Consider the following 72,089-nt stretch of genomic DNA (forward strand, 5'->3'; position numbering starts at 1 on the left):
AGGTGAATCACTAAGGCCAGAGCTGCAGCAGATAGCTATATGGCATGTAGACTGGCTGTCTGAACTGACATGTTCCTAGCTTTTCACATATATTCCTAAACATTCTCTCTAAGCAATATATCGTTTAGATTTATTGTACTTATGCTCCAAGAAATTAAATCACGTATGATTATTTCTGCCCTTGAGTGCGGTTTGCATTTTAGATGTTAAATTCCTTATCTTGCATATTCATATTGTGTATGTTTCATCGACTAATGGTAATAAATAAATTCTAATAAATTTAAATTATTGTAATTAAAGCATGTGCCCCTATAAAAACTTCTGCCAGTCAATCAATAAACAGATAACTTTGAAACACATTGCTAGCTGTGTGGTTTGACATTAATCTCCCACGCTTGGCTTATCTTTAAACTTAAAGGGGTTGTCCCGCGATAGCAAGTGGGGTTATACACTTCTGTATGGCCATAGTAATGCGCTTGTAATATACATCAGGCATTAAATATTGGCCATACAAAAGTTATACACTTACCCCCTCCGGTGCTGGCGTCCCCGTCTCCATGGCGCCGACCAAAGCCGCCTTCTCCCTGGATTAGATGCGCTTGCGCTGAAGGGGCCCCTCCGGCGTGCTCGCACCGCCCAGGTCTTCTGCGCATATTTAATGCACGATGTATATTACAAAGTGCATTAATACGGTCATACATAAGTGTATAACCCCACTTGCTATCGCGGGACAACCCCTTTAATTTGGACCCCAGAAGCTCTAACAATTAGTCTTTAATTAGTGGATAGACTATTCCGTTTCTTACAAATCAGTTGCATTATATGGCACTGAAGCAGAGACCTAAAACAAGAACAGGTACTGTGTTATCACCTTCATAACCATATTAAAAGCCAAAAGCTACAAAACGTGGTAGCTTAAGATTACACACGGCGTAAAATATATGTACGCTGTGGAATTAGCCTGAAAAACTGCTCCAAAGACCAAGTGTTACATGCAGATTGTGTAACAAATTTCAATGTGGACCCATCAGCATATTTACTTTCACCCATTGCATTGGGAGTAATTCACAATAAAATTCTGCAACGGAGAGGGAATGCTGTAGATTTAAAAAGTCCAAAGTCAGCAGCACATTTTTAGCCAGTTGTCAATGGGGTTACTTAAAACCAGATTCACTTACGGAACATTATACAATATTTATGAAAGAATCTGTACCAAAATTTTGCAACAATCATGCTAGGTGTGAACACAGTCATATTGAGTTTTTACCCATCTGGCAATATATTGCTCAATTTTCTGCACATAATGGAATCAGTAACATATTCCACCAATTTATTGCTAGTTGGGCTTTTTACAACCAGTAACCAGTCAGCCCAGGTAGTGCTATAGAAGAGCAGAAGTGGGATTCTGTCCTCAACGGACAAGGGACTGCTAAGATATACAAAGTTACACTACAGATGGCTATGCAAAAAATTAAAAAATATTTTTAAAAGGATGAAAAGGGTAGCGCGTGCAAACATTGTGTTTTAGCTAAAATAGAAATGTTACGCTTTTGTAGTTTTTTTTTATTATTGCAAATTGCAAAGTGTAACAAAACTCTGCAAACAGTTTTGTGCTAATAGAAAACAGATTTGGCAGGTACTTTTAAAAAGCAAATTAAAGAGGTATTCCAGTGATATAGTCATCCCCTATTCACATGGTTAGATTCCACCTCTAAAACCATGGCAAGAATCTACAGTTATTCTGCTTCAGCTCACCACGCGATTTTATCCCTGGCATAGGGCAAAATCCATGTATGGAATTTCGTTTATCCCAAAAATTTTGAGGTCAAATATAATGTGTCAAGCTAGTAAAATTTTAAAATGTCACTAGGATTTTTTTCAATAGTAGCAAATGGACCCTAACATTTCTTTTATTGAATTTTGATTTTCTGTAAACTTACAGGAGCTGTCACATGAAAATAGCGTTTCACCTATCCACAGAGTAAAGCATAAGTGTCTGATTGGTGGATAAGTGTCTGATTAGTGGGGCTCCGCCTGCTGGGGCCCCAACGATCGAGAGAATGGTGACCTCTATTAATTTCTATGGGACTGCTGGTTTTATCGGAGTACAAGCTATCTCCTTAAGTCCCATAGACCTGAACAAAGTGACCACCACTCATTTGAAGCCCTTTGAGACCCCATTTATTGGTGGTCCCAACAGCCAGACCCTCACCATTCAGACACTTCTCAATTATTCTGTGAATAGGCGAGGAGTTATTTTCTTTGCACCATCCATTTAAATACAAATGCTTTTTATTTTATTATTCCAATTTATTAGGTTTTGGGCCTAAAATTGATTGTATGTATATGCATGCAATTACCGTATTTTCCAGCGCATAAGACAACTTTTTAACCCAATACACTGTAGGAAAAAAAAAATCAATACTTACCTCCTACGGCGTTCTGTGATGATCTGCGGCACTGCAGGCTGTCGCTCCCTCCTCCACGCTGACAGAGCATTGCTTTCTGGATGCAGGGCTTGAATGCCCAGCCTACAGAAAGCTAATGCTCTGGTTGGCTAAGTCAGCGTGGCTTCAGCCAATGAAAGCCGGTGCTGGGTTAACCAATCACAGCCATTCAATGATGATATTGAATGGCTGTGATTGATTCAAGCCCCACATCCAGAAAGCAATGCTCTGTCAGCGTGGAGGAGGGAGCGACAACCTGCAGCAGCGCCACGGGAGGAGAGTATTGATTTTTTTTTTCTCTACAGCCTATTCCCGGCGTATAAGACGACAGGTACTTAGTTTTCCCATTTGAAAAGTTGGGGGTCGTCTTATAGGCCGGAAAATACGGTAAGCCCATTATCTGAGGATGTGTCAATCTGTACAGTAAACGTATTTTACAACATCTGACCACATCCATTACAATATATTAAATCAATTTACATAAAGACACTTATATTAAAACAAACAAACAAAAAGAAGAAGTCACACATTAACTCTGGAAACGTTATTCAGTTTATATTTACTAATTTTTTTTCAGTATTTTGTTGAATTAAAAGGTGCTTATCAGCTCTTAAAACTTGATTACTAGAGATGAGCGAGTATACTCGCTAAGGCACTTTACTCGAGCGAGTAGTGCCTTAGCTGAGTATCTCCCCGCTCGTCTCTAAAGATTCGGGGGCCGCCGCGGGTGACAGGTGAGTTGCGGCGGGGAGCGGGGGTGTGTTTTGAGAGAGAGAGATCTCCTCTCCGTTTCTCCCCGCTCTCCCCCGCCGGCCCCCGAATCTTTAGAGGCGAGCGGGAAGATACTCGGCTAAGGCACTACTCGCTCGAGTAATGTGCCTTAGCGAGTATACTCGCTCATCTCTATTGATTACCTATCCACAGGATTGGTCATCAATAGCCGACTGGCAGCCGGAGACCCCCAATGTTGTTAGAGCAGCTCCCATTGAAGTGAATCTGTGCCTGCAAACCCGCGCTGGATCACTGCACAATGTATTAATCCACCTGCTTGCTGCTCCATGCAGAGTGACAGCTGGGCTTGGAGAACAGCTGAGCAGCCAGGGTCCTTGGCGATGAACCCCCACCAATCCACTATTGAAAACCTGGAAAACACCTTAACTTGTCTAACTACTTGCCTTGATTTAGACTTTGTTTCTCAGTTAGGGAGTATATGGCAGGTGTATAGCTCCGAGATGCAAAACATAAAAAGTACATGTTCACAGAGCAAATAGTGTGAGGAGATCTCAGACAAACTTAATTCCTTTTACTTCAGGCGGCAGGTAATCTTGATTGACTGGTTCACTGTACATGGGGTTATATTTGTAGCCTTTTGCATAACCCAAATTCTTCATTAACTTTGTTGGTGCATTCCGCAAGTGGAGGGGGACTGATGGTAAAGGACCCTTGTAGCTTTTTAAGTGCTCCTGTACCTTCTTGTATGCACTATATGCTGCATTTGATTTCGGGGCCCTGGCTAAATACATGACACACTGAGCCAGTATAACCTGTAAAGTAAACATATAAAAGCAGAATTAATTTGCAGTTAGCTACCCGTTAAACATTTTACTATACACTAAAAAAAAACAGCCCACCACTCACAAAACAAAACAATCCAACCCACCACCCACAAAACAATCCACTCAACCAAGAAACAAACAATCCACCAGCTAAAAAGCAAACAACCCACTAAAAAAAGAAACCGCCCAAAAACCTTCACTTTTAGCGCTTAGGCCACTTTCACACTAGCATTTTCTTCAAGCGTTTAGTGCAGTTTAAAACAATGTGCTAAATGCTGTAAAACGCCTCAATTGATTTAATGGGGCTTCTCAAACAAGCTTTCTTGCATGTCCTATTCTCATCTCATGTGCACTGTCTACGTGTTGTTCAATGCGATTTGTGCTGAGATTCTTGGGCACAACTCCCACTTGTCTGTCTGAATGGACCAAAATTTGACCACAAATCCTGCTTTTAAATTTGTGGCAAAATCCACAGGCAAAAACAAATTTGCTGCAGATTTCGCCCTATGCATTGAAAAAGTGTTCGTTAATTATGCATGTATATTTTTTCCCATTTGTTAACGTCTCATCCACTTTGCTGTTACTGTAATACACTGCGGATTTTCTGCTCAGAAATCCAGTCGTAAAATCTCCAGCATTTCTGCTACATGTGGACATACCCTAAAAAGAGTACCTTCAAGTTTTTAAAGGAATCTGTCACCTCGGAATAGCACAATATACTAAGTTCTGATGCTGTTCAGGGAGATGACCGGGGGACGTATTTTTTTTTTTTTTACACTTACCTGCTCCCAGGGTCCTACGCTGCTCTGCTGGTGAAGATCTTATGCAGTTTGAAAATTTGACTGTTTTCAGATTGCTGTGTGCACATTTGGTGGTCTGAAAAGTCAGATTTTCAGAACACACACACACATACACACACCTTAACCGGCGGACAGTGCAGGAACCACGAAGAGAGAGAGTATAAAAAATACCTTCCCCCGCTCTCGGTCAGTGCCCCGAACAGCACCATAAACTTCACTTGTGGTGCTGTTCCAAGGTGACAGGTTCCCTGTAAATGAAGAAAAAAAGAAAAAGGCATCATACAGTACTTACAGCAAGTTTTAACTATACTATGCAACTGTTTAGCAAAGTTCGCCCACTTTCTGAGGTCGAGGGGGAACAGTCGCCAGTGCTGTACACTCTTGAAATGGATCTGTACAGCAGCAGACAGAACCATGTACTACGTTTCCTATGCATCCATACCCAGCAAGAAGTCTCTGAATAAAAGAGCGTCTCTGCCAGCTTTAGCACGCTGTCCAAACTGCAGGCGGCATGTTATAGAGCAGGAGGAGCCGAGCAAGTATATAGTCTTATGGAAAAAGATTCAGTATAACTTGTATTTTTTTTCTTTTTAAATCTCCTTTACCGTGGAATCTGTGGCCCGCCTGGCTTCCATTGACTTCAATGGAAGCAGCCTATGCAGGAACCGCAGCATAATAGCGCATGCAGCATAATAGCGCATCCTGCAATTTGTTTTCCGGACCGAAAAGTCCGTAAAAGAAATCTGCATGCTTTAATTCAGCTGCAACCTAATTTAAATGAAAAACAGAAAAAAACATTAGATCGACTTACTAAAGAAAAGGAGGTGGTAGTAAGGCAAGCGGACAAAGGTGGGGGAATAGTGTTGATGGATCATTCATATTACCATGGGGAAGCTTTAAGGATATTGGATGATGCATCTTATTATAAGAAATTGGATAAAGACCCCATGGGTGAAATTAATATAATGTTCCATGACATGATGAAGAGGGCTTTAGAGGAAAATGGGATTTCTAGAACAGAATACAAATATATTATCAATATAGATGCAGATATCCCTTATTTCTATCACATTCCCAAACTACATAAGTGCGTACATAAGCCTCCCGGACGCCCTATCATAGCGGGTATGTGTTCAATAACGAGTCACCTGTCGGAATATGTGGACATACAATTACAACGCTATGTAAAAACATTGCCATCATATATTAAGGACACTGGCCATTTATTGGAGATTTTAAAGGAAGAACAATGGCATAACCCCTCAATATGGTGTTCTCTAGATGTTGAGGCATTGTACTCGAACATATCACATAAACAAGGTCTAGAGGCCATAAGAGAAATTTTAGATGAAGATCCCCTTATGCCAAATCAACAAAAGGATTTTCTTATAGAAGCCATGTCTTTTATTTTAAGTAATAATTGTTTTACATATGATGGAGTTTTTTACAGGCAGACAAGGGGCACAGCTATGGGCACTAAATGTGCCCCTAGCTTTGCCAACCTCGTAATGGGCATATTCGAGAAGAATCGTTTTAAAGACCCACGTGTTGGGTTATACAAACGATATATTGATGACATTTTGATGATATGGAGGGGGGACGTAGAGAGTTTGAGGGAATTTATTGATACCCTAAATATTAATGAATTTAATTTTAAGTTTACCGATACTTGTAATCCGCATAAAATAGTGTTTTTGGATTTGGAGATATTCATTGAAGAGGGAAAAATTACTACAAAGACATTTTTTAAACCAGTAGATACCAATAGCTTTTTAGATTTTAATAGTTGTCATCTTAAAAGTTGGCGTACTAACATCCCGTACGGACAGCTTAGGAGGATAAGAAGAAATTGTTCAAAAAAATCCGATTTTGATGCACAATCAGAAATTTTAAAACAAAGATTTAGAAAAAAGGGATACCCAGGAGAAATAATAGAGGGGGCCTATAAACGGGTATGTGAGATATCAAAAAGAAAAGAACAGAAAAAAGACAAAGAGGGGATTCAGAAGAATGGATCTCAAAAGACCACGTTCATTACAAAGTATAGTTCACAACATAAGGAAATTAAGGCAATAATCAAGAAAAATTGGGGTATATTAAAGAATGACCCTTTTTTGGGAAATTGTATAGATCAAAATCCTAAATGCATTTTTAGAAAAAATAGGACCCTTAAGAATATGTTGGCCCCATCCCGCCCGAAAAAAGAAAACAGAGTTAAAGAGGAGCAAGAAGGGAAAGAAGGGCAAAAAGGAGTATATAAATGTGGTAAGAAGAGGTGCAAGAGTTGCATACACATCGCACATAAAATTAGAAAAATAATAGGTCAGGATGGGGAGGAAATCCAGATAAGGCAACACCTTACATGTAGATCCAAAAATGTTATATACCTTTTGGAATGTCCTTGTCACAAAAAGTATGTGGGGAGAACCCTTAATATGTTGAGAGCACGAATCTCAAGGCATAAAAGCAACATAAGGAAGGGTTTTATGCAACACAGCATCTCTAGGCATTTTAAAATACACCATAATTGTGATCCCGCAGGCTTGAAGGTTACCCCCCTGGAGAGCATCTCCTTACGGTCTATTAGAAATTTACGTACCAAGGAGATGTTTTGGATATTTAAGTTAAATTCCCTTGTCCCGCATGGTCTCAATGAAGTGTTAGAGAAATTTTAATCAGGGCCCCTTTTTTCTATTTTTTCTATTTTTTCCCATTTTTTCTATGTATTTATGTATTTATTAGTTTTTAAAGGTTTTTTATTGACAACTGGGATGTACCCATCCATAGATATATGGATGGGATTATAGTTTAGAAAGTATCTATTGAAGTTTTTTAATGTGATGATATAGTTTTATAATATTTATGATATATATGATTTTGTTTGGTATTATGATATGATATATATGCTATTATTAGATGATCTTATATTTATATATATATATATTTTTAAAGTAATGGGAATGCATTGATAATAATGGGTATTTATTGGGTTAATAATGTAGTATACAAGAAATAAGTGATTGAGTTTGTTGTAAACTTATAATGTTGTTAAGGAGATATGCAAAATTGATCTATTTATATAGTTTTAGACACATTTTTTATGTGTATAAAACATGACAGCAACACAGTGAAGGTTCCGCTGTATGCCGGAGGGAAGCGTTCCATTACCATGGGAACGCACCTCCTATAGAAGCATCACACAGATGCATTCCGAGCGTGATGACGTCAGGACGGTGTTGCGATCATGTGACCAGTACAGTCACGTGACCGGCACGTCCGCGCGTCATATTGCTGAGAAAACATATTCATGGTTCCGATATATGTCGGGGGAATGCGTCCCATTACTATGGGAACGCACCCCCTAGAAAAGCATCATACAGATGCATCCTGAACGTGATGACGTTAGGACGGTGTGCGATCATGTGACTAGTATAGTCACGTGACCGGTACGTCCGTACGTCACTTTGTTGAGATAGCATATCCATGGTGGCAACCCGGAAGCAGTAACCGTGAACCGGAAGTCCTTCAGGTAACCTTCCGTGCACCGGAAGTCAGGACCCGGCGCTTCAGGAGGCCATGCAGAGGATATGCAGAGATGATTGGGTGGGTAAGGTTTAACATATGTATATAAGGAGAAGGTATATGTGTATATGTCACTTGAAAAAGTCGCTTTTAGGCGACGAAACGCGTCGGACATATCTGTTAATAAAAGTTAGTGCTTGTTTTGGAAATATCTAAGAGACCTATCATTTATATAGTACAATAGGCATTCCTCTGGAGCGCTGGATCTTTTTTGTTTTTTTGTGCTTATCCCATTTATATTCAGTCGCACCCTGTCACAGGGGTGTGACAGATCCTTGCTTGCTTCAGTGGTATTGACTTCCTGAATCTCCGATTGGTGACTGCAGCAATTGTACAACGTGTACCAGGACGTGGAGGTGTTAGGTGGAGGGTCTCTTTACAGTGGCCCATCCACCTGCACCGGGTAAGTCCCAAAAAGATTTTCTGTTTTTCTACATCTTGGAAATTACATTCTAGTGGGTGGAGCGCCGTCACTTATTGTTTTTTACTTTTAATTCAGCTGCAGACGCCCATGTCTTCCTATGAGCGAGTTGAACTGCGGATAGTCCGCGCAGATTCCGCAATTCAAATTTGCCTGTGAATATTGGGCCTAACCCTGTTTATTTACAAATATACAGATATTCAAATGGAAACATTTCAATCACTTATACTGAATGGAACAAAAGTCATCAGGACAGAGAACCTCTGCCAGTCGTATGGGATAGCATTTGTGACGATAAGGACTAAACTGGCGTAAACGACACAACTTGGAAGGTTTAGCCATTACGCCTCAGGTCCAAGTGAGCAAAAAAATGGGGCTGGGGGGGGGGGGGGGGGGGGTCGAAGAGAGCCCCTGTCCAGCACTCACAAGCAGACAAAAGAGATGTGCTTGAGAAAGGAGCCATTGTAGGCTGTAAAACGCGTTGCACTACAACATCTCGTCTTCACCGTGTGGCTTGCTTTTTGGACCTTATTTAAATCCTTTTGGACTGCACTCCACTATCTGTTTACACCACCTTATCACCTTGGACCACGAGAGCGTGTCTGTGGGTATCCACCTGGACCCCCTTTCCCAAGTGTCACTTCAATATCTCATTACTGGTGAATTTGAACCCTGAGCGTAGAAGAACTTTTTTCTAACCACTACTTTTTTATACTGAATGTACATACCCATTACACACACACGCATACAAGCAGTCACATATAAATAGTACACATGTAAATATGTACATACGTATTTATACAGTTACACAGACGGCATACACCTTCTCTTCAGATGTGTTGTATCTTATGCTGGCAGCCCAAGCCCTGTATAACAAAGTCTCCTGAATGGTGTTCCCATTGTACTCCCCCCTCTTCCCCAATCTGTCTGTCCCCTTTAACATTCGTAGCCATTGACACACAGATTTTGAAACCTAGAATGATATACCAACATTGTAAACAGTTAATTGATAACTATGCTTATAACAGCAGTTCTGGGAGCCTCACTATAACAATCTATCCTGCTGCTTTAAAGGGGGGCATAGCAGGCAGCATGACTTTGGGGACTGGTATTCTATAATCCGCAGTTGCACATGTACCTATTTATACTGTACATGTCAACTATAGTACAAAGGCTCGCAGACACCATAAAACGAACTGTTACTGCTGTGGCATTATTTAATCCATATTACGTCAATGTTAGATTGTAAACATGTGGAAAACGTTTGAATTTATGCCAGAGAAAAACGTCTAGATCTCCCAGAGGAGACGCTGGGCATCACCAAGCTATCACAACATATACAAGACCACACACACTTTTGGAGCAGATGTCATTCATGTCCTATAACCCTGATGCATGCAGAACATCAACGTTACCACCTTTTTTTCCTCTCTCCGTTCCTAAAACTAAATTGCTGTCCTTGTACAGAAATTCAAAGCACATTCTGTCACTTGACATTACTCTTAGCACTTGTAGCCGGAGATAAGAGAGACAGCTCTTGATAAGCAAAAGGAAAAGTGCCTTACATCACATTCCGGCATTCCAATAAAATGGCAGGCTTGGTAAGCGGATACGGCTTGAGGTAAAGCCAGAGGATCGGCTAGTCCTGGGAAAAAACAACATATACTTCAGGTTTAAAATCATAACAGAACATACAAGTTACACAATGTTTTATAGAACAGCGAATGACAAATGTCTTGTTTACTTCATATAGATCAAATCCAAAATATAAAAATACCCCCGCGCTCCGGAGCCCAGAAAAATTAATGGCCTGTTGTATTATTCATACATTTATTGCAACGCTTTTCGGCAGAGAACACATGATTGCTTGAGAAGGGCGGGTGTTCTCTGCCGAAACGCGTTGCAATAAATGTATGAATAATACAACAGGCCATTAATTTTTCTGGGCTCCGGAGCGCGGGGGTATTTTTATATTTTGGATTGGATCTATTTGGATAACACAGCCACTACAAAGGCTGCAATCCCGGGACGACTCTCCATTGACTAGATACAATTGTAGTTACAGGACCACTCAGCTATGAATAGCAGTGTGTTTTCATTTACCAAACAAACATATCTTATGTTCTAGGTCCTTACCATTATTAATTTCTATTAAGGATGAGCGAGTATACTCGCTAAGGCACTACTCGTCCGAGTAATGTGCCTTAGACGAGTATCTCCCTGCTCGTCCTTAAAGATTCGGGTGCCGCCGCGGAGCGGGGAGGAACAGAGGGGAGATCTCTCTCCCGCCCGCTCTTCCCTGCTCCCCGCCGCGACTCACCTGTCAGCCGCAGCGGTCCCCGAATCTTTATGGACGAGCGGGGAGATACTCGTTTAAGTCACATTACTCGGACGAGTAGTGCCTTAGCGAGTATACTCGCGCATCCTTAATTTCTAGGTTTTCATTGTACAATGGATTAAGGATACTTTTACACCAGTGTTAGGGCCAGTTCATGGTTTCAATCTCTTTTGCTCTGTTTTTGGAGTAGAGAAACTGAAATGTGTAAAAAAAAATATTGGAAAAAAAGCAGTTCCTCATGGATTTCAATGGGGTTTGAAAAAAAGAAACAAAACAGATATCAAATGCAAAGGCTTCAATTTGCTACAATTCCATCAGGTTTCTGTTTTTTGGGGGACAAAAAAATAACGCCTCAGACTGCAGTATTCTCCTGTACAAAAAAAACAGAAAACTATCAGAACAGAAGCAAACTGAAGCCTTTTGTTTTGTTTTTTTTGTTTTTTTTTTAAACCCCCAGGAAATCAATGGGTGGAATAAAAACAAACGTATGTTTTTTTTTCTTTTCTACATTATTTCAGTTTCTCTCCTCCAGAAACACAGACAGAAATCCTGAACTGAGCCCAAGGCTAATTTCACACGGGCGAGTGAAATAATGAGGTGTGCATCACAGCCAGATATCGCACTCGCCAGCATGCGATTTTCCTGCATACACGATGCATTTTTATGCCTCATGTGCACCTAGCACGTGGTGCGATGCTGCCGCAGCCCCCATTGACAATAATAGGAGATGCGATGTAAGGACACCAGTAAATATAGAACATGCCGCAAATTGTTTCCCACATCACATCGCAGTGAGATACGAGAAAACATCGGTCAAGAGAATGGGGTTCATATTCGTGCAAAATTTGTGTGTCTCGCAGCGTGATTTTCTTGCCCGTGTGAAGACGGCATAATTCTTATTTACAGTGTTTATATTCTGCATGGAAAGAGAAAACTACTGAAAAAAGCAACTCTACAAATGGAGAAAATTTTTTTTCTTCATTCACATGGTCACAGATGACATAGAAAGATAAAACAAATACCTATATCTTCACTTGCGAATCTTACAAGGCGCCTAGCCACATAAAGTGGGTCCTCTCCACCCTCCAGCATTCGCCCGAGCCAATACAGGGAAGCGTTCTGATCTGATCCACGCATTGACTTGTGTAGAGCAGATATACAGTTATAATGTTCTTCTCCTGCAACGGGAAAAGCAAGAGAGGCACAAGTAAATATAACTCACAAACTCAAACATCTAAAACGTATAAGTCATGCACATCTGTGTAAGCCGTGTAGTAGCAACAGTGTCGTGGTGGGTAGAGAGGCTATGAAACATCTGATGGGTACTCTGAATTCACTTTTAAAATTGTTAATTTGACACAAAACACGCAGTTCTGCGCCAGAAAAATCAACCAGACAGTTCAAGTGCACAGAATCTAAGGAATGTGAGCTGTGAGATCAAGAGCAAGTTATTTACCAGAGCAGCTGAAAACGCCCAACTAAAATAAGCCAAAGCTGCATTTCACGGCATTCAGAGACGATGATGATGATCTAGTCGGTCACTTTTATGAATCATAGTTCTCCATGCTTTGCTATCCTTGACGGATTTTTTCAGTTCTTCCATGTTTGCAACCAGCCAGCATGTTCGTGACCCACTAACTGTGACGACCATCAATGTAGTTTCCAGAGAATTGGCTCACATGATATATCCAAAGCAGGAGATAAAGCATTTCAAATGCAATGTACAAGATTAAAGAAAACAAAAAAACTCAACTTCATTAGGGTGATTGGGGCTGAGCGGCATTATTACCTACAACCTGTGGACAGGTACGGGGCTGTTTTTTTAAAAGACATGTTTTTTCTCATTCTAGACACGTCTTTCAAAGCTCCAAAGCAACATTTGCAAATTGCTGCTGTTACAATGAGCAGAGGTTCTGCTGCATCATTTTCTCCGGCCTACCAAGGAGTTGTTGGGCCTTTACTATACAAACTACTCCCACACCTCACCTGCTGGGAAGGGATCAACAGATGGCACAACTCCGTCTAGTTTCATTTCCTTGAGGAATGTCTGATAGCGTGGCCTCACTTTAAATTCCTTTGGTGCAGTGTGATGATGGCTGTTCTAGCCACTATTTCCTGCTTTGGTTCAGTATTGACTAGTCTCCCCATCTGTGTGTCTTGCTCCTTGAATTTTCAGTCCAGTCTGTGCTATCCTAAAATTGTGGTTTATCTAAAGGTTTCCTTGTTTATTACGATCTGCCTTAGGTCATTCAAGCATTTGCTTATCTAGTGCCCTCTTGTTCCCAGGGACAGTATTTTAGACAGGGTAACTAATAGGGACAACTTAGGACTGTTTAACAGTAGTGGGGTCTGGTATCAACCAACATCAGTGAGAGATTATTGGAAGATAAAAGGGAGCGCCAATGTTAGGGCTCGTTCACTTAAGCGTATTTGTATAGTGTATCAGACGCATAATTTTTACCAGTGTAATATGCTATGCTAAGTCCCCATCGATTTACATTCGGGTGTTCAGACGACTATTTTTCAAGAAATTTTCGGTCAAATGAAAAAACATGCAGGTCCTATTTTGGTGCATATTATGCACTAAAATAAGGCATAAAAGTGAATGGGTTAGCACTCGAGATGAGCGAGTATACTTGCTAAAGGCAATTGCTCGAGCGAGCATTGCCTTTAGCAAGTATCTCCCCGCTCGAGACTGCAGGTTCGGGTGCCGGCGCAGGGGAGCGGTGAGTAGCGGCTGTCAGCAGGAGGGAGTGGGGGGGGGCAGGGGGGGGGGGGGGGGGGGAGAGAGGGAGAGAGAGATCTCCCCTCCGTTCCGCCCCGCTCTCCCCCGCAGGTCCGTGCCCACTGCCGGCACCCGAACCTGCAGTCTCGAGCGGCAGAGATACTCGCTAAAGGCAATGCTCGCTCGAGCAATTGCCTTTAGCGAGTATACTCGCTCATCTTTAGTTCGCACAAATATGCAGCGATACTTCTGTAATTTGAATAGGCCTGTATTTACACAACTGAAATACGCATACATCCTTGGGGTCAGCATTTATTTGGTGGTTGTTTTGGTTCCATACCATGTGTTTCAGTCTCCAATGTCTGTTTCGTTATAGTCATTATCATCATCACCCTCTCATCTAATGGAGTTCCTCTAGTTGTATTTGTATCTTCACTGTGTTTCCACACGATTCAGATTTATATTTTTGGTGCCATTCAGTTGTTACCCTATCTAGCTCTGTTGTAAGGTCCTGGGGATATCTTAGAGACACTGCTAGTAGCCAGGAAAACTAAGTGACAAAAATGTGAAGCAGATTTCCGTCCAACGTGCAGCTTGCGCTATTACAGCGGCAGCTTTTGATTATTTTTAACTGTGTGAACAAGACCTAAACAGAAAGCATAACCATTTGCTTCACTGTAGAATTTCAGTTTCTTGTGAAGGCCTACAATCTGTGAAATGGTAAATACCTGCAGAAGGGTTAGTGAGCAAAAGTAAAACAAAGAACATTAACAAACGAGACCATGTTTTTCTCCCCATCATTGCTCTGTACCATACATTTTTATACCTGCACTTTCAGATGACTTTTCAGAATAAGCTGTTGCCTTATACGTGAGGGATAACGCCATGCCTGGCCATTATATTTCGAAAATCCTTGTCGCGCAGAGTACCCTGCCACTGCTGTCACAGCAGTGGCAGAGGATCGCGATCCTCACCCATTAATTTTAATGGGGCTTGCGCTGCTGCCGGCCCCATTGGAAACAATTGGCAAAATACCAAAAAGAATGGACATGCCGAGATTTTGTTTAAGTGCTGCATCGCAAATGTGCATGGAGCCATTGGCTTCATAATTTTGCGATTTCTCGCAGCCTCGCAGAGCTGGGAAATCATGCGACTCCCTCACCAGTGTGGAGCCACCCTTATAGTGTGAAAAATAAGGCAATCTGCCTGGATTCATGGTAGATGCAATGTGACTGACTATATCAAACCTGCGCACATCACCTCCCCAGAAACACTTGCTGCGTTTATACAAATGAGAAAAAGGAACAATACCCGTGCAACGCAACCTCTTGAAAGGCAGCATTCTTGCAAGTCAATGTCAGACTTTTTAAACAAGCCTTGGGCCCCTGCACACCAGCGTTTTTCATAGAAGTTTTTTTTCATGCGATTTTGCAGCTTTTTTTAATCGCAAAAGTCAATAGGACTTTCTAATGTTAAAAACGCATTGCACAAAAATTGCAAGTTTGTGCTCTGCGTTTTTTGTGCGATGCATTTTCAACATAAGAAATGTCCTATTGACATTTGTGTTAAAAAAAAAAACACAGCGATATCGCATAAAAAAAACCACTAGTGTGCAGAGGGGCCCTTATATCAATGACTGAATTGTGAGCCAAAGCCAGAATAACCATGCACAGACAGCTGTTTCAGGCGATTGCCTCCCATTATTGTGCAGTAGGTTTCCAGCTTGGCTTCGTATATCCACCAATCTAAAAAATTAAATCAATTTACATTTTGTCTGTGCCCCTGCCAAGCAGCAATTAAGACTGACTAACCAAAAACAGGTTTACTAATGTTCTTCCATAGGATCACTAACATTGTCCAGGCCACGTCTGCCCTCATTATCCTTACTTAACCTCACAGGTATCCAGTTCTGATTGTATTTATAAAAACATTTGTTTACATGTGAGGGAATAATATAGAAAAAAAAAATCACTTGTAACTTACCCCTTAATAAACTTTCCATATTAAGTTTAATGAAAAATTTTAAGCTACTAAGTTTAAATCTAAAACTTTAGTCTGATCCTTATGGATAAACACTGTAGAGATAAAAATATGTTAAGTATGTTTATCATTTTTCGCACAGCATAGACCATCGGTATGTTCTCATTTATCAGACCAAGATTAACAATGCGCCAGTCCTGTGGGCCTGCATTCAAGTTTTCAACTTGCAGATTAAGACTGCAACAATACACCCAGTTTGTACATGCTGTGCTGGTGCTGCAGGCGTCAGGATGTCTATTCTCTGGCAGTGTTGAGCTTTTTCAAGGGGGGAGCTCTTGTAATTGCTTACTACTGTAGAAAATGGAACCATATTATTGGTTACTTAAAGGAGTATTCAAGTTATGCAAACTTGCTGTCAAATGATTGCTAATCGAAAGGTTACTAAAGTTTGCAATGTGGTTCTGCTTTGGATTTTGTGTCCCTGGCTCCTAACAACAGTTACCTTCTGACCCTTCAGAAGCGTTTATTCACAGGTTGCCCTGGATACGTCCTGTAGGCATTCCAGCGCTACAGGTCGGGCATGCTCAGTAGGAACAACCATGGATGTTTTTTTTTTCTCTTCAGCTCTCGTGATTTGATTGATGACCAATAGCAGGGCAGTGCTTAGCAAGAACATGCACAGGAAGGAAATACAGAGCGGGGGAATTGTAAGACATGTAGTTTAAAGCTGCATATCGGTAGGGATGCAAAAGTTATCTTGGAAAATAGCAATGCAGGGAAACAGCCACATTTTTAAAAACTCCATATATAAAGATAAGTTGCATAGTTTCTGATGACAACCGGAATACCCTTTAGGGAAAGCTTTCAATGCATTCACACATAACGGAAATGCTGTAGAATTCCTGCAGCATTTCCACAAAAAAAAAAAAAAAATGAAAATGAAAATACACACCATTGGTCCAGATCTTGACCAGGAATCAGCAGCGTGTCCACAACTGTTTTAGCAGCTACATCATGTCTTGTCACACAGCAACCTCTAATGAGCACCAAGCCGCTGCTCAGGCAATTTGGAAGTGGTGTCACCTGATCTGCACAGCAGGGTGACTGTAGGCCAAGGGTGCACAATATTATTCAGTGTGACGGCTGTACTACTGTATAGATCTAGTTTAAAGGCCTGCAATAATGCCCCTCCCAGCAGTGCCACGTTTCCCTCTCACAGCACCAACTCCCCCTCCCAGCAGTGCCACGTTTCCCTCTCACAGCACCAACTCCCCCTCCCAGCAGTGCCACATTTCCCTCTCACAGCACCAACTCCCCCTCCCAGCTGTGCCACGTTTCCCTCTCACAGCACCAACTCCCCCTCCCAGCTGTGCCACGTTTCCCTCTCACAGCACCAACTCCTTCTCCCAGCAGTGCCACGTTTCCCTCTCACAGCACCACCTCCCCCTCCCAGCAGTGCCACGTTTCCCTCTCACAGCACCAACTTCTCCTCCCAGCAGTGCCACGTTTCCCTCTCGCAGCACAAACTCACCCTCCCAGCAGTGCCACATCTCCCTCTCACACCACCAACTCCCCCTCCTAGCAGTGCCACATCTCCCTCACACCAACTCCTCCTCCCTGCACCACTACATGAGCCTCTTAGAGTACCAACACCCTCTTGCTGCTGCATCACATCTGTATTGTCCAGCACCAACGCTCCCACTCCTTGCAAAAACCCATGTACCCCTCACAGGATAATCTCCCAGTCTCCATTTCTGCACCACAACATCTGCTCCTCTCCTCCCTGCAGGGCTACATGTCCCTCACAACTTCGCTCCCCCTCTCACCAGCAGCTATCACAGCTTCCTCCTGCAGCACAATTTCTTCACTACCGATCCAACCCAGACTCCTGCCCATGTAACAAAAAAGTTCAAAGCACCACCTTCCACATAACCTAGAGACTGTCAATCCTGGTGATTACGGAGTGCTTTCTTCTACTGCAGAGGAAACAACTCATTGCTTATCACAGGCTCCCGCAATGCAGTCTGTAAACATGACAGCTCACTCGTATTAACCAATGAGCGCTTTCCTTCTTCACTGCAGAAAGCACTCAATGAACTTGTGCAGCGGTCAGCCCCGTCTTTAGAAGCACAACTGATCAAACAGGCAGCGGTTAGCTATATTTCTATCCACTAGATCGGAGACCGCCACGGATCGTGCACCCCTGCTATGGGCCCTGACATGCTTTGATAAATATGACTTAGTTCCAAGAGATGCCGTTATGCGAGCAAGGAATTTTGTTGCATATTGTGATATGTTAGTACAGCAGCGAGTGGCAAAGTGTCATGTTCTTCAAATAGATCGCCACCCAAAAAAGTTTTTAAAAACCTGTAACGCAATCCATTTTTAATAAGCCAGTGACCGCATCTACACGAAGGTCCAGCTTTTACTTATGGCCATGTAGACAGATTAGTCATCTCAATGTTGAATTGACACCTGGCCCAGCCAGGATGGATGGAAGGTATAATCGTTTTTCTATAAGAATATCTAGTTACTTCCAATAGTCTTTTAATAGCACTGAACACATGCCCCAAAGTCTGAACTAAAGCTTTAATAATTAAAATATGGATTTCAAACATCTGTCAAACAATTTAGGATTTGTAGGTACTTCTATATTCTAGGCTCCCTAGTAAGGTTAATCACCAAGCTAAGTGATGAAAGACAAAAATATATAGACAGGTAAAAGAGCAACATTTGCATGGTGTTATCTCACCAAGATTAAATAATTAAAGGGGTATTCCTGGCATAGCTTAACATATTCAAATTAATGTACATCATCAAGTCATTTTGTAATAGGTTCACTGTACACAGTCGAGCTACCTACTTCATTTTCTATGTCACGTGACGCACCACATGAAAAATATCTCTACTTTCACTGACATCCTGTCTGTATTTGTTACTTCCTCCCCTGTCCATAGCCTCCAACATCCTGTGAGCTGTGCATGATGGGAGGACAGAAGCGGAAGCACTGTGCTGTTTTGCTCATGTGCAGTTCAGGGTGCCGGAAGGTCCTTTCTATCGGCTTCAGCAGATTTCTCTGACTTTCTCAGTGAGAGGAAGATTGGTTCTAGTAAGTTGTAGGACCTGTGAGCTGTGGGCGGAGCTACAGTGCAAGCCAGAAGACAAGCTCTTTGCATGCTGGAAGTTGTAGTTAACAGTCGGTTGCTGCAGAAGTAATGCATGTAAACCCAGCGGTAGATCAGAGGCTGCACGGAATGTAGAAAAGGGTCCAGAGCGGCACATAAAAGGTACCAGTTGTAGATACTTCACTGTACCTCCTAGATTTCAGCATTTTCAGAATTTCCCTTTTGTGCCCGAAAACCCCCTTCCAGCACGTTTGTCTATTGTGTTCTGTAGGAGAACAGTTAATGTAATAAAGCTTCTTCCCATTGATAAATTCATTCTGCTGCATATCCTGTAGACGCATGAAGGATGAGAGTACATGCAGCGGCCAAAAAACATGCCGACGTGCCGTTTAGAGTAGTGTTCAAACTGTTAACAATGGAGCAGTTTTGCTGGAAATGCTGCAAAATTGGGCAGCCATTAAAAGGTCTATTCATTAATGTCCACAGTATTTGACAGATGAACAGCAGTTTCATCCACAAAACTGCGCAGCCATTATCAATTTGAAAACCCCACTAAATACCATGATGGGGCATATTATCTGTCATCGCTTGCGGCCACGCTCTGAGTCTCTACTCAATCAAAATAAATAAAGAACAGACTGAACATTCTGGTTTGTGAAGTTCACAATCTGAGGCCTCATTCATACAAGAGTAATACAAATAGCTGAAACTCCAATTAAAGCCCCACTTAAACGGGACGACTGTTGCACAAGAGTATCATTGACTCACAGTGGGGAGGCTGGAGAAGATTACTCTCCTCACTCTCACCCGCCCCTCTGCATCCACTTAGCATAGCAGCCGTTCAGTACTGAAGGCTGCTGTTTACATGGAACGATCAGCATTCAGCTCATTGTCCATGCAGCTTAAGATTCTGAACGATGACTTCAGTGTAAACAGCAGCCGTTCATTACTGAACGGGCGCTGTGTTAAGTGAATGGAGAGGGGCGGGGGAGAGAGAGGAGAGAAATCTCCTCAGCTGCCCCGCTGCGAGCCAACGATACTCGCTCCTCTGCAACAGCACGGAAGTGAGGATGTGCAGGGACGAGTGTCGGGCATCGACTGCCCAACAGTCGTCCCGTGTAAATGGGGCTTTAGGCCGGCTATCCACGGGTGTAGCGTTTTCCTGCAGTGGATTTCTGCCACGGGTGAACACTGAAGTCACCGCAATTTTCTGCAATGAACCTATCAATAAATAGGTTAATTGCGAAAAAAACGCAACATGCCGTGATTTTTGTTTGCGAGCGGAAAATTGCAGCGATTTTCCACTTCTGTACATCGGGCTGCGCTTTCTATAGTTATCCTATGAAAAGCTTTCATTGCGTTACCTGCGTGCAGATTATCGCTGCGGATAACACAATGGAATATCGCCCGTGGACAGCAGGCCTGAGTTGCATTGGGGTAGTCAGACATGCTTTTTCATGCGCAGCATGTCCTATTTTGGTTCATATTACAGACCAAAATAGCTCACTGAGGTCAATGGAATTAAGTAAATATGCAGTAAATACCTATGAAATCAGTGGGGCCTTTTTTTTTTGGCGCATGTGAAAAAACACCAAAAAAATGCATACACAGTTTCAGTCTGAGTAACTGCATAAACCTGTGTGAAGGAGCTCTAAGATTGTCCAAAGGCAAATGCACACCACTGTAATTTCTGATCGTGTGGCGTTTGTGATTTTCACGGACAGCGCAGGGCCCCATTATATCCTATATAGCTTTTCACTTACGAGAGTAGGACATGCAATGTGCAGTGTCTTTAGAGATTGGACAGCACACTGATAGCTATGTGAATCTGTCAGGTCATTTTTCCCATATAAATGCAATATATTGGCACATGTTAATGAGGAATAAAACTGTACTTTTTCTTGAACACAGGCACCCATTGAAAGAAATAACCCAAAGAGGGCTTCCCATGCTATTAACTAATTAGTGGTGAACCATCCGATGGGCAGTTCTCCTCTTCAAACAGCCTGGGCCGTTTACCTCCCTCTTCCACTAAAGGACGCCTCAAGTTCGCATGAGGTCTTCAGCTCTGTGGCATGTGTGTTATGTGACGACGTGTGCGTTTTGTATGGGGCACCTACGCCACAGTGAGGGAGCCGAGGTGTATGCTGCGACTTCCACTCACTCTGGAATGACGTCACATGCATGCTCAGTCTTCAGTGTAGCGCAAGTACCCTGTACATGGATCACATTACATCCCCAATTGGCGAAGCTGGAGATGTAATGCAGAGAACAAGGGGGTGTTTCTTAGTCGAAGAGGAAGAGAGAGAGCAGAAGAGGGAGGTAAACTGCCCAGACTGCTTGGAGAGATAAACTGCCCAATGGATGGTCCACCACTAATTAGCATATGACGCAGGAAGGTCTTCTCGGGCTATTTCTTTGGATGGGTGCCTGTGTTAAAACAAATAAAAAGGTAGTTTTATTCCTCGAAGTCCCACATCTGTCAGTACATTGTGTTAATATGGGGGAAATGACTTGATAGACTTCAGTACATTGTGTTAATATGGGGGAAATGACTTGATAGACTTCCTTTAAAAGGGATTTCTGGGAGAATATGAATGGCCCATCCTTAGGATAGGTTATGAATATCAGATTGGCAGGGGTCTAACACCCAGGACTCCTGTCCACCAGCTGATCGTCAGAACCGCAGTTTACATGTTGGAGCAGCTGTGTGCTGGAAATAGCACAGCTCCATACACAGCGCAACAGCCCAGAAGAGTACTGCAAGCTCTATTCCATTCAGGAGGAATGAGACAGAGTGCAGTACCAAAACCGGCCACCACACTGTACGGAACTGTGCCATTTTCAGCACACATTGTCTTCTGATGAGACTGATCAGAAGGGCTCCTTGGCATCGAATCCCTGCTTATCTGATATTGATGACCTATGCTGAAAATAGGTCAGCAATATTATACTTCTAGAAAACCCCTTTGAAGTTCAAATGACACCACAAGCGCCAAACGAACGTTCGGTGAGCAACATACTTTTCTTGTTTAATGCACTGAATGTTAGTTTAGCATGGTATGCAATTTCCATAGCCCACTGTGTTCTACCGACTGTTAGGCTATGCAATTACCATAGGTGTGCTATGCTTTTATATACAGCAAAGGGTTGCAATACCTTTTTTTATTCCCTTATATAATCTCATTTGGTAAAGGGCAGGCCTAATTTCCAAAGCCATTTTTTTTATTGTTACAAACTATGTACAATAAAAAAGGATGTCTGCAAATAGTTCTAGCCATGTAGTCTGCTGCTCAAGTCCTACTGCCATCCATCTGTCAGTTTTTCTTGCTAACCTACCAAACGTACAATAGTGTGCATCAGGGAACAGACAGAAAGAAGTATGACTGCATGATCAGACCACAGAGTTCATTTGAAATCTGTTACTTGGAACACATAGGTCTGTACAGCAGCTGTAGACACAGAACAACTGAATATATAGTGGGGAATAGAAAAACGGTTTGCAACAGCAGACATTCAAACCCTTTTCGCTGCAATTTCTAAAATTCAAAAGATAATGAAGAAGCATATAAAAAATCAAACAAACAGATACACGTGTACTTAAATGGCTACTAACTGTTCAGCTTGTGCTTATGTGACAGCCAGTGTGTTAAACTAGCAGAAGTGCAATTCACTTCTAACTTAAAATGACATTTTTGTGCTGAAAAATAATTCTACAGTGCTCTCTACTAATGGTTCCCTTCACCCCAACTTGCTGCCCATTACCTGTTGTCAAGTGATGTTACTTGAATCGGTATGGTGGAAAACAGGAAGCGGGGGTGGGGGGTGGGGAGTAAGAGAAAGCATCCTGAAGTCTGAGAACAGGAGAACAGAAGTGAGGAGGAAGAGATAAGCAGAGACTCACATGGATGTGCTTTTAGAGCTAAATGAGTTGCTATTTATTCACACCTACACTGCTCAGTACTGCTGTACACTGTCCTACACATTTAAGTCTGTTAGACAGAGCAGAATCAGTAGATCACTGTGCATAATGTATAGAATACAGCACAACTGCAGGCTCCTCCCACCAAATTATATATTCAGCCTTCAGAGTGGAAAATAGTAACAAATGTAGTCATATAATGGCTGGGAAGTACTATTCCTCATGTACACACTGCAGATTATAAAATATTAGGTATGCTTTAAATTGAAGCACGATTGTATTTTATCTGATAGCTGTCAATTCTATTGCATTTCATATTCTTTCCATTATATAATGGTTTGTGCTGGACAGCCGATTCAGTAAGTTTAGTCTATCGTCATATAATTACTGCATATGCCTCTCCCTGGCAATATGGTAATCTGCAGAATATCACAAGTAAGCTTACTGTTAAGTAGCTGTAATTTCAACAATTCGCTCCACACATGGCTCAAAGTATTATTAGGATACTTCAGCAATATTACTAATATAAAACTACTAAGAAATAACTTTCCCCATACTGATGCATTAAAGGTGAAACACAAACCCAGCGACATGTTATATGAAAAGCATTTTCCATCGCGCTGAAGCTATAACACAGATGAGTCTTTTCAAAAACTAGATAAGGACATGTTCAGCTCTTCTTACTTGCTAAGCTAGGTGTCATATCCAAGTTGCTGACATGAACAACAGTAACAGCAGAACATGCCTTATCATTAACACAACCTTATTAAGAAAAGTTGTTATGGATGCTCACCAGCTCGATCATAGAGAATATGGGAGCGCTGTAAGCCTTCCTTAATGTGCTCTTCCTTTATAATCATTGCCTGCATTTGTGAATGTGGTCCTGCAGCAATCCTAGACTGAACCGACAACTGTAAGCCATTCAGAGCCGTTCTGGCATCGCCGTCGCAAAGATGCGCTAAAGTGGTTAGAGCTTTGGCTTCTATATACATTTGACATCTGAAAGAAAAAACAGAAAAAAAAGAAAAACCAAAAAATTACATTTCTAAAGCAAACCCTTCAAAAAAGAAACACCAAAACACAGAAAATGCGCCAAAAAAAGTTACAAATAAATATTTAAAATAACTTGGTACTTTTTCCCTCAATCATATTATTTCCTTTCTTTCTATTTTGTCTCATATTACAATTAAAAAAAATGTTAGAAATATATGTCCCCCGAGATATCAGCCATGCCTCCCCCTCACTGGCCTGTGACTGGCTGTAAAACAACTGTGTGCAGTGGGGCAAAGATTGCTAAGGCGCGCCCCCTCAGCCACCAGCGTTAGCGGACTATGGATCAGGAGATTAAGCCTACATAAGTAGGTTTTCTCCAATCCTTTTTTTTTTTTTTTTTTGAGTATCATGCCAAAAAAATAAATAAATAAAACTACCGCCTGACAAACTGATGGGAGCTATACTACTTCTTTACTTTTAGAATTCATTTCTAGGTTTAAGTGTTCCTTTAATACAAGTACGGTAAAAGAAAACTTTCAGTGCAGAAATACTCCATTTGTGCATGTAAAGAAAACTGCATCCTTCTGAAAAACATTAAAAAGGGTATATTTAGATTGCGAACAATCCCAAAATATGACAAAAAAAAAGGGAAAAATGAGATTCAGAATGTCATCTTATTGAAACAAACGAATGTAGTGTGCCCAGGATAAATTACCACAGTATAACAATGCGGCCTGAAAATGTTATAGAATTGTTTAGTACACTAAGGCCAATCTCACACAGGAGTTTGTAAAAACATGGTGGTTTACAGCGTTTTAAAAACACTTTCACCAGTATTTTCAATGCACCCCATCATTGCAATGGGTGATGTGGTGCAAATCCTGGTCTATAAACCGATGCCAATATGTTCTCACAGTGCAGGGTAAGCAGGCGGAGGTCTATTCTGATCTTTGAAGGACAGACTACAGTTTAACGGAAAAAATAAAAATCAAGGAAAAAAAACACCTTCCCCTCTAAATAAGCTTTCCCCCAGCCAGTCATCATTGTTCCACTAGTCCCTACCTATTTAGGCTACACTAACCATAGGAGGGTATATTCATATGTAGTGGAAATGCAAGAAACTGGATGATATTTTTACACATCTCAGTCACGTGATGCAAAACCTTTTCCCTTTTTCAATTATCTTGCGGTCGCAATTTTTAAATCCACAGCTTGTACATTTCTGTTGTGTAAATAGCAAGGATTTATTGCATATTTTCTCTATTGACTTCAATGGGGAAGTAAAAATAAACAATGAAATCCTGGTGTCGTAGATTTTGCAGTGGATTACCTGCGGATCAGCAGTAAAATCTACAAAGAGCAAATCAGAGTTAGAAAAAAATAAAATAAAAAAAAAAAGTTTCCACCTTACCAATATTCTGCCACTTCCATGCAAAGGCTTCTCTGGTCCCGGGCAGTCTGTTTACCAGCCTCCAAAGGAGACCTGCCACATATGTCAATGAATCATTGCTGGTGCAGAAAAAACAGCCTCTCGGGTCGTCAGGGAAGCCTCATAATAGGAATGGCAGAAGATTGGTAAGGGAAGTATACATTTTTCTTCTCAATTTTTAGAATCAGCAGGGGCAAAATTGCACTAAAATCCGTTGTGTGACTCTACCTAAAGCCTTCGACAAAAGAGAAGACTACATGCATATATATATATATATATATATATATATATATATATATATATATATATATATAAAAGAGACCAGTATTGTCCATGCAAAAGTGACATTGATAGTTTAACAGTATAACTTATAAACCTTATTAGTTGGACCAACGTACTAAAAAGCATGAAAATGCTTACACAGCGTCTGATGGAGGGCTAAAAGACGCTCACCCATGTAGCCACAGCTCATTTTACACTGGGGTTACTGACTCTCCATTAGACGTTTGCATCTCGGTTTCATGCTATGCAGTCAGAAATACCGGAACCCAACGGAAACCTGACAGACTGTTATAAGCGAATGGGATCCATCAGGGTTCATTGGGTTCTGTTCTAAAATTGACTCATCATAGCTCCAGTACGAACAGAAGTGATGACACTAGTGAAGCAGAGCCCAAGACTCTGGCATGCAAGGCCTGGTTATTATATTGTACCCTTTGTACAGACTAGTCCGCCAGCATATTTTTTGCTAGGTCTGCACTCCGACCTGCTGAGGAACCTGGACTAAAATAAAATGATCCTGAATTACTAAAGGCACATTGGGGCCCGTAGCATGCCCTAACTTAAAGGGAATGTGTTACATAGACCCTTCAAACTTATACATCACCTATATACTTTTTACTAATTAAAACTAGATGGTGAAACATTGCAGGTTCATTTGGATTCTGTTGTGCATACAAGACTATGGGGCGGCCATGTTGTCTTTGCTGCAGAGAGATGCTTTAGAGCAGAAACCATGGGGCATTCACACAATGGACAGGAGGGGACCCATTGATTTCTACAGGAGTGTTCTAGACATACTCATGCCATATTTACACGAGACGACTGTCATACAAACGAGCACACAAGCGAGTGATGTGACCGCTAGTTGTTCGCGCTCATACAGAATGTTCAGACTGGCAGATCGCTGAGAATTGCTCACTTCTCACTTCCCATTCTATGTGATACACGCAGCAGGGAGCGTTTAGGCGCAACGAGACATGAGCGAAGCAGCAATGGTTTTTGTGAAAACAAACAGTGGCAAATGAAAAGTAAACGAGAAGTGCACAATGGCTTTGAAACACTTAATGCGCATTTCCATTCTTTGAACAAATTTTGTGTGACAATTGTCGTCTAAATGGCCCTTATTTTGAAGGGAACTGCGATTATCACCTATTGTGAATGGAGGATCCTGAATTGACTCTATATGGGTGTTACCTTTCATTGTAATTCTGACGATGATAATGAGATGACCACTCTTAAAGTTCTCTTTTTTAATATTCATCATATTGAAAAAAAAAAATTTAAACAATGTTAAAAAACCTTGATTTATACAATGGGTGATTTTCTGATGACGCATTCGCTTTACTATCCAAATATTATAGACCAATTGTTCATTTTGAAGTAAAAAAGAGGAGCAAACAATGATCCAAAGACTGCAAGGTAAGGTCAAGGGTCAGTGATACCTTCCCAGCTCGCAAGAGATGCATTTGATTCTTTTCATAAGCACTTCATGAAGTTACAGGAATTCCCCATTTACAGTGCCTAATGTGGCGTGAGTGCTAATGCCAGGTGGTAGAGTCTGCTTTCATGTGCATACTTTCCTACTATTGGGAAACTGACAAGTTAGGAGAGGAAACATACTGAAGCAATGTCCTTTCTTAACCACAACATGCAGAACATCTAAAGTGGAAAGTCTCTCATGTGCGTCACTGTAGGAGGACTGAAATACCAAATATAACCACAGTCTGCCCTGTTACTGACAGCAGCATCTAAAATCAGCAATCAATAGGTGGATCAGAACATCCCAGAAAGATGCAACTGTAAGCGGATTCCTAAGTTACCATTCTACATTCTTAAAAGGGTATTCTGGATATGCAAAGTTGCTGTCAAATGATTACTAATCAAAATGTATTAAGTTTGCAATGTTGTGCTTTGGATTTTGTGTCTGTAGCCCTGAATCCGTTGCAGGAGACAAGAGGATGATTCCAGGCTCACCCATTGGCTCCCTGTGGAGACTTACCTGGACAGGTTATATCATGCCAAAAAGTTTGGGGGTGAAACCCTGTAGTCCGCCAACTTTAGAGATCTGGAAGAATCCTTGAAACACAGAGGCAGCCTAGTAGACGCTACCCACTCCAACCTGTCTTTTGGACAGGAAACAGGAACTGGGAAGGTGAAGGGTGTTACTGCCTTTAGAGAGATCTGTGAGGTACCTGTTTGGATGGGAGGCGGTGTCAATGGTGCAGTCATGGGCGCAAGAGGGGAAAAAAAAAAAACGAAAAAAATAGCGCCTAAAAGACTGAAGCAAAACATATTTTGTTTGTTTTGCCTCCCCACCACCCCCAAAAAAAACAAAAAAACAAACAAACAAATAAATAAAGTGATCAAAAAAGTCATACGTACCTCAAAATGGTACCAATAAAAACAAGATCTCAGAGCTCTATCCATGGAAAAATGAAAATAAAAGTTATAGGACTTTGAATGCAACAAGGTTTTGTTTTATTGTGCAAAAGGGGAAAAACCTAAAATAATAGTGGTACCAATAAAAACTAGTTTGCCCTATGAAGACTTGTTTTTCACATTGCAACGTCGATGCAAAAAAGAAAAAGTTTGGGCTTTTGAAAAGTGGAGATGGACCCGAAGCAATGGAAGAAGTTGGCCCGGTCTGAAGTCTTCTTTTACCTCATGTGGATTGCCAGGTAGTTGGCAGAGGCAGTGTGATGCTCTGGGCAATGTTTTACTGGAAAACCTTGGGTCCTGGCATTCATGTGAATGTTACTTTGACATGTTGCAGAGCAAGAACAGCCCTTTATGGCAACAATATTCTCTAATAGCTGAGCAGAATAATGTGCACATGGCAAAACTGTTCAGGAATAGTTTGAGAAACATGACTAAGGAGTTCGAGGCGAAGACTTGGCCTCCAAAATTTCTCTCTCTCAACCCAATCTGTATGAAGTGCTAAAAAAAAAAAAAAACCCAACCCATTCATCTATGAAGGATCCACCTGGAAACTTATAAAATCCACTGCTAACATCTTGATGCCAAATACTGGAGAACATTCCAAAGATCTTGTGGATGCAAGCCTGAAATTAAAAGGGTTTTTCTGGAGTCTCTAATATTGATGACCTATCCACAGGATAGGTCATGAATATCAGATTGGTGGGGCCCACCGGTCAGGTGGCTCAAGAGGCTGCAGTGCTTGAGCGAGTGCCGCGGCCTCTTCTCAATAATGTGACATACAGTTCAGTCATATGGCCTGAACGCAGCTCATTTCCAATTAAGTGAAGGGGATCGAGCAGCTATAACAGATGCCGCAGCAATAAAATGTATAACGCTGTGCCGGGTATGCAGTAAAGAAGTTTCAGGGCTCACTGGTGGCTTCTTCAAGCAGCAGATCCCCTCAGTGATCAGATATTGATGACCTATCTGCAGGATAGGTCATCAATATTAGAGCTCCCGAAAACCACTTTAAGCACAAATGTTGCATGGATAACTTTGGTTGAGTGAAATATGCAGTATTGCTGAATTTCAATAGACAATGTTTGGCCAAATTATAAACCAGCATTGGGACATGGGTCTTTGGGTCCCATCAGGCACTTGGGATGGAGGCATCCACCTCAAAAATCCCTATAGTCATGCTCCTGGATATACCAGTTTCTATGGAAGCCAGGTGATTAAGCTACATTGGTGACAATATTGGTTAGCATAGTGTATTCCCCAAGTTTCCCGAACTGGTTAAACTGCTTAAAGGGGTTGTCCCGTGAAAGCAAGTGGGGTTATACACTTCTGTATGGCCATATTAATGCACTTTGTAATATACATCGTGCATTAAATATGAGCCATACAGAAGTTATACACTTACCTGCTCCGTTGCTGGCATCCCCGTCTCCATGGCGCCGACTAAAGCTGCTTCTTAGTCGCACGAACAGTCGCGCTTGCGCACCGCAGGATTCTTCTTTTGTCTCCCTCCGGGCTCACGAGCTGCGTGCTGGCTCCTCCCTCTTCTCCGCGTCATCTTAGCTCCGCCTTCGTCACGTGTTGCCGATCAGCCAATGAGGTGGCTGTATCGGCAATGGAACGCAAGACAGGAGAAGAAAATCCATGGTGCACCATGGGAGAAAACCGCGGTGCATCCTTGGGAAAGGACTGGCGGCCATCTTTAAAAGAAGAAAAGAAGAAGCTGCAGAACGGTGATGCAGGTAAGCAATTTTTTATTTTTTTTTAAATAACAAAGGGATTGTTTTTAACGCTGCACAAGGTGGGGGTATGTTTAAAAAAAATAATTAGCATTTCGGCGCGGGACAACCTCTTTAATTATTTAGCAATAAATACGCCACATTTGGACTCTGCTAAGCCAGAGTAACAAGTCCTGTGGAAGTAGCATCTGTTCTGAGTTTCATATAATTATAATAGAACCCAACTGGTAATATTTCACACTGCTGGAAATTTAAAACTTGGGGTGCTACTACTACATGTTCTCCTGACAATTGCCGGTGGCACCTGTGAGTGGAGGTGCCCCTGACAATTAGTGCTAATAACAAGCTGTAATGGTGCTAACTTCTGGGCAGCACCTGCAATCACAAGTGCCGCCCGGCAATTGTCAGGAAAGCGCGAGCGCTAGTGGCTGCTGCTAGCGCTTGTGTGATGAATCCCTTAGATGACATTTACAATATAAAACAGGTAACACCACAGACAAGTTATCCCAGAAGCAGATACTGATTAATATATGATTGGATTTTATACGAACCTTACCAAACAGCCCAACGAATACGTCAAATATATTTATACTGTATGTTTGTAAAGGACGAAGTATAAAAGCCAATGCATAATCTAGCCCATTAATTACAAAATTAGGAGGAAAAAAAAGGACTATGGATAAACTTAAACGCATTGTTGATTCACTGTCACATTCTTAATTAACAACACATGAACTTATTTTAGGAGCCCATCCAAAATTTCCCAACACCACGTAAACAGAGTTACAGCTTCAATTTCTCATTAATTTTTATAGGTATTAAAGTTGTCATGTGTTACTATATCAAGCTGAGAGTCACCATTCATCATGTCTGAACAGAGCTCACTGTTTCACACTGCTAGAAACTATAGACCTGGAGGACATTGAAAGGATATCAAGATTATATAAACAGGTAAGACCACATGCAAGACTACTATATACCGCAGCTATATGTGCACACACACCAATCAGTTGTAACATTAAAATCACCAGCCTAAAATTGTGCAGGTCCTCTTGTGCTGCCAGAACAGCCCCCACAAGACCTGTGAGTGAGTACTGTCGTATGCGGTGCTAAGACCGTGCCAACACATTCTCTATGCCCTGCGAAATTTAAGTCAGGGCACCTTTAACCCAGTTGTCAGTTCTTCCTTGGACCACTTTTGATAGGCGCCAACCACTGCATACAGTGAGTACTCTACAAGAACGGCCATTTTTCAGATACTCTGACCTAGTTGTCGAGTCATCACAAACAGATATTGTATCTGTGTTACTCTCCCTTAATGTGAAGAATTCATAATGTATGCAAAGATACTTAATTATATAAAGTATGGTATATTTCTTGTTCAATAAAACGGGTTTAAAAAAGAAAAAAAAAACGCTGAGTTTTTACTAACACCTGTGTGAGACTGGCCTTACACTTGTCCATTTTTTCCTGTTTCCAACATCAGCAACGGACTATTCACTTACAGCCTAATATATACAGACCTCTTGCCAGGTACCATTGTATCAAGATCATCAGTGTTATTCACGTCACCTTTCAAGTATTACTATATACCTTTATCCAGAGGAGGTACGAGACGTACATTTCTAACAGCAGCAAAAACAAATCCTATTGGTTTCTTTCCTACAAAATATTGTAAGTAAAAGATAAAAAAGGGAACAAAAACATCTTGCCAAGCTGGGATTCCATGAGAAACGGCAGCACAGTCTGATTTGAAGAGTCATCTTACTTTCAATAGGACTACCTCAAGTTTCTGAGCCACGAAACCCAAGGTGGAACCGAAATTGAAGCATTTAGACCCAGAAACATCCTAATCAGGCCATGCCGAATTCAAAGAAAAACTGGGCAAATTTTCCGTCGACATAGTCATAAGAAAACTTGTTTTTAGCAGAACAAATTGTAACTTGAACATGCCGTTACTTGTAGTTCTGTACTGCAATGTATTATGCCTGTCAGAGTTAGATTATTAAGAGGTCTAATAGGTCTGACTACACGGCAGTTCTAGAGGCCACTGTTAGCCCTCGAGTTGCTATGATACCCTTGGTATCCTGCAACTGCGTGACAAAGGGTGGGGGTGAGGTGATTGGGTGATAGAATGAGCCCCCTCCCTCTGTGTAAAGGGTTAAACAGCCAGGATATCGAAGTTATCTGATTCCAATTATTGCAGGCAGATATCGACAAAGGGTTAAAGACTCAGGTATGGTCCAAAGTCAGATCCTTAGATCACAAGATTTTTATGCATTTCTTCAGGATAGGTCATCAATGTTTGATTGGTGGGTGTCCACCGCTCAGGAAGTCTGTCGATCAGCTAATTGAAAAGGGCGTTGTGCTCGACAGAGCGCAGCAGCCTATCCTCAGATGACATCATGCTCATAAGTCACATGGCCAGAGAGCAGTTCAGTCCATTTAAGTGAATGGGACTGAGCTGCTATCCCAGGCACAGCCACTATACAATGTGTCTGATAGGACCGAAGTGACTGCGGCGCTCACGTGTGCACTGCTGTCACTTCTATCAGTCGATTGGCAGGGATTCCCAGTGGTGGACCTCCACTGAAACTATTGATGACCTATCCAGAGGACAAGTAATAAACTTTTACTCAGAGAAGTGTGTTTCCATGTGTTATATTTGACAGTTATGGGACTCTTATGTACAAGGCTAATCCAAATAAAATAACCCTCAATTAGAAGCACTAGGTAAATTGTGAAAGGTATGCAGACTATGCAGGTCCAATAAACAAAATTACAGGAAGAGATTATATAATTATTTTTGCTTAATAGCAACTGTATAATACAACTTCATATTAAAACTACCATAATTTCAATAAACAGTCTGCAACTCATTTCCAGGAATAACTTAACTTTCTTCCTATTTAAATGTTTTCATGTAAATATTGTAAGTTGCCAGGTCTCTAGTGGAGAGAGATCTTGGCAAAGTGTGCCCGTCTCTAAAATATCACAGCATACATCAATCTTAGAGAGTCTATGAACTTTGCACTTTGTTCTTTTGCAACACAACAACTGTTTACCATCATGCTACAAATTTACAAAATATCTGTAAATAAGCATATACTTGTATTTTAGATATTAACAGATTTTAAACATTTTATTACATACTTTCTACATGCCTTGTAGAATTTTTACTTTTGTCTAAAGGAAAAAAAATAAAGTGCAAACATACAAAGTGGTTCATAAGCAAGAAGTAGGGAAGAGATGAAGGCAATATGACAGCAGGATCAGTTTTATATTGTCTATAACAATGGAAACATATGTATATAGGACTTCAAAGCTGCAACTTTAAGACTATTTTGCCACAGTTTCATTCTTTTATTTTACCCTTTCACGGCAAAGAATGAATGAATGTACGTACGTAGGTAAATGTTCTCAGCTTTCAAACACCACCAGACTGAAAGATCTAGGTGCAATACTCAGGAAAAGTTTTACTTTCTGGTTCAGTAGAAAGGAAGCAGATCTACTCCTACTGCACAGAATGTGTTCTCTGATTGTCACATTTATGTTATGTTTTTGTTTTTTTTTAATTTAAATAGAAAAGGGGTAAGAAGATGAGCTGTTGCACCTTCTATACCAAAGTGGGCTATAAAAAGGGGAATAAATAGGGAATTCTAAAGAGGTTATTTTCAGACAATGCAGTTTAAACCTCGCATACTGTTTTACAGTGATTTGCCATGTACCACAAAGAAAACCATAACTGCAGCAAAATCACGTTTTTGTAGGTGGTTTATAATATAGTTTAACTGCATCCCAATCCCACAACATAAATCTAGTCCAAGAGTTCAAAATAATAGTTCAAATTTGTATCAGCAGGACATCTTATCCTTCATCCTATTTACACTTCAGGCTCCCTCATGTCTTCCAGTTCTAACAACTTGTTCTGTTAGTTCAGGAGTTCTTAGCATCCACTTATAGTCGCTATGAAGCCATAATCCTTCCAGACTGCTCATAAACAATGCACACTCCGAGCCCTCTCTCCCTTCTCACCCCTCTCTTTCCATCGCCACCTGTTCAGATTTATTCAGCCTTTTTTTTTAAACAATTATAAAAAAAAACAGCAATCAGCTTTAAAATTACTTATACGCTTAAATAGGTTAAAACTAGACCAAACACTGTCAGCTGAAGTGGTGATACTACAGATAAAGCTTACAGACATGTTCTAATGATGTGCCAGAGTTCTCACCTCTTAGGATAGTGTCACATGGGCGATCTCGATAACCACGCAAGAAAATTGTGGCAATATCGCAACTTTGCCCATGAGATGTCTGGGCATCAGTGCAGCTATTTCTCGCAAAAACCTTGCTGCCGCTGGCGATTTTTCTTGCAAGAAAGATAAGACTTTTTAACGTTATAAAGGCATTGCACGAAAATCACATCATCAGTCCCTTAAGTAGACAGGGGGGGGGGGGGGGAATAAAGACCCAGAAGCAAGATATAATTTTGGGGTCAAGTGGACCATCAGAATTGGCAGAAGGTCAAACACCTAAACTAGTGTGAAAAGTCTTTTATAGCATAGCACTTTAAAATCCCTCCAACGTCGCTGTGAATATCTGACTGGGGGGCTGCCATGTTATAACTCCCCAAAGTCATCAGAAGAACATATATTTATCTTGTAATAACACTAAAATTGCGCCACAACCAGTCTGTTGTTCCTGGTTGCTGTTGACCACTGATTGGCTGCAGAGGTCACATGTCCTGGTCAGCAGAAAACATCTTTGTTTTCATAAACAAAAGTGCCATGGATGTGGTCTACCGCTGCTCCTCTTTAGAGCTAATGCCCACGGACGTATTCCTGCCGCATTCCACGCAGCGGAAATCCCCAGCGTTACCCCGCAGCTATTAGGTTCTAGTGAACCCAATAGCTTTCTGCATTTCAAAGTTCACGCTGCAGAATTCCACAGCATGACAGAAAGCGTGGCATGCTCTAACTGCCGCGGGGAACCGTGCAGCCGGCTTCCATTGTAGTCAATGGAAGCCGTCCGTCATGTGATACGTATCGCGCGATTACACGTCACCGCCTACCGCTGACCACGTCATCACCCACTTGTCGACACGTCATGCGCTGTATTGCGCATGCACACCGGCTCGCCAGACTGCATTCACGTGGCAGAACCGGAGAGGAGTATAGGGTCCTTGGGGGCACCATGTCGGACTCCACTGCTATATTCCCCTGGCGGAGTTTGACACGGCCGTGGGCATGAGCCCTTTTAGCCAGCAAGGCTACATTATGTGCAGCACATACAAGAAACAGGCGCCCTGAAAAGCGATAAGTTGTCAGCAGGGGGAACAGAACCCAATGAGATGTTTAATTTACCTGATAGATGCAGTAAAATGTAGGAGAATCCCCTTCATAAAATATAATTAGTTATAGCCAACTTTTTTTTTTATAAATTAAGTGTATGTGTTAAAATGTATAACGTGTAATGCAGGTAGCAAATATAACTAGGATCACAGTAACAGCAACACAAACAACCAAAGTTACTTATGTAACATTTTGTGCTATGTGGTTAAAATGACAGGCTAAAATGATTGATATGCTAACTCTTGGCACAGGGAAAGCGACGGGAATGAAATTCAAAGGGCTGAGGGAATCCCTTCTTGCACACAGTAATAAGATACATTTGCATTCAATAAATAACATTCTGTGCTTCCCAAAGTTTCCAGCGCCACGGACATGATTCCCTTGTTGATATTTCTGTTTGGAAAGGGTGGGGAAATGCCATAAGTCATATTCTACAAGGCAGCTAGCATATCTGCACAACAGGGTTCAAGCATACAGAATGTGCAGTAGAAGGATTTTTTTAGCAAATCTGCGGAATACATAAGACTTGATGAAAACCCCGCATGAACAGTAATCCCATAAGGTCACATCCACACAAGAGAGCGCTGTGGACACTTTTTTCTTTACTGCAATTTAAAGCAGCAGCCAGGTGCTAAATTGTAGTAAGTGGGATATTAAGACATTCCCATTCACATGGTACAGATGAAATTACACCTTCTCAAACCATGATTTTTATTAAATTTTTCATTGTTTTGTTGCAGTATTGATTTCACTCAAGAAACCCACAATATTAGTAACTGGAATAACACATGGTTTTCCATAGCATCGGTCATAGAAAACCACTTTTGTAAAACTGCAATCAATATAAGATAAACAGATGCATACGTTATATTTATGTATTTGGGGGATTTTGTAGTTAAAAAAAAAAAAAAAACACAATTAATCAAATAGTACAAATGTAAAACACTGACTGCTGAACAACAATACCATTTGTAAAAAAAAACATGTATATTCACCCCCTAGAAAATCTCCCTAAGGGCCAATGCCCACGGATGGATTTCTGCTGCGTTTCACCCCGCGGAGATCCACGGTGTTATAACACAGCTATTAGGTTCTATTGAACCTAATAGCTTTCTGCCTTTCAAGGTCCATGCTATGGAATTCTACAGCGGAATTCCGCAGCGTGAAAGAAATCGTGGCATGTTCTAAATGCTGCGGAAAAACACGCGGCCAGCTTCCATTGTAGTCAGTGGAAGCCGTCTGTCACGCGATACTTCCGCTGTGAGCACAGCGGAAGTATTGCATAATTACTTGTCACCGCCGGCACATCACGTGCTGCACTGCGCATGCACGGCGAATCTGGAGAGGTGAATATGGGGTCTTTGGGGGGGCGCCGTGTCGGACTGCGCTGCAATATTTCGCTGGCGGAGTCCAACATGGCCGTGGGCATAAGGCCTAAGGGATCGTGTTCACGACTGTTTTAACCGCGCATTACAAATGCATTGCACGGCCGCGTGATACGCGGTGAATGGGGTCAATGGATTTTCATTGATCCCTGCACATGTGCGTGAAGAAACTGTGTATTGATACGTGCAAGACTAGATCGCTGCATGCTCTATTTCTCTGTGTACGCACCCAGCGTGAGCCCTATACATTAGTGTAAGATGTTTATGAAACGCTGACACCCGAGGCATATTACCGATATGCTCATGATCCCTTAAGCTACATTCCCATCAGATTTGATTGCACATCTTATGCATGTCAAAAGAGTATCCTTTTGGTACATTTGGGCGGTATACCATTGTCTCAACTGTAGTGAAAATCATATTTCGGCTATATTTCTCAATAGATATATGAAAAACAAAAGCAAAAAAACAAAAAAAAAATAAAACTGATTTTAAAATTTTAATGGTCTTTATTTTCTTTTAAATAAAAACCTATATGTGCACACATGACAGATCTCCAGTGGATTCTCCACAGCAGTAAATCCACACCAAATGGCGTGAATTCAATGGATTTCACCCCCCTCGACTAAGGCCGGCTTTACATGGCCTAGAAACTCACATGATTCGAGAGTTGTGAGACTCACAAATCTTGCGCGAATATGAACCTCATTCTTTGGAATGGAATCATACACAGGAGCGAAAAAAAATGGTGGCATGTCCCATCTTTTATGTTACTCGGAACGCATCACCCATTGTTTAAAATGGGACAGTAAAAGACATTGCACGCTGTGGTTTCCCATTGAAAACAGTTGGACACACTTGCTGATCTTCAACGCACCTGAAAGCCGCGCCGGAGGATCACTAGTTGACCAAGACCAGTTGAGGGTTGAAACGTTGCTGAGGTGACCATGGGGAATAAAGGCCTCTTATCCTCTTAAAGCAGTGTTCCCCAACTCCAGTCCTCAGAGACCGGCAACAAGTCATGTTTTCAGGGTTTCCTCAGTATTGCACAGGTGATGTAATTATTGTTGGTGCCTCAGACATTGCACAGGTGTTCTTGCCATGGGATATCCTGAAAACATGACCTGTTGGTGGTCCCTGAGGACTGGAGTTGGGGACCCCTGTCGTAAAGTATACACTGTCTGATGCTGCCTTCTATATGAATATATAGTACTGATTTTGGCGTGCAAACGCGAAATCGGGCCAAGCTTTTTGGACCAGTATCGCGCATGCCTGTGTGTAGGAAGCCTAAAGTGGTGAAACCCCGCTGTGCATCTGCACCATTTGGGTCTCATTTGCCGTCGTGGAATTGCTGCAGGTTTTTCCACTGTGGAAAATCCACATCAAATCTGTCACATATTAACATACCTTAGAGGGTAAAGACTAGAGATGAGCGAGCATACTCGCTAAGGGCAATTGCTCGAGCGAGCATTGCCCTTAGTGAGTACCTGCCCGCTTGAGAGAAAAGGTTCGGCTGCCGGCGCGGGTGACAGGTGAGTTGCGGCAGTGAGCAGGGGAAGCGGGGTGGGGGGAAGAGAGGGAGAGAGATCTCCGCTCTGTTCCTCCCCGCTCACCCGCCGCTGCAGCCGAACCTTTTCTCTCGAGTGGGCAGGTACTCGCTAAGGGCAATGCTCGTTCAAGCAATTGCCCTTAGCGAGTATGCTCGCTCATAACTAGTAAAGACAGATGCAGTTTTACTGCGAACTGAAGCATTTTTCAAACTGATTGTTAAAAAACATCATGATTTTTCAGGCAAACAGTAGTTTTACCTGCAAAACTGCACAGCCATTAACACTCAATTTGAACACAATGCCAGTTTGCAGCAAGTCTGTGAGCTGACGTTTGTAGCCCTATCTACTTGGCCACTCAAAGGCCTCCACCCTAATGTAAGAGAACATTTACAGTGGGCAACCAGTTTCAGGTTGTCGCTCAAACACTTCACTGAAACATAAGAACTGGTAGCTGAAAGCTTTTACAGAGAGCTTATTGTTCATTAGACACTTACAAAGTAGATATTACAGAAACAAGAGACATTTAACATTTTCTTGCTTGTTTGAAACAGTCAAAACTGTCCAGCTCAAAAAAGAAACTTAGCTAAACTTCTCAATGAATTTCAGTAGCATAAAGGGACACTAACGTGTGTACACTTTTAGCCTGCTGCAACAAGCTGCTGTCCAACATTCTCTCCTCTGCACCCTCCCCTTTTTTGGCCACTTGACAAATAAGACCCTTCTTTGTGTACCAATACCAATTAGTTGCTCTATCACTTACTCTGAGGTATCTCTGCTACTGCACTCAGCCTGTTCATGCTCCTGCAGAACCTGGATTCCCAAGGAGTCCACAGCTCGTCTCAAGATCGCCTCCATCGCTTCAACAGAGAGCTTCTCCAGAACAACAACTCTGCAACGACTTAACAACGCACTATTCACCTGGAAAGAAGGATTCTCCGTTGTTGCTCCAATAAGAGTGATTGTTCCACACTCAACGTGTGGTAGAAAGGTGTCCTGGGCATGGGAGGGAAGCAAAAAGAACATCTCAAATATCCTGAGTAAGTATACACATCTCAACATACGTGCTACATAAAGCTCTTTTCTATAGGACATGCATATATAAAGAGGTGGATGAGACACATTTGGAATTCTTTGGGAGGATGCATATTAGTATTTCTAAATGAGAAAGAAAATACGTACATTGTATGAGGGATTATAAATATGCTAAAATCTTCTTCCCCGTCTGCATACTTTGTACAAGCTTAAACACAACAATCCTAAATCCCCAACAATAGATTCCGCCTTTATCTTCTGGTGTACGATATCAGTTGGTGTATCCAACAGAATAGAGGCACTTGTTTTACCCTATGATAATGTCTGTTTTGGTAAATTTGATAGTTGTATCAAGATTACGCAATCCTTGAATGTAGTAAAATACTGCAACTGCTTATAATACAATCAGCTATTTGGATTTATAATCCGTTAACTGTTGTGCATATACAAGACAAAGCTAATGTTCTAAAATAGATTTCTATATAAAATTGTTAATTTTCAACATCTGCTCCTTTTCTGGTAATAATCTGCAACATCCTTTTTCCTGAAAAAAACAAAAAAAAAATACAAGCACATTTAAAGGGAGCATGTCACCTGTTTAAAGCACCCTCAAACTAAGTTATAGTGCCGTTAGGGCAAGTTTCTGAGTCTGGTGATGTATTTTTTTTTTTTTTTTACACACCCCCAGTCTCTGGATCCCACGGTGTCGGCCGATGAAGCCCACTCTCCGGACGAAATGATGACTCTCTTCAGAGTGCCATGCGCTCACACATACAAATCACATTTCTTAATACAATCTACACAGCTATCACGGACCTTTAATCAGAGGTGTCTCCTAACTGGTTCTCTCTGCTGGCTGGCTGTCCACGGGCGATATTTCACAGGGTGATAAATCGCACGCGGATCACACTTGAAACGCTCTCCCTAGGCTAACTATGGAAAGCGAAGCCCGATGTACACAAGCGGGAAATCCATTGCGATTTTCTGCTCGCGTCTAAAAATCGCGTCATGTCAGGATTCTCCACAATGAACTTATCATAATGATAGGTTCTTCGCGGAAAATCGGTGACTTTAGTGTTCCGCCGCGGCGGAAATCTGCGACGTTAAAGCGCGACACCCATGGGCAGGTGGCTTTAAGTCTTCTTGTTCTTGTGTTATGGAATTCAGCATAACTGAACTGGATACAAGTTCCAGATGTTAGATCAGGCCTAGTTCACACTAGCGGTTTAATTTCAGTTTTGTTATTCCGTTGTGGGAACAGTAAAACGAAAAGAAAATGTTTTACAACCCATAGAAATGAATTGAAACTGAAGGTCTTCAGTTTTAATCTATTTTAGCGTTTTCCATCTCCATTTCAAATTTTTACACTGGAACAAGGCATAGAAGTCTGCACTCTTAGAAACGGAACAGAGACGGATCCTTTTTTAGTTTTTCATTTCCAGTTCCGTTTCTTGAATCACTGTGGTGGTGGCTGTGTGTGTCTTCAATAAAGGGGACTCAGAGGTTAGCGCTGTTGTCTAGGAGTGCTGAGGTCCTAAGTTCAAATCTCATCAAGGGCAACATCAACTTTGAAAACCTCCATACAGAGGTCACCCTTGGTCAAATTTGAACCTACAACTACAGCACTGCAAGGCACTAGTGCTAACAACTAAGCCACCACTTGTTCCTTCAGAGGAAAAGAGCAAGAAGAATAAACACAAAGAGAACATAAATTTATGTCAATCTTGTTTGGCAGAAATCCACAATTTTGTGGCACCAAATCCGCTGCTAAAACGGACATGCTGTGGATTTAAAGGGAGAGTATTAATACTACACAGCACCATCAACAAAGTTATAATGAGGTTCAATGAGGTGGAGCCGGTTGATTAATAAATAGTATCTTCTCTGTAGCATCTGCTAGATGCCTAATAATAAAGAATTGTATATTGACAGATTCATCTTAAAATGGTTGCAGGGTGAAATAATCTTGAAGGTTGTAAGGAATCGGAAAGAAAAAAAGGCAAGATCCATATTTGAAAAGCTATTGCACCTCTAAAAAACTATGGCAAAATACGCATCTTTGTGCTGCGGATCCGCGCGTGTATTTAGCCGTCTATAGGTAAAAACAGCATGTGGAATTCCATGTGGATTTTACCAACTGACCAGGCTAAATCCGCACAGGGACTGCAAAAAATAAAATAAAAAAACACAGCAAAAAAAAAAAACCTCAAATTTCTGCCAGTTTTTAGATACAGAATCCATGTGGGAAATTCCACGGTGAAGTCCAGTGATGAACAAGCCCTTAAAGCCAAAGTGGCTAAAAACAGCTAACCCACTAGGTATAAAGAACACTCTGTTCCAGAGCCGGCACCTTCAGCAATCGCATGTTTACATTATGCGGTTGAAAGTAGGTTAAAAGTCAGAAAAGCTAAGTGACTTACCTGCTGAGTTTTGTTAAAGCGATGAATTTCATCCACAAAAAGAATAGTTTTTCGCTTGAAAAGTTTAATCTCATTCTGCGCTTGCTTGATCACCTCACGGACGTCACTTGTACCAGCACTCGTGGCAGATAGTGTTACAAAACGTGTGCTGCTTTTGTTGGCATTCTTGGCAATTATGTGAGCCAATGTTGTCTGAAATGGACAAAAACGAAGCTTCACCAAATAAGCAAAAACTAAAACAAGCTTAGAAAAAGTCTTACATTCCACTAATACAAAGTACAATACTGTATCAGATACAGTATTACTGAAGTATTACTGCAGGTGTACTAGATATACAAATGCGGCTAGGCTCAACACAGACTACTGAAGGCAACTAATTGGCATCACATTATAATGCCTGACATCCTAGATGAGCAACGGTGATATGCAGTAATTTAGATATTAAATGGTCATTATGTTTTTTTATGTGTTAGCAAATATGATAATTGGCCAAAGTGCAATTCACTTAGCTTACCTTAAAAGAAGCTTTTGAGAAGCATTTTGTGTTCACTGCTTGTCGTCAAGTGATGCTTGTCTTTAGTAAGAGATAACCAGACCTGGACTTGGAGGATGACGACTCATACTGCACATAGGGTCTATGGAGAGGTTTGAAACTGCCACAGAGGTGCCTGTATCTTATAGCTATTGTGTACTGTGTTAACCCCTTGATGACATGGCCTATTTTGGCATGGAGGACCAAGCGATTTTTGGTATTTTTCCATCTCCATTTTTCAAAAGCCATAACTTTATTTTTCCATCGACGCGACCTTATAAGGGCTTGTTTTTTGCGTGACGAGCTGTAGTTTTTATCGGTGCCACTTTTGGGTACATAGACTATATCGCAAAACTTTAATTATTTTTTTTTATGATAACCGGGAGAGAAAACACATCAATTCTGCCATAGATTTTTTTTTTACAGCGTTAATCATGCAGCATAAATGACACTAAATTTTTTCTGCGGGTCGGTACGGTTACAACGATACCAAAATTCTTATTTTTTGTAGGTTTTTACACTTTTTTGCAATAAAAACCCTTTTTTGGAAATCTTTTTTTCTTTTCTCTATAGCTGCAAAGTCCTGTAACTTTTTTATTTTTCTATGTACGGAGCTCTATGAGGGTTTATTTTTTGCGAGACGAGCTGTAGTTTTTGTTGGTTCCATTTTGGGGAATGTACGGCTTTTCTGATCACTTTTATTGCATTTTTTGGGAGGCAAAATGCAAAAAATTAGCATTTTGCCTCTGTTTTTTAGCGCTTTTTGTTACGCTTTTCGCCGTACAAAATAAAAAGTGTGTTCAACTTTTTGTACACGTCGTTACGGACGCGTCAATACCCAATATGTGGGGTGTAAATTTTTTAAAAACTTTTTTTATGCTAATATTAGAAAAAGCATAAGAAAAGGGTTTTTTTTACATTTTTCTTCTTTTTACAATTTTTTTTTTTTTTTTTTTACACTATTTGAGTCCCTCGGAGGGACTTGCAGCACTATGCCTATGATCGCTGTCATAAGGCATCGCAGAGCTACGGCTCTGCCATGCCTTATCGCTTATACAGCGATCATAGGCATTGGCAATACAGGACGCCAGTGTCTGGCGTCCTGTTGCCATGGCGACAGGCGGGGCCCTCGTGATAACATCGCGAGAGCCGGCCGGAGACACAGAGGGAGCGCGCTCCCTCTGTGAACTCTTTCCCTGCCGCGATCTACTTAGAAGGGGTTAACAACAGGGGGCGCATCTCCGATGTCCCCCCGCTGTTACAGCGGGACACCGGCTGTGACTGACAGCCGGCTCCCACTGCAGGACAGCGCTGGATCATATGCGATCTCGCGCTATCCCCAGGACGTACCGGAACGTCCTGTTGCGGGAAGTACCAGGCTCCCAGGACGTACCGGTACGTCCTGGGGCGGGAAGGGGTTAAAGCTATTTGAATTACATCTACACTGCTCAGTACTTTTCCATTGTCCTCCCTAAGGCTAGGTTCACACGGGATGGATTTGCTGTGGAATTTCCGTGTGGATTGGCTGCATGGAAATTCCGCACACAGCTTCGAATCCCCCGGGATTAGCCAGCAAAGTGGCCAAAATTTTGAAAAAATCTTGTCCGCACACTGCGGCCAAACCGTGCAGAAATTAAAGAATCAGCATGTCCATTCCTTTTATTTTTCAATAGCGGCCTCCTCTCTATGGGGAGAGACGGCCACAGCGGAAATGCAGGCGGCAAAGTCGCTCAAAAACCAGCAGCTGTGGTTTTCCAGATCCGCGAGAATTCCACAGGAAATCCGTCCCGTGTGAACCCAGCCTAATGATGCCGTGTGTGTGTGTGTATAAAAGACAGGAAGCAGAAATCAGAGTTTTCTTTGTGCACAGTGTATATAAAAAAGCAAAAGCATAACAGAATACTTCTTCCACCCTTCAATCCATTAATGACAAAGCGCTGTAAACTTAGTAAAAATACCACGCGGGATTAACTCCTTAGTGACGGCCCCATTGCCTTTATATGTCCTGGCTTTGTGGGTTTTAATCCTCAGGGACGCAAAAACATGCATCCCCTGAGGATTAAAGCCAACAACTGGGAGCTGTCATGGGGGGCTGCGGGGAGCGACCTCCCTGTCATGTGATCGGCGTTTTCGCATTAAAGTGAATAGAAAGTAAAAAAAAAAAAAACACAAGATAAAGTTTTAGCTTCCCACATAAATTTGATTCGTGAGGGCAACTAAGAGTACTCACTCCAATCCTCAACGATGTCCTGCAGTGTTCTGGTGTTTGAGGACCTGACGCTGGCGTCTGCGCATGTGCACTAGACATCATTATGTCATGCACATGCGCAGAAAGCCGGGAGGCCCGGGAAATTTAAAATCACCCTGCTAGTAGGAGTAGCCGAGAGCAGGATGATGACACCAGGCACCACTATATGCGATTCCCAGTCATATGATCGCTGTTATCCAATGGATCATGTAATGTTAAAAAAAAAAAATTTAAAAGTGTTAAATAAAAAAAGTTTAAGTTTCATCTCCCATCATGGATCATATCTGTGAGGGGAGATGAAATTACATACTTAAGGCCACCGGATTTATCCGCGGACCCTACACCGGCTTCTGCGCATGTCGCCAAAGTGGTGGACACATGCGCAGGAGATGCGAATTGCCGAAGTAATTTAAAATCTCCATGCTCCTGGCTATCAAACAGAGAGCCTGGAGACTTCACGGGGGACCGTGGTAATCGGTCTCTGGTCACGTGATCACCGCTACCCAATGGATAACGACAATCACGTAAAAGTTAGTTTCACATTCCATCATGGATCCAATCCGTGAGGGGAGGTGAGATTATTTACCCAAGTCCTCCTTATCCGCGGACCTCTCCCCAGCTTCGGCACAAACGCCTGTCACCAAAAAGGGCCACAATAGGTATGTTTCTGAACACGAGACAAACAGGGGTATCCATTTTGGGGTGAAAGTCTTCATTCATGTGTGTGCTGTACAAAAAAAAAATTTTTTTAAAAAGGACACAATTGCCCCCAAAAAATGAAAAGTCACAATTTTTTCCTTCTGCTTTGCTTAGATTCATTCAAAAACTGTGGGGTCAAAATACACAGTACACACCTCGATGAATTCGTTAAGGGGTCTAGTTTTTAAAATGGTGTCATTTGTGGAGTTTCTCCCTAGTTTTGGCCACTCAAGGGCTCTATTTGCTATGGGGCCTAAAACACCTTTAAGTAAAACGTTTGTTCTAAAAACCACATCAGAATCACTTGGATATGCAAAACCTTTACGGAGTTATTCTATGCTAAAGTGACATGCCAGATTTGCAAAATTTGGCTGCCACTAGGGGGTTAAATCACTCTTAAGTAATGCAAAGAAATTGACAAGCTGCAACCCAAACAGTAGTACAAAATTCCCCAACTGGATTAAGACAAAGTGCTAAACCTTGAAGCACATATAACAAACCCCTGGAGGTGGGGCCATTCAGGTACTAACTATGGTATTGCAAGTGTGGACTGGAGTTATGCTTGGTCACGAATTTCCAACCCCTGTGAAGGAAGATGACCCTCATTAAAGGTCAATCCCTGACCCACTCCTACCTAAACCTCTACCCATAGTTATCCCCACCCATCCCATGTACTCTCTCTATTTCTCTATTCTCTTAATAGAGAAAAATGACCACCTATTTTAAACCACCGACTGTGGAGTAACAGTAGAACATCTAAGAGGGAAAAACAAAAGTTCTCAATAGTTTACTTCTGTAAAAAACAATTTAACCTCCTTAACGATCAAGCACAGTAAATTTACGACGGTAGGTCCTGGGCTTTATCCACCCGATGGCACAAATACGGCATGGGATTAAAGCCTCTGCTCCTACAATCAAGCAGCAGCAGGTCGGGTTGTCAGTTGTTTGTCACAGCTGAGAACCCAAAGGAGGAGGGAGAAGCGTTTTTTTAACAACTTCTGCCTTCTTTCCCAGGTACATAGCAGTCAATGAGCATTATGTACTAAAAAGTGAAAGTAAAGCTTTCACTACGTGTGCCGGCAATCACGGGGACGCAGGGTCCCCCTGTTACAGCAGAGCTGCAAGGTCCTGGCAGACCCCCATCAGCTCTGTTAGTGACTATTGTCAATACAGGGGGGAAGTTTTCCCCTGTAAACTACAGGTGAAAAGTGTCAAATAAATAAAGACTATGTGAATGACCCCCAGGGGTCTTATATGATGTAATGGGGGACATAGATGGTAAAAAAAATAGTTATGAAAAGTAGTAAAAAAAAAAAAAAAAAAACTACAGAATAAGATAAATATATACATAAAAAAACACAACTGGTCCTGCAAAAACAAGCCCTGCTATGGCTAGAAAAAAAAAGAAGCGATTGGTAAAAACTAAAAAAAAAGTAGGGTGGGAAAAAAAAGTGATGAAAAATGTCTGGTCATTAAATGGTTAATTTGAAGTGTACTAGAGTAAGATATGCCACATTAACAGGCCCATATATCAGCTTGGTGTATCTTTTGGCAGTCCATTCTATTAGTAGGTGTAGATTTGTGCCATGGTTTACACCAATTTCTGGCATAAATTATAGCAACCATGGCACAAAATTGAAAACAAAATATATTATGCCAAAAATGTCCTACTTTTTTCTGTGAGAACACTGGCGTAAAGGCTATGATGAATTGCCTTGTAGTTCCCTTTAATGAGGGAGAGAGCCTGTCGGTATTTTGTGTTGCTAATGGTTTGAGTGGCCTAAGGCAGGGGTCCCAAACTCCAGTCCTCAGGGACCACCAACAGGTCATGTTTTCAGGATATCCTACGGTAAGAACCCCTGTGGCAATGTCTGGGACACTGACAATAATTACATCACCTGTGTAACACTGAGGGAAATCCTGACAACATGATCTGTTGGTGGTCCCTGAGGACTGGAGTTGGGGAACCCTAGCCTAAGGGTTCACTCATACGGACGTATGTGTGGTGCGTAAAATACATGTTCATGTGTATTTCCTACCCATGTTAAATCTCTATAGCCTATATTGGTGCGTAATATATATCCAAATAGGACATGCTTTGTTTTTTCATGTTAAAGAAAAAAAAAATGTATGAATGGCCCAAGAGAAATCAATGGGCTTGCAGCACCATGTATTACAGGCGACGTACGTTTGTGTAAGTGAGGCCCAATGTCCACATGCGGATTTTATAAAATCCGCGTGTGGCTCCCGCACGGGAGATCCGTGCGTCTGGCTGCCCATCGGGATGCATTAGCCGAGCACATCCGCCAGGCCGAAGAAAGAAGATCCGGCCGCGACAGAGGAAAGATCCGCAGCGTCCGGACAGGCGAGTTTAATCTTTTTCGGCCTCATGTCCGCGGGAAAGGAGGGACCCGCTGCGGGATTCTGCATGGAGAATCCGCGGCGGGCCTGATTTTCCCCGTGGACATGAGGCCTAAGGGTTTGACCATAGGTTTCTCTCTGCCTGCGTTCATGCATTCTGCAGAAGAATTTCTTTTAGGCTGGGTTCATGCGGGGCGGAATTTGCCACAGAATCTCTGTGCAGACTTTCCACACGGAAATTCCGCCTGCAATCTTAAGCCTGAAACTAAGTAGCAAAGTGTGCGAGATTTGCAAAAATCTTTTCCACACGCTGTGGACAGTCTACTGCGGCCATGCTAAAACTGACATGCCATTCAGAATTCAAAGCCGCGGCGTGTCAATTGTATCACTGTTTTCGCTGCGGGCTCTCTCCTCTCTATGGGTAGAGCTGGCCAAAGTGGAATAAACAACTTTTAAAACCCATGCCAAATTCCTCAGGACTTCAGCTACAGAAATCTTGCAGAAAAAGCCTAATGCACACGTAGAGATGCTTTTACACAGAATTACACTATGAAAATTTTCAAAAATTTTTTTGCACAAACGAAAGTAATTGATAAGTTTCTGTAAAATTAAAACATGCTGATTACACTGAATAATAGCAAACGTCTCATTTTCAAGTTATTTAACCCCTTAGTGACTAAGCTTTTTTTAATTTACATAAATCCTAAATTCTTCATTTATCCATCGCCGTCGCTGTATGAGGGCTTGTTTTTTGCGGGACGAGTTACATTTTTCATTGGTGCTATTTAATGTACTATATAGTGTACTGAAAAACTTTAAAAGTGGAGTAAAATGAAAAAAAAACAAAATGAGATTCCGCCATCTTTCGGTGCGCCTTGTTTCTACGGCCCACAAACTGCAACAAAATGACATAATAATTTTATTCTATTGGCCGGTACGATTCCAAACTTATGTAGTTTTCTTTTTTTTTTTGCTGTACTACTTTATTTTTTATTCAAAGACTTTTTTTTTAAATTATTTTCTGCCGCCATCTTCTGCGCGCAATAACTTTTTATTTATTTATTTTTCTTGGCGACATTTACAGTGCGGGATAAATAATACGTTACTTTGATAGCTCGGACTTTTTGTTTTATTATTTCGATTCTTTTATTTAGTCTAACCAATGACCTGTAAAAACACAGTTCATCAATTACAACTTGCTGGTGGAGGTCCAGCAGCGTTTACGCCATGTAAAACATACCCTATATGTTTCATAAACCTACCCTTACAGCTCCTGCACACTTGTGTTTTTCTTGTGCTTTTTTTCATGCGATATCACTGCGTTTTTTTCACGCGGTTGTCAATAGGCCTTTCTAATGTTAAAAAGGCATTGCAAGTTTGTGCTTTACAATTTTAGTGCGATGCATTTTCCCATTGACAATCGCGTGAAAAAAAAACGCAAGTGTGCTGGAGCCCTTATAGTGTTCAGTCAGCACGCGGTGTGTAACGGTGATTGCTAAATAGTTGTGCTATCACTTTTCTTATTATTTTTATTAAGCAAGGCTAATGGCGAGCCTACTGGATTAATTGTATAGGCAGATTCCCAAAATATACAATACAACGGCTTTGGATTACATTCCTCATAATTGGAAAACCCTACATGGCAGAAAAAAACGGATATCATGTTTGAATTCAGCGCACTAAAGTTACTATAAGCCGCCTATCTGCTTATCTGTTACAAAAATTGTGCTGCACAGTTTAACCCCTTCACGACCAAGGACGTACCGGTACATCCTGTGGCCGCGGGGTATGTATGAAAAGAGGTTGCGATATGCAATCTCTTCATACAGTGCGGGCGTCAGCTGTTTATAACAGCTGACACCCGCGGGCAATAGCCGATCGCGGCTATTAACCATTTAAATGCCGCTGTCAATTCTGACAGCGGCATTTAAATCCCCCGAACGATGTTCGGGGGTCCCGCACGGCCCCCACCGCGGCGAGATCGGGGGAGCCGTGCAGGTGTCATGGCAGCCAGGGGCCTAATGAAAGGCCCCAACAGACTGCCTATCAAGCCATCCACACAGGGTAGCTTGATAGACTGCCTGTCAAAAAGCAGTATGACGTAATGCTATAGCATTACGTCATACTGCAGGAGCGATCAAAGCATCGCATCTTAAAGTCCCCCAGGGGGACTTCAAAGTAATGTTAAAAAAAAAAAATCTATAAAGTTTTTTTAATTGAAAAAAAAAAAAAGTTGTAAAAAAGTTTAAAATCACCCCCCTTTTGCCATATCTATTATTAAAAAATCTAAATGCACTTTTTTAGTTACCCTGTCTCCCAGAAAAAACGCAATAAAAAGCGATCAAAAAGTCGTATGTATTCCAAAATGGTACTATCAGAAACTACAGGACATCCCGCAAAAAATGAGACCTTGCACAACTACGTCGACGGAAAAATAAAAAAAGTTATCGTGCGCACAAAATGAAAATAATTGAAAAAAATTTAATGTCTTGGAAAAAAAAAAGTATAGTGTAAAAAAAAAAACCACACATACAAGTTGGGTATCGTAGTAATCGTACCGACCCATAGAATAAAGTTATCATGTCGTTTTTGTTGCCGTTTGTGCACCGTAGAAGCAAGACGCACTAAAAGATGGCGAAATGCCGTTTTTATTTTCATTTTACTCCACTTAGAATTTTTTAAAAGTTTTTCAGTACATTATATGGTACTTTAAATAGCGCCATTGAAGAATACAACTCGTCCCGCAAAAAACAAGCCCTCATACAGCGACGTCAATGGATAAATGAAGGAGTTACGATTTTTTTTAAAGGGGGGGGAGGAAAAAATGAAAATGGGAAAAGATAAATGGCCGCGTCATTAAGGGGTTAATCATTCAAAAAATAACTTGCTGATTTGAATGGTAATCGTTCAGTGTAAACACAGCCAACAATTGAACGATAATTCATTTGCTTACCGTTCATTTTAAGGAAGCATGAAAATCGTTGACAAAGTTTGTTCGAGCGAATGATTATCACTATGTTTAAATTTGCCCTAATCCAAATGTAACCGATCGTCAGGCGCATTGGTACATCCTACTAGACACCAGTTGCCAGCAAGGTAGTCTCTCTCTATATGGCCTCCTGCACACGAGCGGAAATTTCGCGGCGGGATTTCCTGCAGAATTTCCACCCGTGCCTGCATTAGATAATGCAAACTAATGCAAACAGACGCGATTTGACTGCGTGAAAACACGTGCGGTAAACAAATCACGGCATGTTCTATTTCTGTGCGAGCTTCGCTTAGGCCCACACAAAAACGCTACTAGCGACGCGCCAGCCCCGCTGTGCGGCAGCCGGCACATTGCAGAGAGGGAAAACGCCAGGAGCAATGAGCCACAGTGGTCACTGCAGGGGCACTAGCTCGCATCCCGCTGCGAGAATTCTCGCAGCGTGATCCAACCCAGCCGTCTGCAGGAGGCCTATGACACGTTAAAAATGTATTGCAACAGCAGCAACTTGGTACTAAAAATGATTGCAATCCAAGGCATCTTGACCGAATCGTATGTCCTTCCACTTGCACTGCAAGTAATATTGAGTGTGAGCAGAATATAATAGTACATCTGTCCAAGGCTACAAACCCCAGCAGTACCTGATCATGGTTACAAGATGCATGTGTTAAGTGCAAGTTCTAGAGTGATACCATCGTCACCAGTCTGTTTTAATACGATCTCTTCCGTGCCCTCAAAACCAAGTTTACCACCTGTCTTTATTTATTCTGGGTTACACGGGACCCCTGCGTCCCTCGTCATCAGAGCCCTTTCAATCTGAAAAACGATTTGATGAACCACAGGAATGTAAAGGGTGGCTGACCTTATAGCAGCGGTCTGGGATGGACACATTGCAGAGAAAGTGCCAACAATAAATAATAGTGTTCATCTCCTAAGTAGCAAGTGACACTACTCTCTCACCATGAAAGGCTTTCTAGAAACCACTCTTCAAGAGCCAGAACTTATTTTTCTATAGAAATACCCTGATGTGGGCAGAGATATTTTTTAATTGTACTTCATGTCCTATGATCACGATAAACTAAGTTTATGGGCATATAGAACAGAGGCTGAGCAGTTCGGGGGCATTTTTTTTTTTTTTTCATCAGTGCCTAGCTCCCCGCTCAGCACATTGAGCGGACTATTCTTCATTGTGCTCAATGCACCGACTTCCTCGCTGACAGCGAGAAAACGGGGAGCTGGATAAGTATTGAAAAAAATACATTCCTGGACTCGATAGCCCCTGTTGTCCAAGTCCAGAAACTTAGTTTATGGTGCAAATAAGACAGGACAGGCTCCCTTTAACCCCTTCATGACATGGCCTATTTTGGGCTTAAGGACGCAACAATCTTTGGCGGATTTTCTTCTCCATTTATCAAAAGTCATAACTTTTTTATTTTTCCGTCGACGCGGCCGTATGAGGGCTTGTTTTTTGCGTGGCGAACTGTAGTTTTTATCGGTGCCACTTTTGGGTACATAGACTATATTGTAAAACTTTTTTTTTTTTTTTTTAATGATAGCAGGGAGAGAAAACGCATCAATTCTGCCATAGATTTTTTTATTTTTTTTTACAGCGGTACTCATGCAGCATAAATGAGACATTCCATTTTTTCTGCAGACCGGTACGGTTACAACGATACCAAAATTCTTACTTTTTTTTAGGTTTTCCCACTTTTCTGAAATAAAAACCCTTTTTCTGGGTAATTTTTTTTTTTCTAAATTGCTGCATTCAAAGTCCTGTAACTTTTTTATTTTTTGATGTACGGCACTCTATGAGGGCTTATTTTTTGCGAGACGAGCTGTAGATTTTATTGGTACCATTTTGGGGTACATACGGCTTTTTTGATCACTTTTATTGCGTTTTTAGTGAGGCAAAATGTTAAAAATTAGCATTTTGCCTCAGTTTTTTAGCGTTTTTTTTTGCGTTTTTTTCCGTGCACAGTCAAAAGCATGTGCAACTTATTGTACGCGTCGTTACGGACGCGACAATACCAAATATGTGGGGGGTTTTTTACCTTTTTTTATGCTAATCTGAGAAAAAGCATTAAAAAATTGTTTTTTTTAACTCTTTTTTTACATTTTTTTAAATTCTTTTTTTAATCTTTGTTTTTTTTACACTATTTGAGTCCCTCTGAGGGACTTTAACCACTGCCCTGATGATCGCTGGTATAAGGCATGGCAGAGCTACTGCTCTGCCATGCCTTATCGCTTGTACAGCGATTATAGGCATAGGCAGTACAGGACGCCAGTGTCTGGCGTCCTGTTGCCATGGTGACAGGCCGGGCTCTCGCGATGACATCGCGAGTTCCGGCCGGAGACACAGAGGGAGCCGCGCTCCCTCTGTGAACTCTTTCCCTGCCGCGATCTACTTAGATCGCGGCAGGGGAGGGGTTAACAGCGGGGGGCGCATCTCCGATGCCCCACCGCTGTTGCAGCGGGACGCCGGCTGTGACTGACAGCCGGCTCCCGCTGCGAGAGAGCGCGGGATCTTATGTGATCCCGCGCTATCTCCAGGACGTAAGTTTACGTCCTGTTGCGGGAAGTACCAGGCTGCCAGGACGTAAACTTACGCCCTGCAGCGGGAAGGGGTTAATGTAATATATAATGTAATAAGAAACTATACATTTTTTAACTTGGGTGAAATGGAGAAAAATGAAATTGTGCCATTTTTTGGGTTGTATTTTTATGGTGTTTATGGCGCAGTTAAAATGTTTCATTTCCAGGTCAGTACAGTTACCATATTTGTTGCTTTATAAGACACACCAGATGCACCCAGGTTTTAGAGGAGGAAAAGAGGAAAAAATATTTTGTACTCACCCGGGGATTTTCATTGACAGTGCAGGGGTTTGTACCGGAGAGACACTTCTATGCCTTTCTCTTTCACAGAAGAAGCAGCAGAGCTCTAAGACAGCGGAGCTCCGCAACAGCTGCGTTCGTGTACAGCGGGAGAAAGGGAAGAAGCCAATTGGTGGAGGCGGGGAGCAGCAGCAGCTCCCACCGGCGCTCTCCACCAATCAGCGACAGAGAGAACGCCTAACTGTTTGCACGATCACGTTATACTCCAGCCAGCTTGTATTTCGGCATGATCACTTTATAGGACGCACTGACCTTTTCTCCCCACTTTGGGAAGAAGAAAAGCATGTATTATAAAGTGAAACAGTTATGCTTAACAGCTTTAAAAAAAATAAACCCTTTTTGAGGAAAAATAAATAAATTTTGTGTCCGTATCCTGAACCTGCTACTAATGCATTATGTCTCCACCGCAAGTATGGGTTACGGTGGAACACCAGGTCATGCCCACAGCTGCGAATTGGCTGATGCAGACGCACCTTACCAGACACACATGTACTGGCCATCCCCATTGACTGCTCACATATGTCCCCGGCCTCCTCTCATCTCCGCTCCCTACCCTGCTGTCTCTCCACGCCGGTCTCCGCTCCCAACCCCGCTGTCACTCTCCTATCTCCCCACCGGCCTCCCATTCCCCCTAGAGGCTCCGCTGTCGCTCTCCCCACCGGCCTCCCATCCCCTCTAGCGGCTCCGCTGTTACTCTCCGCGGCGGCCAACCATCTTTAGTCCCGGACCCACTGTCATTCTCCTCACTGGCCTCCCATCTATGCTACCATCCTCCATCGCCGAAGCCAGCCCCGCTCTCACATGGATTAATAGAGGTGCCACCGAAGCCAGCCCCGCTGTCAGTTCACCTCCGCTCCCGTCCCCCGCCGGGTGTCAGGCATTGTCTTCAGCCACCGACAAGGTAGCCAATCACCAGCTGTGGGCGTTCCCTATAACTCAACCCAGGCAGCCCATGTCTCCATCCATACTTCTGGTGGAGACATAATGCACTAGTACGCCTGAGCCCCATAATATCTTTATTTTTCTATCCAAGGCACTATAAGATGGCTTGATTTTTTGGAGGGCAGGTTTCTGCTGATACCATTTTGGGGTACATAAAGACTTTTTGATTAATTCTTAGTAAATTTCTTATGAGATAGGGTGCCCACAAAACCCACAACTCTGATGCGAGTTTTATTTTTGTAGCATTTACCATGTTGGGTCAATAATGTAGTATTTTAATAATCTGGACTTTCACAAATGTAGGTGATCTCAATTATGTTTCATTTTGTAAAGGAGATTTTTTGGAAGTCTTAATATATTTTTATATTCTTAGAGCTTTTAGTAAGCTTATTTTAGTCGCACTTGAGGACTTGAACATACAATCAATACTTCTGTATTGCAGTATACTGTGCTTTTCAGTGTTAGTCTATAAAGCCTTGCCTGTGGCAGCACTTTAAGTGGTTTCCTGTTTTTTTTTTTTCATCATTTAATCCCCAAAACAATTTATTAAATAAAACTTACTGTGGGGTTGGAATGTTATTTTGGAGCCATGTCACATCAGCAGGTCTTTTAGCCCCAGTTACATAACGTATAAAGGTGACATGGGCTAGTAGTGGGGAGACCAGGACTACATGCGCGCATCCACTGATGGCACTCCAGTTTAGGGCTTCCCATTGGCTGGATTAGTCACTGCCATGTCTCTAATGCAGCCAGTGTAAACAGAAACCGGCCAGGAGTCAGCTCCCTACCCAACCTGTGACCACATGAAGTACATTTACATTATGCAGGTGAAAATATTCTAAAAAGCTCATCGATAGGGTTTGTAAATCCATTTTTATGGTATATGCTCTTAGTAAACATAACGTAGGCGTACATAGAACAGTGTTGGGCTCCATTTATTCTCCACACCAGCGATTTTCAACCAATACCATAGAGAAATCCCTGAAAAAAGGTTTTCATTTCTATGAATGGTTAATACCTTTTCTTGCCTCAAAGAAGATTGGTGTAAGGGCACAAAGCATCCTTAGGGCTCATGCCCATGCCAGATTCCGCCTGCGAAAAATTGCAGCGGAATCAGACCCGGCATCCCCCAGAGACCCTATAGTCACCTGTCCACATCTGGAGTGAATGTCCTGTCTGGAGAGCCGCCGCACATGTGCGGTGACGTGGATTCCCTGTGAGCATAGCGGAAGTATCGTGGGACAAATGGCTTCTGTTGACTGCAATAGAAGCCGTCCGTGCATTTTTCAGCATAGAATAGAACATGCTACGATTCTCCCTACGCTCGTGGGCAGGGGAGAATTATCGAACACGGCATGTCTATCGCGATTTCCGCAGCAATTATCCGTCCGGGGCATTAGCCCTTACGCAGGCAGAAATCACTTTGCCTTCTATAAGTGTAAAAAAGTGCCTGGATTTATTGTGTGCTCTCGGGAACCCTTGTTTAAAAAACTGCTTCAAGCAAATTATGAGTTTTTTTCTTATGCAGATGGGATTTAAATTTTTTTTAAGGTTACACTACGGATACATTCTGCAGTGTGTGAATACAGAATAAAAGGGCAGAGAGCAAGTCACATTTCACAATTCTCTTTCTTTTCCATCCTTTTCTCAATCAGAACTGCGAAAATACTAAAAATACATGTTAAATATGTTCCAACATATCGCGGCAGATTTATTTTGAAAATTTGCCAGCTTTTGTGGCGCAAATAGTGCCAGAAAACTGTCCTACATGGTTTGCATCACATTTATCACGTGATTTGAGATACACTCGGACACTTTACAGTTTGACAAAGAGGCAAGCCTGCATGAAAAGTGTGGGTATAGAAGAGGGTCTCAAATGCGAGTGTCAAAAATTGTCAAATTTTGGTGCAATTTTTGGCGAAAACTAAGGCAACTTTTAAATTTGAACCAGACAGGTTACAGGTAAACCAGATTTATCATCCAGCAGCCACCGAGCCCTAAGCAATTCATAAAATACAATGGTCCTAAACATCCTGATCTGAATTGAAGAACACAAATATGCTGGTGACGAATGATGCTATTTGTTTATCCCGAGAGCCTCTGTAAAAGTCATACTATAGATCAAACCTGTTCAAATCTATACCTCCAATTATATATGGTGGCATGTTCTAATTTAAGCCCTTTTACTTATTTACATTCCTGAAGAACCATTGATTCTAGGAGAGAATGTAGCTCCTTTTGGAGGCTCCACATGGTACCATATGGAATGCCACAGGGTCTGCTCATACAGCTTCACTGTGGCCATAGACCCTTGCAGCAAAGGCCCAAAAAGCTGTAATGTAGTCACATATTAGGGTCACTATTACAAGTGCAACACCACAAGGTTCTAAAGAACCTGAACTCAGATGACCATAGAGGTCTGTGGTGATCTGAGTGTGGCTCTTCAAAATCATGTATGGTCCAATATGTTCATCTATGGAAAACCTTAGGCTGCATCCACACTGCAGAATGAACAACCCGTGTGACATGCTTCATAACATAATTGGACCACTTAGTAAAGCTACTTGAGTATAGGTCCTGACAGCAGCAATGGTGTAACTACAATTTCAGAGTGTTAGACTGCCCTCTGCTGTCTACACAAAATATATACAACAAATCGCAGACTTTGCAAATGCACAAACATGTCAGTATTTATAAAATGTCACAGGCCGTCTGCACACGGCCGGGTCGGATCCAACAGCAGGACCCAACCCTGTGCCTGGCCGGTGACCCCAGCATACCTGTCCGCCGTCTTCTAATCTGTGCTGCGGACGTGCCGGCTGGCGCACATGCGCAGTACAGATTATGCAGCGCCGTCGCTAGGCGATGACGCGAATCCCGCAACATTTCCGTAATGATTATTGCGGAAGGCTTCTATTGACTTCAATGGAAGCCGTCCGCACGGCAGCTGCACAGGATCGCAGCATGCTGCAATTTCTCCTCTATGAGCGGAAAATCTTAATCAATTTCCCCTTCTGTAGAGGAAATCACATTTTTTCATAGCATGCTATGGGCGGCTTCTGCTGCGGAATTCCACAATGCAAATCTGCCCGTGTGCAGGCGGCCATAAGCCCATTACTTTTTCTTTTTAGTATCTTAAGTCCACACAGAGCAAAGAATGGACTTTTCCGGTATAATGCTTTCCAGTAAAAGTCTGAATAGTCTATCGCTTTCTGCATATAAAAACATACATTCTCCAGTCAGATTTTTAAATCTCCCGCCACAAACTTTAAGTTCGGTTAACACAGTAAAGTTCTTGTGAAATCGGCAAAAGAAAAATTATAAAAACTGCATAATACATGTAAAGCGGTTCCTCAACATACAGTATGAACTGGTTCCATAAAGACCATTGTACATTGAAACCATAAGACCGCCTGCAGACGGCAGGGTCGGACCCCGCTGCGAGAATTCTTTCAGCGGGATTCGATCCGCGCCCCTGCAGGGACCAGTGCGGCTCACCTGCTTCCGCGTCTTCTCTCTGCGATGTGCCGGCTGCCGCCCAGCTGGCACATGTGCAGAACAGAGCGGTCGCGTCGGGAGTGACATTTCTGTGCAGGCCTCTGCGAGACTTGCACAGAAATAGAACATGCCGCGTTTTCTGTGTGTTTTCACGCGGACAAATCGCAGCTGTGTGCATAGGATTGCTTTTTGTAATGCAATCCTATGCAGGCGGGCACAAATTCTGTGGGAAATCCTTCCGCGGAATTTCCGCCCGTGTGCAGGGGGCCCAAGGCCTCATGTCCATGGGCACGCATGGATTCCCAGTGCAAAATCCCTCAGGGGTTTTCAGCCGTGCCCGCAGCCATGAGGCCAAAAATGACATTTTCTCCTACCTGTACGGACACGAGTCTCCTACATCGCAGCCGAATCTTCTTTCTTCTGCATGGCGGATGCGTTGCGCTTTTTAAAAAAAAAAAAAAATTAAATCTCCTGCTTTACCGTGGCACAGCCAGTGTAATCCGCGGCCGTGCCACCGATCGGACGGCTTCCAATAACTTCAATGGAAGCCGTCCTTGCGGGAAAACGCAGAAAATAAGCATGCCGTCCTGTGCGCGCGATCCGCAAGCCAAGATAAAATGACATTCGCAGGTATTTAATTACCTGAGGATGCCCAATGAATGTCTATGGGCATATTGGACTGCGGATCAGCCGCGAGGATTCCACAACTCAATTTTGCCCGTGAATTTGAGGCTTAAACCTAAGGAAAACTGGTAATTGGTTCCAAAGATGCAAAAATGTCCACCAAAAAGGTAAAGAGAATGCATTTTAGGCATGCGCCCGTGTGAGCCGGCCCTCAGTTTATGGGGCTATGGGTATGTGACAGGTTCTCTTTAACCCTTTCCAAACCAATTTGTATCCTAGTTTTCCTAGGGGGCTTACTCTTTTTCTGCCATTATACAACAGCGCTATATGCTGGCTAAACCCAGTACTGCATGAGGTGACACGTTGGATAGGCTCTGACAGCAGAGAGGCCGGCAATATACAGTAAGAGAACCCCGACGGACGTCTTCCAACATCGGAGCTGTACAGCCCTAAATCATACTGTCTTCAGACGTCAGACCGTGGATTGGAAAGGGTTAATTGGCCGTGTGTGTTCCATATTCAGTTAATATTGTCTTTTCATAAATATAGGGCCGCCTTCACATTTGCGTTGGAGGTTCCGGTCGGAGATCCGGCACAAAATATTGTAAGAAATAACACCGCATGTAGCGCCATTTCTTCTGGCAACTAAGTGGAAACCGAATGGACACCATTATAGCAATGGGGTCCGTTCGGCTCCGTCAAAAGACGAACCCGTTTGACCAGTTGATTCCCCCGAACGGAGCAGAAAAACAGCACCCCGACGTAGATGTGAAAGCACCCCAAGATTTGACCAAGTTGTACAAACCTTGCCACAGCCGGGGGGCCCCCAGAGTATGAAGGAGGGGATGTCGTTGGCCTGGAGCAGGCTCCTCAGCATGGTGTTCTCTCCCACCACCTTGTTCTGCCCCATGTAGTCCTCCATGGTACACGGCCTCATCTTGTCAGCCAGCGGTTTCCCATCCAGTCTCTCCCCCAGGCTCTTATCCTGCTGCTGGTTTCCCCCCCTCGGAGACCGCTCGTCTTTTAGGGCTTCACATGTAGCGGTGGCGTTCATACTCGGCTTCGCCTCGGTACTTCTTGATGCCATCACGGAAAAGAATGGGGTCTTCTGTGGCGTTTCCTGAGACACCCGCTCTTGCACCTTGTGTTTATGAAACAAAGGAAAGCTGGCGCCTCCTAACTCCTGCGGGCATGCGGGACTACGTGAGGTGGCGGCGCCATCCTCCTCCTCCCGGGAGAAAAGACGCCTTTTTTTGGATGTATCACCACTTGGCTTTTGTAGGCACATATCAAGGTGGCTATTGATCTCTAAAGATGGCATCTCCAGGGCACAAATAGGGCATTTCACTGAACGAGCGGCGCTGCCATGTTGGGGTGTCTCATCTGGTACATGTGCCATAGCGAAAACACCTCAGCGAGCCGTCCTAAATACTAGTAATGGGGGCTGACAGAACTACTGGGGGCACCAACCTCTGTACTCACCCACAGCGACTACATACACAGGACTGGCAGACACTTATCAGCACAGCGCCAGGCTGAGGGAATGGCAGGCTGTGGTAACGCTAGTAGTACAGGGCTGAGGTAATGGCAGGCTGAGGTAATGGTAATGCTAGTAGTACAGGGCTGAGGTAATTGCAGCAGTGGCAGGCTCTGGTAACGCCAGTAGTACAGGGCTGAGGTAATGGCCGTCTCTAGTAACGCCACCAGTGGCAGGCGGAGGTAGCTCTGATTCGGCAGTAGTGGCAGGCTGAGGTAACTCTACAAGCGCCGCGCGCACAGTCCTGTCAGCACAGGTTTCCCGCCCAATCTCGTCGCGCTGTCTCCGCCGCCCGGCTTCCTCTTCCTCCTCCCTCAGTCATGTGTATAAGCAGGGCACTATGGGAGATGGCGGTCATGTGAGGGAATAACTCGGCTGCCGTTGTACAGACAGCTCGGTGCGAGGGGCTGTCCCCTCGGCCGAGTCTCACACGGTCCGTCCTGCCGGACCCCGCCGGTGTTCACAACACATTGACTTCCGTTCACACCGGCGGTTTTTCTCTCACACAATGGCTGCAGTCCTACTTTTATGAGGAACGACCCATCCCTATGGGATCGTAAAAAAACATGGTATTGCACTCCTAAAACGTTCCCTTTGCCTGTGAGAGCCATGCGGCTTTTAGCCTTGTAATCTATAGGAAGCGCTTGCGCTATTTTCACACAGCGAGCGCCGAGGCGTTTTTTAAGCGAAGATGCATCATATTCGTATGCGCCATATGGGCGCGCGTCTCCAGCTCTGCTGTGCATCCGGCCATGTTTGTTTTTACACAGGCGAGTGCGATATCAAGTGCGAAACGCGGACGGATATCGTGCTCGCCAACGTGCGATATCCCAGCAGATGTGTTATTTCGCCATGCATCACTTCAGGAGCGTGGAGTGTTTCCCGTGGGTTAACATGGCGTGCACCTCGTATGCCATGCCCTGCTGCGCCGGCCCCACTGAAAACAATGGGCGATGCGAGGCGTTCCGAGGGAACACCCAAAGTTAAGACACGCTCACAAATTTTTTCCCGCTCTGCGAGGAAAAAAAATCGCTCGTCCATATTCAAAAGAATGGGATTCATGTTCGTGCGCATCTCACAACGCACAAATCTCGCACGATTTTCCTCGCCGTGTGCAAGCGGCCTTGAATAGATGATATCCACGCTGTAAGGGCGTAAACAGATGGGCGGGATTTAGTCCCCTGATGCGGTTGTGAAAATCACGGCCGCGTAACGGGTCAATACGAAGCCATTGATGTTAGCGGTCTTGTTTACACTAGCGGTGCTCTCCGGTGTTAGCGCTACGCCCGAGAAAAGTGCGGAGTTTAAAAGGAAAAAAAAAGATTTTTAACTCCTACATGCGCAACTATGCTCCGCAGCGGTGAGCGCATACGCCTGCGTAAAGGAACCCGGCCGCATTCACACTTGCCTATGTGTATTGGTGCGCGCGTTTGTGCCACGTTTTTGCACATCGGAAGTTTCATTTTTGCGTGCGCTACTGCTTTTTTGGGGCTTAAACAGATGGGCGTTTTTTGTTCTTTTTATGCACACTTGCACACGCAAAACCCCCGCAGCTGCGATCCAGGACACATGATTAGCCGATTCAGCTTCCTGTGCTCTCCTCCTCGTAAATGTGAAGGAAAATAAAATATGTTGCGTATTATTGTGCACGAGGAAATTGCGCACGCAACATACACACACGTGACACCAATAGGTTCACTATATATTGCGCACGCAACATACACACATGTGACACCAATAGGTTCACTGCACATTGCGCACGCAACATACACACACGTGACACCAATGGGTTCACTGCACATTGCGCACGCAACATACACACGTAACACCAATGGGTTCACTACATATTGCGCACGCAAATTTTAGGCGTGTAACTACACCCGTGTGAATCTGTCCCAATATGTCGCGCAATCAAATGTGCAGCATGTTCTGTTGTACAGCGTAGGGAGATAGAGTATACGAAACTAATTAGGCTAATTAGCCGCTTCAATATAGCTGCAAGGTTTTTTTGCGCACACCATAAGTACAGTAAAAACAGCAATAGCATGTGCTGAAACACAACCACCCATGCACAAAAATGTGGCGCAAATGTCCGCAGAAATATAGGCTTGTGTGAAATCAGCCTGAGGCTGGGGTCACACGGGACCGAAATCTCACGGAATGACCACACGGAAACACCACAGGAGCAATGCAGCTTCAAAACCTGCCGATTTTGGAGTGGCTGCGCCGCCTGCATTCCGCTGTGGCCGTCTTTCCCCATAGAAAGGCGTGGAAACAGGGAAAGAAGTGACATGTCGCGTCTTTAAATTCTGCGCGGCATTTCAAATTCAGCGCGGCTTGGCCACAGTGTGTGGATGAGATTTTTGCTAATTTTGCCCCCTTTGCTGCTTCATTTCCGGGATAAAAAGCCCCGGTCGGAATCTGCGTGCGGAAATTTCGCAGCAATTATGCCCCGTATGACCCCAGCCTTAGGCCGCCTGCAGACGAGCGGGTCGGATCCGGCGGCGAGGATTGTCGCCGCGGGACCCGACCCCAGCGCCTGCAGGGACGAGCGCGTACTCACCCGCGCCCAGCGGCCCCGGCACTTTCATCTGCTGAGCAGCCGGCACATGCGCAGACCGGAGCCGGCGGCCGGGTGAGTGACGTTTCTGTGCGAGGCTCTGCGAGCCCCGCACAAAAATAGGACATGCAGCAGTTTGTTTGCCGCGCGATATTTCACGCGGCCAAACCGCGGCCGTCTGCATAGGAGTGCGTATTGTAATGCACTCCTATGCAGACTTTCAGTGGCAGAAATCCCGCCGCGGGATTTCCGCCCGTGTGCAGGCGGCCTTACTGTGGTCCACAATGCTACATATTTGCCTATTTTGAAATAAATTCCACATGTGGTATTCAAATACGTTCCGTACATGTAACAACACATAACAGCGCCCTATTTAGGGCTTTTTCACACCATATTGTGTATTTTGATAGCATCAGAGAAAACAGCGCTAATCTGAAAGCATGGGCTTCATATATATGCGTTTTCTCGCACTATTGCATTGCGGCAAAATTGCGCGATTTTGTCACTCGTGTGAAAGCGGCCAACCAAGCATGTACTTGTCTACAATATTAGAACCTCAAAATGGATAAATAGATACAAAGTTTGCCCTGGGCTGTAGGACTCGTCTCGCCCCCGTCGGCAGGCAGCTCACTGAGCAGGGAAAAACTGTGAAACAGCCACAGTGGCCCCTTAATTCGCAGAATTCGTTGGGACCTGCTAGAACATTGTGACTCCCACAATCTGAGTTTAGGTGCCTGAGTCCTGTCACACAGGTGTGTTTGCATAGCATTTTGCGCACTTCAAATTTGCGCACGCAATATTGAATTAGTGAAAAAGTGAATAGAAACCATTGATTTCATAAGTGTTCTTTGTGCACAAAAAAAAGCAGCATGCTCTATTTGCAGGTGTATTCGCGCAGAGAAAGATCACATAACTAATTACACTAATTGCTTATTTTAATGAATGGGAGCATGGCAGCACAAGTAAGTTGCATAAATGCACTTATACCCCTGTGAAGCCGCCCTAAGGCTACATGCACACGGGTGTGATTTTCATCTGATTCATTGGATGGGTGTATTCACATGGCCCATTTTTGTACGATTCTCAGACGGAAATAGTACATCAGGGCGGGTTCACATGAACATACTTGTGTAGGCATTTCCGCACGTGAAAAAGTCACCAGACGACGTGTATTTTCCGCACAAAATCTTCATCCACGAGAAGATAGGTCTGCTATGGCAGCTGAAAAAAGGGAGGGTGAGGAAAAGAAGACAGCTGGCCCTAATTAGGCATTTAATTGCCATTTTAATCCACGGGAAGCGTGTGAACGGCATATTGACTGCAAAAAAAATAAAAACGGCTGGCTAGCACGGACGTATCAGCCGGCTTCCTGCCATCTCCTCTTTTTATTCTTGCAAATATATGCTCCATACGGGTGAACGTATTTACGCATACGTTCGTGTGAATAAGCTCGCAATGTGCGGTGTCCCACAATTCGGACAGCACGCGGACGGAATCTCCTTGTGCTGTCTGACACATGCACATGGCCTGATAAAAAGTTGCAGCTCAGTTTCTTACTCACTACTTTTTATCAGTCCGTGTGCACTGTGCATGTAAACTAAGATGTTTGTACTGGGTGGGCCACGAAACCGCACTCTTATGAGGCCTATCTAACAGAAAATCTGGCTTTATGCCCGTAGCAACCAATCACAGCGCAGCTTTCATTTTACGTCATCGGTATAAGAAATAAAAGATTTTCTTCTAGACAGCTTTCATAAATCTGCCCCATGATGTCCTTCCTGCAGCTGTGAATACTTATTGTGGAAGGCCATCCATTAAGGAAACGCCACAGGCCTTTGTCGGCAAATACTCAGGTACAAAGCCACCAGCTAAACATTGTCTTCAGAGCTGGGTTTAGAAATGTGTCTGTTGCAACCATGAAGAAACCAAGGTCTCTATCAGTCTGGTCGTCCATGACATTCAGCAGCAGATTGCAAATAGCTCTCAAAAATGAACTCAGGGACTGTGGTCTCATTTATCAGGTCATGTGAATGCATAGAATATAAGTTACAGGTCTACTGAAAAATCCGCACCTGACTCACAAAACACAGAAAATTGCCATTTGGTGCACAGTGTCAGGAACAGGAATAGTGCGCCCAATTTTCTTTTAATCCATTGTGAATATCGCAGTTTATATGGACATGTTTGAACAGTTTAAACAACCAACTAAAGGCCCTTTTACCTGGGAGGACTGTTAGGCACAACAGTTCACTCTAAGAGGTGGGACACACCAGCTCAGAGAATGGACTACTGAGGCCTGGAGTAAGTTGTGCATAAGTATCGCCTGTGCCTAGTGGCAGGACTCCTTACCACGTCCCGAATTGCATCTAACAAAAACATCAGCACAAGAGCTGTTCATCGAGAGTTTCATGGATTGGATTTCCATGGCTCAGCACCCTTACACAAGCCTGGGTTCACCAAGCTCAGTGCCAAGTGTTGGCTGGAGTGGTGTGCTTTCTTTGGAATGATGAATCATAGTTGACCACCTAATCATACAAATTGTAATTTTAGAAAACTGTATGCTTCCAGCTTTGGGGCCCTTTCCTGTCTCATCATGGCAATGTGTCTGTGCACAAAGCAGTGGAGCACGGACCTAATGATAATGACAACATTATCAATTAACAGAAGTGCCCATCCTCACTTCTGCTTTTGTGCATAAAGGACGTTTTCCCAGTAGGCAGGATTCGAAAATATTTTTTGGATGGGAGGATATATTTCTGTAGTAAGGTGCTCCGTTCCATGTACACATACGATATTCAGCAGCATCTAGAACACTTGGAGAGCCTTTTCATTGATGGTCTCATAACTCCTTACAGATCTGGCATGTAAACTTCATTTATCGGTAGTCTGGTTATCTGTAGTTCTTGCCTGAAGATTATGTCCTGAGCTATCTGATGGTAGAAAGAGCCTAATGAGCTTATTTAGGGCGTTGTTGTAAGCATTCAGAGATTTATATCTTAACCCTTTGCAATCCAATTTTTGATTCAGGGTTTCCTAGTGGGCTTTCTTTTTCTGCCATTATACCATGGCGCCATCTGCTGGCTGGAGCCAGTACTGCAGTATGTGAAATGCCGGAGACGCCCTGACAACAAAGAGGCCGGTAATATATAGTAAGAATACCCTGCTGAACATCTTCCGACATCGGAGCTGCACAGGCCTCAATCAGAATGTAGGAAGACATCAGACAGTGGATTGGAAAGGGTTAAGAATTTTAGGACTAGTTCCTTGTTGTCCAAATGATAGGCCTGTTTGATGCAGAAGACATCTTCAGTAATGCATCTATTTCTTCTTTACAAAGACGTTAGAGAAACATTTCCTCTCTAGTCCAGACTGTTTCACTCACAAAGTGTTGTCTGGATTAGAGGAATTATAGCAAGCTCTCATAGGGGGTTATCCCAAAATCTAAAGCTATCTCATCCACATAACAGATGATAACTTTATGATAAGTGGGGGTGTCACCGCTGAGACCCCCACTGATCCTTAAAATTGGATCCTGTGTCCCCCTCTTCTCGTCACTGTGGGTATACTTCTTCAACTGTCAGTGACGTCATATTGAAAGGAACGATGGCCAAGCATGTACCTCCACTATCTTCAGCAGTCCCATTGAAAGGGAATAGAGCAGCACCTCGTATGCACAACTGCCACTCCATTCAAATGACCTGCCTCAAATTCATGGAAGTGGGCCGCTAGCACCCCGAGTCATACGGTCTTGCCTTTCTTCACGCCTCCTCCTTCACTTGGCCGCTTCTTCTAGCTGTTGATGTCAGCGCAACTAGCAGTGAAATCCCATGCTTTCGGCCGCAGTTGCAAGCAGACATGTGTACTGAAATCAAGGTGTCTATGCCTCAACTTCATTGACACATTGCACATGCATTGGAACCCGAGTGTTGTAGACTATTGCGCTGCTTGCGTTGAATAGTTTTATATTATTTAAAGGGGTTCTGTCAGAAAAAGAAATTCTATACCTATTCCTCCCCCGCAGTCTTCTTACCAGATCTTCACCTTCCCGATCTCCTGGCTTCTCCAGTCCCCCGGGTCATGTCACCTCCAGCTGGCCAAAGCATACATTACTGGCATTCTGCTTCCTGCAGGGCAATGTACGCTACGTCATTAGTGACGTAGCATTCACTGCCTAGAATCCTCGGCAGCCTGCCATAGCGCAACTGTGCATGCACGATCGTTCTCATTAGTGTTTCATATACTATATGAAACACTAGCGGCGAGATATCATGCATGTGCGCTAAAATAGGCTGACGAGGATTCGGCATTCCCTGCTAGGCAGTGAATGCTACGTCACTAGAGACATAGCGTACATTGCCCTGCGGGAAGGGAACTGCAGCTAATGGACGCCCCAAAGCAGGAAGAAGAGGATTCCGGCCAGCTGGAGGTGAGGTGACTTTGGGGACTGGAGGATCCAGAAGAAGATCGGGGAGGAGAAGATGTGGTGCGAAGACTGATGGGGGAGGAATAGGCATTGATTTTTTTTCTAATGACAAAACCCTTTTAAGGAAATTAGACCAGATCCACGTCCTTGAGAGCTGTGTATCATAAGACTTCACATAGTGTTAGGCCTCCTGCTGCCCTCACTGGTATGTTTTCTCCCCGCCTTGTCATCAACTTTGGAGGGATGACTGGATTTTGGCAGTGTAACTGTGACGCCATGTTTCTCTAGCTATTGATGACAGTTTTTCATAGCACATCAGGTCAAATGATTTTATGCCTGTCTACTGATTAGCAACTTCTAATAATTTGATCCCACACATATTTTGGAAGCTCCTCTCAGGACATGGATATTAATTAAGATACAGCCAAGAAAGAGCACAGATATTATATAAAACAGCCAATCATTATTTGAGGTAAATTGGAATTACTTTAATTATGAACATATGATACTAGCTGTAACTCAGGATGTGCCTCCCCAAAAAACAATGTGGTGGATTTACTATTGAAAATTTGCCTAAAAATTACATGGTTTGCACCACATTGAAAATATACTTTGGGACACTTTTCACGACTTGTCCGGCAAAAGGGTATGGCTTTGTGGAAAAGAGCTGGCCTAAACGTGACACTAACTATAAGGAAGCAGCGATGGAGCTAAGCTATGCCCCCTTCCCTTGGTTTAGTGTGCTGGTAGAAAGGATTAACAAGAGCTCCATCGCTCTCCATAGGGAGCAGTAAGGATACTGCTACCATCCCTCCAGAAAGGTCCTGAAGATTCAGAGGCTGTAAAAAAAAAAGCTCTATCTGCTATACTGAGAGGAGTTCAGTAATACAGAAAACAGTAAGAGGTCAGCATTAGATACGTAAGAGAGAGCAGAGGCCTGTACAGAAGGCTGCAGTGAGAAAGTGCTGGGGCTCGACAAACTAATCACAGCCGGCGCATAAAATGGCTGTGATTGGTTCATCAAGTGCTGCAGTGATTGGCTGAGCCGCGGCACTCGAGAATCAATCAGAGCCAGCTCTTCCTAAAGCAGGCTGCCGAGGATTCAGCATTCCTTGCTAGGCAGTGAATGCTACGTCACTAAAGACATAGGGTACATTGCCCTGCAGGAAGGGAACTGCAGCTAATGGACGCCCCAAAGCAGAAAGAAGAGGATTCTGGCTAGCTGGAGGTGAGGTGACCTTGGGGACTGAAGGAGCCAGGAAAAGTTCGGGGAGGAGAAGATGTGGTGCGAAGACTGATGGGGGAGGAATAGGCATTGATTTTCTTTCTAATGAAAAAACCCTTTTAAGGATATTAGACCAGATCCACATCCTTGAGAGCTGTGTATCATAAGACTTCACATAGTGTTAGGCCTCCTGCTGCCCTCACTGGTATGTTTTCTCCCCGCCTTGTCATCAACTTTGGAGGGATGACTGGATTTTGGCAGTGTAACTGTGACGCCATGTTTCTCCAGCTATTGATGACAGTTTTTCATAGCACATCAGGTCAAATGATTTTATGCCTGTCTACTGATTAGCAACTTCTAATAATTTGATCCCACACATAATTTGGAAGCTCCTCTCAGGACATGGATATTAATTAAGATACAGCCAAGAAAGAGCACAGATATTATATAAAACAGCCAATCATTATTTGAGGTAAATTGGAATTACTTTTATTAATGGCTGGTTTAAACTTATAATTACGAACTAATTTGATTGGCCTATGAATCCCATATGTGATAGTTTAGCTAGTGATGCCATCCATATACAAAGTTTAACAATTGATAACCTTGTTACTGATTCCTACTTAATAACAGATAGTTTTCCCTACATTATTTTGCTACACTTTCCCAGACACTGAGTCAGCAAGGGATGTTGCAGGTTTCAACACATGAGTCTTGTGTGGTGCAGAGTGTTAAGGCAGCAGAATGCAGTCCTAAGCTCTCACTCAAGGTTGTGGACCTGTAGGTTGTGGGTTCAATCCCTGACTTATGGGCAGCTGTGGGTGTGACCTGGATATTCCCTGTAACTCAGCCCAGCCAACCTATGTCTCCACCCATACCTTCAGTGGAGACATGCTGCATAAGTTCAAGTTCCCTAGTAAAACTGAAAAAAATTATAATCAGTTTAATAATTCATTTTTTTTTATATTAACAGTTAAATAAAGCCTTTTTTCCTTTAAAAAAAATGTAAAGGTTTAAGAATTAAACATAATTGGTTGCAATGCATCCATAAAAGTCAAAAATATTAAATAGGTTGTCCAAGTTATAGCTTATGGGTACATTGCCTTTTCTATGCACTAAAATAACAAATAAGCATATACTCACCTCTGCGCGCATGTGTTTGTTTACAGGCTACAGTTCTGCTCAGTGTACAGGACATCACTGCAGCCAATGACAGCTCAGTGATCAATCGCTGAGCTCTGTTATTAGCTGCAGCACCTGTGACACCCTGTAAACAGGCTGCAGCAGCATGTAAATGTGATACAAGAAGGGAGACCTTAAGCAGCGCCGTTGGACACAACAGGAGCATGGAGATATGAGAATATGTCTATTTGTTTTTTAGTGTACTGGAAAGGCATTTTACCCATAAGCTATAACTCGGACAACCCCTTTTAAAATATCACTATTTATCCCAGTTGGTGAATGCCATGAAAAAGAATAAATAACACAGTAGCAGAATTGCATTTTGTCAGTAAGCCACTCAAAAACGTAATTAAAAGTGAGCAAAAAGTTGCTTTTACTCCATAATAGTACAAATAGAACTTTCCCACAAAAAACAACATAGCCCCATGAACGGAAAAATAAAAATGTTAGGGGTCTAAGAATATAGTGAGAGAAAGCAGTTTTTTTTGTTTTTTTTAAACAGAAAGTTTTTAGTTTTTTTAATTTTAAAAAGTATTAGATCACGAAAAAACTATATAAATTTAGTAATACTGCAATCGTACTGACCTGCAGAATAAAGTTACATCATTTTTACAGCACCAAGAATAACGTAAAAATGTAACCCAAAGAACAATGACACAATTCCATATTTTTACATTTCACCCCACTTTAAAAAATGTGAAAGTTTTTTAGTGCATTATATGATAGATTAAATGTAAAAATACAACTTGTCCAGCAAGAAAACAATGCGGCTATGTCGGCGGAAAAATAAAAAGCCTATAGCTTGTGGAAAGCAGTGATACAAATATGAAAAAATGTCTTGTATAAAGTGTAGGATTTAAAAACTTTTTTTAACCTTCAAACTACAGCCCCACTGCTGAGACAATATGGGGTTTGAGAATTATTATAAATTGTTCTTTGTTAAATTTTATTGTATGCAATGTTTCATTTTATGATTTCATGTGTTATCTTGAGTTTAGGCTTTACATCATAAAAACCTTAATCGTCAGGGACCCACCAGTCAGGATCCTTGACAATGAGGTGATCATTGTACTGTCAGTACAGTGGGGCCGGACGTTGTCATAGGTGACCGCAGTGGAAGTGCCATAGCTGGCTTCACGCTCATTGAAATCAATGGGAGCTGAAGCCCACTATTACACTTCTGACACTTCCTCTTCCGACACTGGTAATAGCCACTTCATCTCCCATTGATTTCAATGGGAGTAAAGCCAGTTATGGCAATTCTGTTGCCATCCCCTATGACAACGTCCAGCCCGGCTGCACTGACAGCAGGCCGGGCTATCAACTCACGGATCTTGAGCGGGGGATCCCTGGCAATTAACTATTCATGACCTTTGCTGAGGATAGGTCATCAATAGTTTTGGCCTGATAAGCCCTTGAAGTCTACTGTGTTCACTGGGCTGTTTAAAGATTGTGGGCCCCACACCAGCATGAAGATTTAATATGATCTTGCACTACATTGATTCAGTCCCAGAACTGTGTAGATATGGTACCAGAACCAATCTCACTACATGGATATTGGCACGCAGTGAAAGTTGACCCATTGTGTTACTGACTGATTTAACTTCCAGCTGTTCCTGAAGGCTGCACCTAGCGGTCCCCTATTTTTCACCTTTTAATCCTTTTTTAAGGGATGTGATCTTCGGTGTAGTAGTCCGTAGGTTGCTTCCACAAGAGTGGTCTTGGTGCAGTGACAGCTGACATGCGCAGGCAGAGACACTGTAGCAAGGTACCAAAGGGGCAGACAGAGACATAATTGATATAGCAAGCCAAGTTCAGGAAAGGCAAGGTTCATGCAAAATGAGGAGACAGGGAGAGGGTCAGGGCACGTGGCAGTCATGTAAATCGTAGAACAAGCCGAGATCAGGACAGGCAGTAGTCAGGAAACTGGGTAAACAGGCACAAGTCAAAACCAGGAGTAAAGCGGAAACTAGTATTACTTTCACGAAACAAACAAAATCTATTAATCAGGTTCCCTACATTGGAGAAGGGTAGCTAAATAGCCTAGAAAAGATCATGATTGGCCGGGGTCGGGAAAGTTGCATCCTCACATCCCATTGAAGCAAATCCATCAAAAGATCCAGTTCCTTACATTTTCTTGACAAACAATAAATATACAAAAAAAAGCAAGTCTGAGCTCGGACTAATACCCTGATCGACATATTGCATTAATATACTGTAGTTCTACTGCCCTTAAACTACCACTCACATAAAGTATATACAAAACATGTTAGTGTTCATCACATCCAACTGATATCGATTATAAAAACCTGGATATATATTTCCTAGTCTGGTTATAGAACAGAATCTCTCCTTCCTATCTCTGGAGTGACATTCTGTAAGAAAGAAGAGAACGCCAAAGCCCAATGTCTGAACTCCATGGACCCTGTGTCACCTTTCAGTCTAACTTTCAGTGTAACCAAATTCTATGCCTGTCTGAAGATCTAACTGATGTCTTTATGCCAGTATCAGCAAATGTAATGAGAATGTCTGGGAGCTGTAGTTAGCAGCAAGAAGAGCAAGAAGTTATTAATCCTCCACTTCAGCTTATTAAGTGTTTCTAATGATTATACAAGTATTGAAAACGGTCCACTGCACTGAATTTTATATGTGCAAAAAAATATATATATATTCCCACATAAGGTTTCATTTTTTTGGACTTAAGGAAATGGGGAGCCCAAGGAGCTGGTTCATACTGGACGCCCCGTTCCTGCGCTGTGTCCCAGTGAAGCTGCCACTGCGCACAGCGTGACTCTCTTCTACCGTCCATGTTCACATGCTCTGCCATAGAAATTAATGGGAGCTCCCCAGGCTTCCTATTTCCTCGCT

General features: G+C 42.7%; 1 protein-coding gene across 1 annotated transcript; it reads right to left on the reverse strand.

Moving 5' to 3' along the window:
• Nucleotides 1-3,166: 3,166 nt before the first annotated feature.
• Nucleotides 3,167-60,119, reverse strand: WRNIP1 (WRN helicase interacting protein 1). Its single transcript, XM_066579262.1, has 7 exons — nt 59,100-60,119; nt 41,513-41,704; nt 38,821-39,053; nt 23,690-23,895; nt 12,167-12,322; nt 10,372-10,451; nt 3,167-3,991 (listed from the first exon to the last, which is right to left on the reverse strand). The coding sequence occupies exons 1-7, from the start codon at nt 59,691-59,693 to the stop codon at nt 3,731-3,733; spliced, it is 1,722 nt and encodes a 573-aa protein (XP_066435359.1). The 5' UTR covers nt 59,694-60,119; the 3' UTR covers nt 3,167-3,730.
• Between the last annotated feature and the right edge of the window lie 11,970 nt (nt 60,120-72,089).

Source organism: Eleutherodactylus coqui, chromosome 9 (genome assembly GCF_035609145.1).
Source record: "Eleutherodactylus coqui strain aEleCoq1 chromosome 9, aEleCoq1.hap1, whole genome shotgun sequence".
NCBI classification, from domain to species: Eukaryota; Metazoa; Chordata; class Amphibia; order Anura; family Eleutherodactylidae; genus Eleutherodactylus; species Eleutherodactylus coqui.

Bases quoted from the DNA above. Each gene is read 5' to 3' on its own strand.
- WRNIP1 (XM_066579262.1), bottom strand. From the start codon at position 59,693: ATGGCACATGTACCAGATGAGACACCCCAACATGGCAGCGCCGCTCGT. The intron at 41,705-59,099 runs GTTTGTACAACT...TGTCCATTTCAG, and splicing joins GGCCCCCCGGCTGTGGCAAG to ACAACATTGGCTCACATAAT. The intron at 3,992-10,371 runs GTAAGGCACTTT...TTTACTTTACAG, and splicing joins TTGGAATGCCGGAATGTGAT to GTTATACTGGCTCAGTGTGT.